This window comes from Pseudopipra pipra, chromosome 1, assembly GCF_036250125.1.
Source record: "Pseudopipra pipra isolate bDixPip1 chromosome 1, bDixPip1.hap1, whole genome shotgun sequence".
NCBI lineage: Eukaryota > Metazoa > Chordata > Aves > Passeriformes > Pipridae > Pseudopipra > Pseudopipra pipra.
Genome location: NC_087549.1, coordinates 44,632,810 through 44,704,898, shown reverse-complemented (window position 1 = coordinate 44,704,898; position 72,089 = coordinate 44,632,810). Strand labels below are relative to the sequence as shown.

The window sequence follows — 72,089 nt, the reverse complement described above, 5'->3', positions numbered from 1 at the left end:
TTGTTAACTTATACTCCCTCAACACTTCCTATACTTCATTTGTCTTGAATGCCCACACACACACACATCATGAAGAAACAGTAACTACTTTGACTTCAAATTATATTTTCCTCATTACTCTTAGACAGTTTCATGATGACTCAACTCTTCCCAGGACCTACGTTGACTCAGTCAGATTCAGATGAATTGTTCACATTTCTTTGCGGACTGTTGGTTTGGAAAGCACATAAGAAGCTTTTCTTTTGTTCTCTAGCCTGAGCATTGCTTTCATAAGCATACAAATAGTCTTGTTTGCCATCATCATAGTTGCAATGCAAATCTAAATAAATTTAAATTCCTTTTTTTTTTTTTCTGCACTGTTACCTTCACATAAGAGGAGATTTTCTAGCTATCAGTAAATCTGTAAAGAGTTTTGAATAAAGTTCTTTCGGTTTGAATAGCCAGCTGATCACTTGTCAGATTTGATGCACATTTGCCTCAGGTAGAGATAGGCAATGGATAAAGCTGGGAATTATCCTCACTGTCTTACACATTTGATGCGCTCTTCCCACTCTTGCAGAAACAGTAGAGTAACATGTGAGTGACTAGCAACTATTTTTTTACAATACACTAATGAGTTGAAGGTCTCTGTTCACAGTTTCAAACAGAACACTTTTATATAATACTGATTACTCTTCCTCTAGGATTAGAGAACTAAAGTCATGCGATTTAACAAAGAAAAGGTGCTTAAATATGGCATATTTGACTTGTGTCTGTTGGACATGAGTGCAAGAAATGTCCTCAAAAGGTACTTGAGACAGCTAAAAGAAAAGAAAATACATTCAGCTTGCTCTAGATCTTGCTGACAGTGGGCAAACTGTAGACCTCGAAGGGGACTCTGCCTACAGGTTCGGTAATGGAGTTCCTGCTGTCAGAAGAAGGGAATTCAAACCTCTTTATATCTCAGGGGGATACTTTCCCACCTAAGGGCAAGAAAGTATTGCTATTTGAACATGAAAACTATACTCGAGTGTTATATGCTAGCATAGAGGACTGAACTGGGGCAGAAATCTTTTTCTTAGAACTTCAACTAACTTTGCATGTGGTGAGATTTTGCTTTACACTCTCTTCATGACCTGTATTTCATCCAAGGCTCCCCAAAGCTTCAGTTAATGCTTGAATGTATTCCAGCAGATGGATCAGCTGGAAGAATGAAGGTTTTTCTCTAGTTTTACACTGGCAGACTTGCCAGATCCTGGGCAGTCTAGGCTATCTTGAAAGTCCATTTAAGTTGATGGACCTTGGTTGGTCAAAGTCTATCTCCAACAGTAATCCAAGTTTCAGATTATAGCACTGATTCAATTCATTATGATCTCTGTGTATTAATCATCAACAAACATATGCCAAAGGATAATTTATTAGAAAACCTAATTTTCCTTATCACTGCTTTAGGATTAGAACTAATTTTGAACTCTGATATATAACTATTACCAACAGATACCGTAGGATATCTGGCAGTTATAGTCACATTTATGCAACAGTAAATGAAATAATACTGCTTGATTAGTCCAAACTAATGGAAAAAACTTATTAACATAGAGCTTGATTTAAGATAAAGTCACGTAAGGGATCTGAAAGTATAAACTGTTTTCTTAATATTAAGTCTTTTAATAGCATACAACCCTAAAACATAGCTTTATAACATCAGGCAAATTCAGAAACAAGGAATGTTATTTATAGTGTTCTTCAGTGCAGCTATTTCTGTTCTCAGTTATATTTTTCTTTTCTCATTTGCCAGTCTGCCATTAATCTGTAAAGCACGGCTCTATATAATCGCTTTCTCCCTTTCAAGATATAGATACAATCAATTGTTTAGATTCTGCTCATCTCCAGGGGAAAGGAATTTGATACTTTATCCTTCTGAATGCCATAAATAAATAGTATCGGATAGGGAAAAAGAGAACGTCAGTACTTTTAGGCATAGAAAATAATTGAGAAAGCACATTCTATAACTTTCATTTCTACTGTGTTCCCTAGTCTTTCCTTTTAACCTGATTACACCTGGGATTGTTATGGAAAGCTAAGCATTAGACTACGTTTTGTTCTCCTCATGTGCTTCTCTAAAAGCCTGCAAACAGTAACAGCGCTCTGAAGCATTGCAGGAATCCTGAAACAGGATTTTCTCTTTCTATCCTCATACATATTTCCAAAGAATTGTGCAAGGTCTCTCCATGGCTGTTTTAAGAGCTGTCTGCAAAGACCTTTGTCTCAGCTTTCCATAACTGTCCAACACAACCAATGAAGGAATGTTATACACTATTAGCAATATAATATTTTACACTCACATACTATTTGACAGTATTTGGGATTAATATTTTAGGGTTTTTTTCAAGGTTTATTATAATATTTCTTTCCAAACAGGACAGGAAGAAGTCATAAACAGTTTTATTCAGAAAAGATCTCTTTTAAATGGAAAAGCACACAGGCAATTTTCTAATCAATTATTTGTCAAGTGTATTTGGGTGGTTTTGTATGTTTTGTAAGTAAAAAAACTTGTATCACAGAATCATTAAGATTGGAAAAGACCTTCAAGATCACTGAGTCCAACCTTCATTGAACACCACCATGTCAACTAGACAATGGCACTAAGTTCCATGACCGGTCATTTCTCGAACTCCTTCAGGCACAGTGATTACATGACCTCCCTGGGCATTCCGTTCCAATGCCTGTCCACCCTTTCAGTGAAGAAATTCTTCCTGGTGTCCAACATGAACCTCCCCTAACACAGCTTGGGGCTATATCCTCTTGTCCTGTACTTACAGTATGAAGTACCCTTTAACAAGGTCTATTGGAAATCTTTTTACGGAACCAGTATCACTATGACAAACTTATTTAGATGAGGTTTAATAGCAACATAGATTTTCCTTGAAAGTAAGTTTTGGAGGTATGATTGAAGACTTCAATTAGACTCCTATTATGAAACTTGGTCACAAGAAAATGTGGAGAAAGTTTGAAATACTTTTTTCCCTGAAGTTGTCATTATAAGTATGTCCATTAGCAAAAAATGTAGTATAATGGCTTTTGAGAAGATTTTTCACCTTTTCTCCAGAGATGTCTTGCAAATGTCATATTTTTATTTTATTTATAGGGGTTCCTTTGGTAAATCTAAGGTGTCTTAGAAGAGCTGATGAAATAAAGTTCAGATATTTCTGTACTTTTGCAACTTCTAGTCTGTAGGGTTGTCAAAATATCTTATTTTTAACAAAGACAAGCCTGTAGTATCAATATTACCAGTTCCACATTGTTTGCATTAGATTGCTGGTGAATACATGTTTGTTTAAACAAATTTTATAATCACTGAATAATTAAGTTGGAAGGGATTTCTGAAGGCCCGTTCCAATCTCTGTTCAAAGATGGTCAAATCAGGTCAAGTTGCTTAGGGTGATGTCCAGTTGCCCCTTCAGCATATTTAGGATTCCCAGCCTCTCTTGGCACCCCCATGTTTGACCACATCATGAGCTGGTTTGTTGGTTGTGGGGGGTTTTTGTATGTTTTAAATAATAATTAAAAAAAAAAAAAAAAAAAAAGGTGGTCTAGTGGTTAGGATGCGGTGCTCTCACTGCCGTGGCCCGGGTTCGATTCCCAGTCAGGGGACTTCCCCGGGCAGATGGAGCTCGTCAGTCCTGTAAGGTCAACCTTCTAAGAGAAGGTCACTCTAAACAAACCTACATCCTGAGGACCTCGCTGTCACTGTCCGAGCTTGCTTGGCCCTGGCAGATGAACCTTAGGATTAAAGGGTGGGCTCAGTTCAGCGCACACTGTGTCTCACCTAAAAAAATCCACTGCGCAGGCTCAAAGGGTGATGACCTTTCCCAAATCTTCGTTCACGAAGACTGGCCACCATGACGACGATGATGAAATAAAAAAAATAGAATTTCCTGCTTTCCAATTTGTGTCCATTGCATCTTGTTTTATCACTGTGCACCTCCGATAAAAATCTGAAAACCTCTTGTCTGTGTCTTCTGATTAGGTAATTTTAATATCCTTCCTTAGAGCTGCGTGAAGAAAGGCATTCATGAAAATTGTCAGCAACAATAATATGCACTGCTCATTGTTGATAAATTTTTAAATTAATTGGCTATTCCTGAAAACAATAACGTCCAGGCAAAAATATATAGGCCTAAGTTCCAATTACTTCAAGAGCTGATTTATTCACTCCGTTTTGTGAAAAATAATTTTTTAAAAGGCAAGAAATCAGCTAGAATTCATAAAGCTTCCAAAGCTTTATGAAATATAAATTCATTAGATAATTTATTCCTAGGAAATAATTTAGCCACTTTGACTTATAATGGAGATTGAAGTGGGAAAAACAGTATCCTCCTAACAAAAATAAGACAGATTGGTTCCTAATTACAATGTTATACGTTTCAGAGCCATGTAGCCTTTTGGGTTTTGTCTGTATTCTTCTCTGAGAAGAGACATCCATATAAAACAGCTGCAGCTCCAAAAGGACTTTCAGTGGTAAATTGATTTGATTGATTCAAATTTGATTACATACTGGAAACACATTTAGTTCAAGTTAAGCACATTAGCACACATCAGCTAGAATAAAATTCCAATTGCTTCTTTGTTATTCATTAATGGAACTTAATGACTCCAACAAAACATTAATGAAGAAAAAATATTGGCTTGCATAATTCATTTGGAAAAATTAATTAATTGTTGTATTAAAGGCAACCTACTCCATGGAGTAATTACTGAAGCTTTGGTGGGGAATTACTTCATGATATTTATTTTGCAAGCTGTTGTTTACTCCTTTCATTTCACGTCAATTTTGTTACGCAGATAGTATATTTTTCCTGCAGAAGAAAGTCAAACACACCTTGAAATGATGATCATAACTAATTATTTACAATTGATAGTGTGACCACAGTTTTACACTCAAGCTGTTAACATGATGTTTAGTACATTTAGCATCTATTGGAAAGATAAGAAAATTTGTCAAGAGATAATATGTGAAGTCAGGAAAGACCTTTGTAAGAGCTAATTCGTCAGTTCCAGCGTACAACAGACATAGTCACTTCTGCTCAGCTGAACCTTTCTAACATGTAGAAGATATGTTAGAAATATGTTCTGGGGCCATATTTTCTTCTTGCTGAGGTCCATTAAGAAATATATGAGAATTTCCCACAAGACCTTAATATTAAGACAATGAAGATATTACCTAGAAACCTTTTTTTTTTTTTTTTGCTTTTATTTTCTTATTTTTTGACAGTTACAGACAGAAATTTTATTTCAATGGACCTAAAGTTTTAGGTAGAGGTAGAGCTAGAAGACAAAATCCCTACAATAGCCAGATAGTAAGAGTTGTAGTCTAACTGCCTTTCCCTCACACAAGTTTTAATCCTATGGAATTGTTGGAAGACTGTCATAGTTTGAGATTGGCCCCCCCAAGAGGCTGGGGGGGCTCAGAGGTGATTGGGTGCCAGGACAGTGTTCCCTGGAGAGTCAATCACCACTCATGTTGTTCGCTTCTGCTAAAAATCATATATCACAGCACCAGAAATGGTTGGCAGTTCTGTCTTGGTTGTTTTGCTGTTGGTGTCTGCTGCGTGTAGGTGGACAAGGCCAGGGAGTGGCTGGGCTCCCTCTCTCCCCCTCTGGGGGGAAGAGGGGAGCCCTGCAGCCCCTCTGACTCTACCTAGGCCAGAGTTAGAGACAGCATTGGAATGAGTGCATGTTTGTGAGGGATGCGACTCACAAACAACTGGTAAGTGGGAGAGAGAGGGGCAGGCCCTGTGGCCAGGCCCTCTTCTTCTTCCCCCCCCCCTTTGCAGCCAAGCTGTAGAGGAGGGCTGTGTTTTTCCCTCTCGCTGTTTTCTGAGAGTGGACGCGAGGCTCAGCATTGGAGCAGAGCCAAGTGGACGGGCTGGAGGAGGCTCAATTGCTAGGGAGAAGGTCCCAAGCAAAAATTGGAGACGGACCGCCAGAGAGAGAGAGAGAGAGGGCCCGGAGGATGTCTCTGCCGTGAACTAAAATGCAGGACGACCGAAAACCTGAGGAGAAATCAGCATTTCAGGACGTGGACGCTTGATAAGCTAAACTACACTGCAGCAGCCTACAAACCGAGGTATGAGAGAGAGAAATCACACAGCAGCAGAAGAGCAAGGACTCAAAGCTATCTTCTTGGACTTCATGAGGAGGAGAAACTGCAACAAACAACTGGACCTTGGTGAGGGGGGAGCGTTCAGGAGCTCGGAACACTTCCACAGCAGACTGTGTTACATATCAGCCTTGAAAAGCTGCTCCTGGACTAAAGTAGTTAAAAGGAGGGGCTTGAAAGGACTGACAGACAGAAATGTAATATATATATATATATAGTTGCTTTTAGTTTACACAGTATATTTATTTGTGTAAATAAATGTATACACTTCCCCCTTCTCCCATAGAAGCCTCTGGTCTGAAAGTTTCTCTCCGGTGTTAGGATAAATTGTGGGAAGGGGTGGGGGAAGCCTGGAAATTGGATTTTTGGATTTCTAATGTGGCTCAAACTGCCACAAAGACTTAATCCAATGCAGGCATTTACAGGTGAGACACTGCAGTGCTTATTTTTTTGGCTGCTATCATGCAGAATTAGAAACCAATCAAGGCCTTGATCTGCTACTTACTCAGGCCAAGTTTTGGTCAAAGTATTCTGCAGCTTTAACATGAGCCATGGTTCAGTCTCCCTACCAGGTCATCATGGAAATCAGATCATTATGGAAAGAAAGGTAAGAAGAAGGTTAAGTGTCAACTCCTATGAAATAGCAACCTGTCCTACATCTCAGAACAATGAAGTGCTGTGAGGTTCCTGTGTACATCCAGGCACCCATGGATGGTTCCATCATCCATCCCAGCCATTGCGATGTGTAAATAAAACATCCTATGTGAAGGACCAAATATACAAGCGAGACCAAGTCAGCAAAAATGCTGCACAGAATTTTTTTCTCTAGGCACACAACTCCTTTTACTTTGTGTTCATTGCAGATCGGTTTCAGCAGAAGGAAAGCATGAGCCAGGGAACGAGTCAGTAGGACAGTTGTCAGTGGAAGATGTGGATCAAATCAATGAGGGCTCTCCTGTTCCCCAGGGGAGCACTCTCTGTTTTTCCTTCATGCAACAACCAGGGTTTTGGAGAAGGTAGACACTTATGCAAGGAGCGGGATCCTGACCCTATTCTGTAAATAAGGCAAATAGAAGCTCACTGTAATTTCTACTTTCAAAGGAGTCTTAGTTCTTTACTGGAGCTAATCCTTAGCTCATAAAATTAATTTTAATTGAAACATGACATGAAAGTGGTTTTAGGTGAAGTAGCAGCTGGTATCATTCAGTAGTCTTGATAGTGAAAAACAAAGTTTGCCTGGAGAAACAGTTCACTGCAGCCAAGTGTCACTTAATAATGGACAGCAGAAAAAAAAAAAAAAAAAAAAGAAAAAAGCAAAATACCAATACAATAGCTCCTTTAACTGTGTCCCCAAGGGCAGTAGGATTTCTGTTCTGGTTCGTTTTGTTTTCTTTCCTTCCCTGGAAAAGTTCTTTTATCAGTGTTAGGTGAAAGGGAAATGTGTGAGTGAAAATACTACATATTTCTAACCAGAATCCCAGAAGAGCCAGTTCACTGAGCACGTGGGAGGCTCTGCAGGCTCCAGATGTAAAGTGGAACCATATGTCATCATATTTATAAAACTACACAAAATAAAGCTAAGTTTTGTTCTGCAGTTGGGTATTCAATGCTGTTTAGAAATTTTGTGGGTTTAAACAGTGTTTGGGTATTTAATTATTGCTTCAGTAGAATAACAAAGGCTGTTTGTTTATATGACTTTTGGCAGATTGATCACAGCCCATGCTCCATGTATGGTTTGGGTTTTCTTTTTTTACACTTAAGAAATTAATTTTAGCAACTTCTGCTGTCTAACCAGCAGAGAAACTGCCTGACCACAGGAGATATGATCCAAGGATTTCTGTAATTTATGTGATCTTCTCCCTGCATTTAGTAGGATTTGCATTTAATTTTGTACTTAGCAATACACATTGAACATGGTAGGATAGAAAACAGATGATGGAAATGTGTTAGTATGGTGGTCAGAGTTGGAATGAATTACTAAAATCCTCTAGAAAGTATTTCCTCAGGTGGCTATTTTTCAACAAATATGAAGTCCTCTCATTTTAGTTCTACTGAGGCAGAGGCAAAACACTGTAGGTAAATCTCTTCTGTGATTTGGGCATGGAGAGACAGGGTCAAGAGAGGACTTTTTTCCAATTTCTTTTATGATAACAGTGAAAAGAACACACCGTTTATGTAAACTGAGGTAGAAAGTGAAACTCTTATTACCAAATAAAAACATGATTTTCCTTCATCATAAGTGAAAGAAAAAAAAAGATAATTAATTAGAAGACTGAAACTTTCTTTTCACTAGCTTCTGGTTGCTAGTGTGTAAGGCTAACCAGTGAAGCAGAAAATGACCGACAATATCAAAGGCTCAGCAGCTTCTGTGCCTTTTACCTGTTGGCAGGTGTTGATCAGCATAACAGGCTGGATTTTCTGCTGCTTTTCCAAACAAAAGACAAAACCAGAAATGAAGCAGAAGAAAACTCCAAGGTACTACAGGGGATTCGTCTTCAACCTCTCCTCTGTCAGGTAGTGCCAGGCCAGCAGCAAATGGAAGAGAAAGAAAGAAACGATGGAAAACACGCTTTTGCTTTTAATTTTCAATGAATGAATACCTAACATGCCACACGATGGCAGCACAGGCTGCAAAATGCAAAGGAGCTGCTGTACACGATAACTAGGACAAACAAATTTAACGTTGAGACTCCCGTCTTGCAAATGCCTCTGAGGGATAGGGTACTGCTGAACGCAACTAGCTGCCAATAGAGCTTTTCCTGTACACTAGTCATGTCTGTAGAGATCACTTTTCCAGTAAAAACCATCTTCTTGGGATAGTATAGGTGTTTCTTTTCAGAATTGTAAGGAGTTTATCATCTCTAGCGACATTTTACTTTTCCACTGCCCCAAATTTTCTGCTTTCTTTAAACAGCAGCTCAATATGCACTACTGCATCCTGTGGCCTGTTCCACCCACGCAAGGTTATGGCTTAGCAGGACAGGGAATACTTGACAGCAGAGAGTGGTTCTAGCAGAAATCTTTGCTTTCCACATACAGCTATCTCTGGCACCATTTCAAAGATTTCAGGTTTCAAAAGGAAAAGCAAAATTAGCCTTAGGAAGGAAAATAGACTATAATTTTGAAACCTGATTGCAGGGGGGCTTCGGAGCTGTGATGAAGAAGGGATGAGTTTGAAAGCTGAGCAAGGTACCCTTCTCTGCTGCCTTTTTAACTTCCTCTTTAGTTTTTTAACTTCCTTTCTGTCCAAGCTTAATTCTGGCCATCTGACTTTGTTCTCCTTTTTCATCTGTCAACGATTAAGAAGTATATTGTAGACAAACACACAACAAATGAAAATACAAAAGCCATAACACTTTCAAAATGAAAAAGCAGTCTAGAAACAGAAGTGAATACATCACTTTGTCCGGATATGAGATTATGGTGCCTTTTAATACTATTTTATCCTAAAATTATTTGAGGAAGATTTTCGCAGTTCGTTACTGCAGTGTTTAGTCTGCATTTCGCTTGTTTGCAGTAGCCCAGGATGCAGTTTCGGGTCGGAACTGGTTATTAGATGCTGTTGCTTTTCTGCCATCGCATGCTGCCATCCTGAGGCCAGTTCCAGCAGCGCCTGCTTGTGAGCCGCGCACGCTGCGGGCTGGCTGTGCCGGGATGCACAAGCGCCGTGCATCCCCGCCTGCTGAGATATGATTCCAGATCATCATTTGAGTCTGTTTAGAATCATCGCAGTTTCAGAGTCAGCTCAAGATAATTTTTTATTTTCATTCCAAGTGGGTAAATTAAATTTCCCTTCTACTAAGCACTCAAACTTCTCTTGTAGTTTTGAGTTATATTTTTTGGTTTGAAACCCTGCAAATTACTATTCTTACAACGGAAGGTAATTTGGTGTACTTTTTCACTTGATGAATATGATTTTCCCAGATACAATAATTCTTTGCCTTTTTTGTATCATACATTATCTTTCTGTAAGTGGTATTGTTGAGTCCTAAATGCTAGAATTTGAGGGGATGAGTTACCTTCACAGCTGCACACTATTTCTAGTGCGTGTTTGATCATAAGAAAAAATCATAAGAAAAAAAGTTGGTATTAAAGTTAAGTGCTGAAATAGTGAGAGGAGTGGAGGATGAGAATGGAGGGTCTGGGAAGATACATTTTATTGATTAATCAAAAAGCACTTAAATAACCTATTAAGAAGCTTTCCTTAGTTCTTTCCTAAGGAAAACTAGGTTCTTTCCTTTGTGAATCCACATGCAAAATCTTCTTCATCTTCTTTCACTTTCATGGAGAGGGCTGTACTTACTATATCATATATTTTTTGTGGAAACACTCATCTCCCTTCCCAAATCCTTGTGCACCCCCAGAGTCCACAGTGGTAGGGTGGGATGAGGAGCAGAAAAGACCTTTATTCTGTGTAAGTGCTGCTCAGCAGTAACAAAAACACCTTGAACTTACCAACACTGATTTCATCCCAAACCCTAACCATAGCACCATACATGCTACTATATTGCAACCAAAACGAGTACAACTTCTTTAATGTAGTGTAATGTAGGCTCTTCTTGTTTGCTATCTGCTTGTACAGATTAAGCAGGGTGAACCTCTGACCTAAGAGTCTTACTATTAGCTAGAGTAACTTAAGACACTGAAGTCATAGAATCATAGCCAGCTTGGAAAGGATCTCTGATATTATCAAGTCCAATCCTTCATCCACTACCACTATGGTTACTAGACCATGGCACTAAGTGCCACATCCAGTCTCATATTAAAAACCTCTAGGGATGGAGAATCCATCACCTCCCTGGGCAGCCCAGTCCAATGTCTGATTACCCTCTCTGTAAAGGATTTCTTCCTTATATCTAACTTAAACCTGCCCCTGGCACAACTTGAGACCATGCCCTCTTGTCTTACTGATAGCTGCCTGGGAGAAGAGAACAACCTCCACCTGGCTACAACCTCCTTTGTAGTTGTACAGAGTGATGAGGTCTCCCCCGAGCTTCCTCTTCTCCAGGCTGAACAACCCCAGCTCCCTCAGCCTCTCCTCATAGGACTTGTGCCCGAGTCCCTTCACCAGCCTTGTTGCTCTTCTCTGGACCTGCTCCAGCACCTCAATATCCTTTCTGAACTGAGGGGCCCAGAACTGGACACAGTACTCCAGGTGTGGCCTCACCAGCACTGAGTACAGGGAAAGAATCATTGCCCTGGTCCTGCTGGCCACACTGTTCCTGGTTCAGGCCAAGATGCCATTGGCCTTCTTGGCCACCTGGGCACACTGTTGGCTCATGTTCAGCTTCCTGTCAATCCAAACTCCCAGGTCCTTCTCTGCCTGGCTGCTCTCCAGCCACTCTGTGCCCAGCCTGTAGCACTGCAGGGGGTTGTTGTGGCCAAAGTGCAGGACCTGGTACTTGGTCTTGTTGAACCACATTCTGTTGGAATCAGCCCAATTCTCCAGCCTGTCCAGGTCCCTCTGTAGAGCCCTCCTGCCTTCCAGCTGATCGACAATCCCCCCCAGTTTAGTGTCATCTGCAAATTTGCTGATGGTGGACTCAATCCCCTCATCTAAATCATCAATAAAGATATTAAACAGAACTGGGCCCAACACTGATCCCTGGGGGACACCACTAGTGACCGGCCACCAACTGGATGCAGCACCGTTCACCACCACTCTCTGGGCCCGGCCCTCCAGCCAGTTCCTAACCCAGCACAGAGTGCCCCTGTCCAAGCCGTGGGCTGCCAGCTTTTTCAGGAGTGTGCTGTGGGAGATGGTGTCAGAGGCTTTGCTGAAGTCCAGGTAGACCACATCCACAGCCTTCCCCTCATCCACCAGGCAGGTCACTTGATCATAAAAGGAGATCAGGTTGGTCAGACAGGACCTGCCCTTCCTAAATCTGTGCTGGCTGGGTCTGATCCCTTGTCCATCCTGTAGGTATTGTGTGATTGCAATTAGGATGATCTGCTCCATAACCTTACCAGGCACTGAGGTCAGGCTGACGGGCCTGTAGTTTCCTGGGTCCTCCTTCCGGTCCTTTTTGTGGAAGGGTGCAACATTCGCCAACTTCCAGTCATCTGGGACCTCCCCAGTGAGCCAGGACTGTTGGTAAATGATGGAGAGCATCTTGGTGAGCTCTTCTGCCAGCTCCCTCATCACCCTTGGGCGGATCCCATCTGGTCCCACAGACGTGGGGATCCAAGTGGCTCAGCAGGTTGCTAACTGTTTCCTCCTGGATTACAGAGGGCTGTTCAGATTCTTATCTCTGTCTACCAGCTCCAGAAGCCAGTTGTCCTCAGAACAACCTGTCTTACTGTTGAAAATTGAGGTAAAGAAGGTGTTAAAAACCTCAGTGTTTTCCTCATCTTTGATAACTATATTACCGTATCTGTCCAATAAAGAATGGAGGTTTTCCTTGCCCCTCCTTTTACTATTGATGTATCTGTAGGACTTTTTGTTATCCTTCACAGAAGTGGCAAGTCTTTGGCTACCAAGCTGGCATCAGCCCTCTTACAGGAATAAATGATTGAGACAAAGAAAATTATCTGCTGCAATACAAAGAGATAAAAACTGTTTCTCTAGCATGTAACACCATTACACTTTTTTACTCCTAACCTTCATTTCAGTTCCTTTCCTAATGTTTTTCATGCAACTGGAATAGTTTAGACTAATACATTGGCTAAAGAAGTTGTCTCGGTCACTGCTGTTCTAACTGGGAATCAGCCCAAGAGATAAATGCTGCAAAGTTGAAAGAGTCCAAAACATATAGTGCCAACTTGTTCTTCCCTGCATTTGTATCTTAGGTAGTAGTGAAGTGTATGCACTCCAGCCTGGTTCACTTTTCCTGTGAAACTTGAGGGTTACTACTCATCACTAAGATGGATTTTTACCATAATTTCTTTTGTTTCTAGTCTGCGTTCCTCTGATAGCTACTATACCACAATATTATTATTTCACATATGAACATTATAAGGCATTTGGGAATGCACTTGATATGAACAGCACTGGGAAAAAAGCGATACAGCAGTTCTGTCTACATAACACAGTGCAGGCAAATAGGAACAGATCTGTAAAGAAAACTGCCTAATATTGAGGAGCAGTGTCCACACTGCAGGTGTTTCAGGGGAATTTATATTCAACCATGGCTGATCCCACAGGCTCTGTGTTCCTGTGTGTTTCACTCTTCAAGGTGACAGCCAAAACCAGGACAACGATAAAGATAAAATGGAGAAACAAAAAATTTTGACAAGCAAGAAACAGAGATTATGTTGGTGACGTGTACCTAAGCAAGCTAAACTGAAGATCCACCCCTCAGCTTCTGAACACTTGCTTCCAGGCATTCACTGATCACATCCGTAGTTTGGTGTTCTACAATAGGTTATTCACTTTGAAGAGCTTAATCTTCCTTAGAGTTTAATCTTCTTTTCACATATGATTTTCTGATGATTGTGTTGGCCCAGTTGCCTCACAGGACATTGTATTTTAATGTTACTTTCCAGAAGAGTAAATGCAAGAGTCTTATGTCTTTTGGCAAAATTAGTTTTACTGGGTGTCTCATGTGGCAGGAGTCAGCTTTAGTTGCTCAACATCTCTCTTCTTCTACTGCATTTATGTTTGATCTTGTTCACGAGTGAGTCATTGTTGTGGGAAATTTTGCAATCATTGTTCTTTGAGAATTTTTATCATCATAGTAATTTTGTTGAGAGCCAATTAAATCATGTTGGTAAGACATGTTTGGACAGTAAAAGGAAACTGCCTTGTAGCAGCAGAACAATACTCAGTAAAAATGTCAAATCATATCAAGTAGCAAACCTCACAAACAGATATTTGAATTTCAGCTTGCTTTTTAAAGCAGTTGAATGACCAAAACAGAGACTAAGAAGCAAGTTGACGTAAATTGAATATTGGTACATCTGCTGATGAATCTATAGGTGGAAGTAATGCTTTTAAATGTATTTCTCTCCTCTCTCACCTCTCATCTCACTTCTCCCTTCTCTCTTCAGAAATTTTGTTCATTGAGCAACTAGTAGTTTTAGCATTTTGAAGAGGTTGCTGGAATACATGTTGTCTCTGCTCATTTCCTGCCTTAGCTTTTCTCTTTCCCATGTTTACCTGGAAGGGAAAGGAGTATTTTATGTAAGTTGTGAAGACAAATAGATAGGAAATACCATTTCAAAAAATAGAAAATGTTTATTTCAGAATACCAAGAGAAGAACACAGTATTTCTTCTGTAAATATGAATAATTACTTTGTCAATGCATTAAAAATGATTTTTTATGTAGGCTCAAAGGTGTAGTTGATGAGAATCTTCAATTTTTTTTTAGACTTGGCTTGAAAATTGTTTTGAACAACTCACATTCACATAACCATTATCTACATTTAAGCTAACTCGTTTTGATATGCGCCTTCTGCCTTGATCTTAACTACTTTTAATATTCTCTTCATTCTTAGTATGATGCTATCTGTTGTCCCAGATTCTGCACCTACTATGTCATCAAAAGTTTTCTGTGCTTTGCTAGCAAGATGTTCACCAGTCCCTGCACAGCTACAGGCTTACTAGTTGATCCAGACAAACAAATCCTGTTTTCCTTGTGCATTTGAGTTTCACAACCTGGGGTGAAGATGACCTTAAATTATGACAAATTTGTCACTTGCTGCTTTTAAAACATTAAACCTGTCTTCTTTCTGCTTTTATTGGAATGAGCCTGTCTTTCCATGTGGAGTGCCACAGATAAATATGGTAGCTGTTGCTGAAGGCAACTAGAAAAATATGATATCCTCATGTATCTCTAAATTTAGTGAAATGCGATAAGAAGTCCTTGAAGAACCTCATGCAGTGTTAATTTAGGGATAGCTTCTTACTGTGTCAGACAGAAGAGAGGTTTATAGCAGATGCCAGATCTCACATTCTTTTGACAAACTGCTGAGTCATACAATCCTTGCATTGGGCAAGATTGCCCCAGTCATCAGAGCAGGGTCTACATTGACATGCTTCTCTAGAGCATTTTGACATGAATGTCCCAGTCACCCGCACTTACTGCATGCTGGTGCAGTTCTCAAACCAGTTTTGGTACCACCAAGCTGGATTTGCTTTGGAGGAAACTCAACAAAAATCTCTGCTCTATGCATACATCAAATGCACTCATCACTCCTAATGAAGACATTAAGCCTCAACCAGTGAACAGCCCTCAGAACAGCCTTTAATCATAGGAAGAGGACGTTCTGGCTAAATCTTGACTAAGGCCACCTGAAATTGCCTTAATCATCTTTGATGTATAAGTAGAAGCCTTGTCACCAAGTGTTTTAACCTACTGATCCAGTGTTGGTGTGACAGATTGTTTGGTAATGTAAAAGTAGTCGGAGACTCCTATAGCCCCTGCTGGATCAGCCTCTGGAACTCTGGTCACTCTTTCATGGAGTGTGCAGGGAGGTTCTGGAGAACCTACCTCGTGCTAGCAATTTTCAACACTATCTTGCAAATGGCCCAGTTGTTGGATTTTAAATGATATTTTAAAAGGGACAAATTGCTCCCTTGTAATCAACAGATTTATCCAGAGGACAAAAAACTTCCAAATTTTTTTTTACTCCATTTCAGTCTTGTCTTGCAGTGTTTATCTCATTCCACATTTTACTTCTACAAAAATGTTTCAGTTTAAGTAAAAGAGTAAATCATGGTTTCAAATTTAGATCTGTTCTCATGACACTTATTGATCAATGTTCTCTCTGATTCATTCTCTCTAAAACAGATTGTATGTACATGCTTATTAAGGCAAAAATGTTGAATGATTTGCTATATTTTGTTGCAATGTCCATCACAGTGTGGGCCATAGAGAGGAAACATATACTCTATATATCCTGGGATGGATGTGCTGACTATCAATCTGTTATTCTAATGTCTGAATTTGCATGCATCACAGTACATTCATTCTCTATCATACCAACTGCTGAATAATATTCTGTTCTTGTTCTTGTTGACTGTCTTTTGCACTTCCTGCTTCTACCCTATTCGTCTTCCTGTCATTAATGAAAACAACTTTCAGTCATAGCTGTGGCCCTTGTTAACAGTGAACAGCGCAGCACTAAGCGCTTCATGCACAAATGCCAGGAAAGGGAGTATTCTGTCAGTCATGTCTGTCAGTCTCTGCACTCACAGATTTTTATGTACATAATGTGTGTGAAACAGATAGCCACTGTCCCTCACCTTGTTACATATCTGCAGTTGAAAACATAACCGCTGCTTCCAGGACCAGCTGATTGTACAGGTTATCTCCTGCTTAAATCAAACTGTTTTTCAACTGCAATAACAACCAATCAGTAATTTATTACAACACCTACCTCGCTTTGACCAATTAAACCATCTCTTATCTTTCAAGCAGAAGTAACTGCCTTGGAACTGCTTAACTGCCTAATAGCTTGCATGGTTCATCCTTCCTGTTAAAATTACATCAAAGATATTCTTCACCTCATCTACATATTTTCCTCTTATGTATCAATTATTGTACGCATGTATATATCCCCAGAAAAAGATAAAAAGTATTTATTGGTCTAGAAAATGAATTCCAAACTCTGTATTTGTCCAAAGGGCAGTCTGCAATTTACTCCAGCAAACTGTCACAGGAAACACTGGGAGATTCAGCCTTTCTGGTACTGTATCAAATTTCAGAAAATTTATACTGCTGCATTCTTGGCAGTCACATATTACATTGCTGGTTGGACTCTGCTCTTCCCTGCAAACCCATTTCCAGAAACATGATGCAGAGCAGAGCTGACCTGGCATGTTCTCCCAGGCTTGGCACCTCTCTCCATGCCTGCCTGTGGCTCAGCAGCCAGGGTGCAGACTGGGAATAGTGCGGAGATGTGCACCCTTGCTACAGAGAAGGATGAAAGAAATGACACAGATATTGCTGCCAGGAACTCTCATTCCAGCCATCAGGTCATACTTAAGTAAGCCTTTCAGCTGGTCTGTCCTCTTGCACGCTTCCAATGGGTGAATACCGTAAAAGGAGTACCAAGAGCAGAGGACATGTTCTTTTAAGCACTCTGTGGGGTACTTAGAAAGAAATGCATACTCCTCCAAAAGCTGTGGCTCAGAGATCTTCACACTGTGTATTAAACTTTACTACATGGAACTACAGTACTGAAATGGAGAGCCAATGCAAATATGAAGAAGGAAATAGATTTTCATCGGTTAGTGTTTACACCTGATTTTATTCAAAATCAAGTGAGCCTTACAGTGAACAAAGAGGACATAACTATTTCTAACCTGCCACCATTTTTCTGGTAAGAGTGGACCACACTTTTTTTTTTTCCTGCTAATCGTGTTACAGACCAGTGTGACCCATGCCATACTGTCCCCAGTACACAAACAAGACAGCTATCCCAGGAAACAAATTAATTATACAAGATATCACTAGTTTGAGAAAAAGTTTGGGGTTTCCTGTCTTGAATCTACACTGAACACTAGGCTTAATATTTTATCAAACAATTTTTTTTCCCATACAATTTCTGTAAGATAAAAACTAATAAACCTAAAACTGCAGAGGTTATGGTTGTCTGTAGTGCTACTTCAGATAATGGTATGATCTTTGAATTTTCATTTTGGTACTGTTATTTTTTTCATGATTTTTAATTGTAAAAGACTATTTGCTGTGTAAATGTTTGCTGGCTGCTAACAGCACTGTGAGTCTGGAGTTCTAGATATCATGCAGTTAATTAAATTTGAGAGGAAACAACTAAAACTTTACCTTCAGTAACATAGACAGCCACTGGTCATCATGTTACTACAGAATTTAACAGTAGCGTGAGAAAATCATATATCCTTTGACTATTATCTAAAGGCTTAATGTATTTGCTTCATGTTAGTGTTATATGTTTAACTTCTTCCCATTAGTTTTGTTGCTGACATAGTGACTGATCGAGCTGTGTACAAAACAAAACCCAAGATATAAGGTGATCTTAAAACCATGTGTTAGGGAGGCAAGGAAAAGGTGTCAATTGCTTGTGTGTTCTAGAGCACAGGTGGGTCATAAAACCTCACCATATACTCTTTGATCTGGTCAAATTACAGCCCCCTTAAGTGGAGGGAAAGAGATGGGACTTTATGGGCCTATTTGATCTGGTTTAGCATTTCTGTGATAAGTTTGTCATGGTTTGGTTGTAGTTATGGGATGACTTAATTATAGGTGGATCCAGCAAAGTTACCCGTATTTAAAAAGTTGCATAATGCTTCCTTGTTTGCCCAAGACTACTTTCAATCACTCATAATAATTTCAATAGATAAAGATCATTTGCATTGAAAATCTACATTGTTTGAGATCTGGTGGAGGCTGGCTTTTTTTTCAACAGCATATTTAACTTCAGCCCAAGAATATAATGCTTTCTTAGAAAGTGGGGGGAAAAAACCACACACAGCCTTCTGGTTCAAAATTTTCTATGTCTCTAGCTTTATAAGTAAAAGTTTGACTATTTCCTAGGGATTATTCTGCTGTCAAGTCTGTGTGTATTGGTATCATGCCTGTCACACTTGATCAAATCATGAGTCTGATTTGCACTTTGCAGACAACTTACGAGTGTCTGTTGGCTCATATGTAAAGAATGACCTTTCTGAAGTGTGCTTCATCTACAAAACTTTGAAGCTGACCAAGGCTTTCCTTTCAGTTGTCACTGTAACCGAAATTAGATACAGAGGTCATCTGACCTAATAGAGACTTTTATCTTCAGATTAAATGAATCATGATCCAAACTCCATTGTCTGAATCTCTCCTAACTAGAAATTTACTGCATGATGATTACCTCATTTGTAGATGTCTACATTTTTAGATGCTTTTGCTAAGCTATCTGCCTTTTCCTCACATATCTTGTACTGCCTCTCCTGGTATGTAGATGGCCCACTCACCTGACATCAAAGCTGGACTGGAAGAAAAGAGGGTAAATTGCAAAAAAGATATTAGACATATGAAAAAAAAAAAAAAAAAAGACAAAAAACAGATATCTTGGGAGGTAAGAAATGATACCAATATTCACACAAAGACATGATCCAAGGCCAGGGCTGAGAACAAATAAAGGGGAAAAGAAAAGCTAGGGTAAGAGAGGAGTCAAGAGGCTAGGACTAAACAGGACAAGTCCTAAAATAGTATGAGGAGGCTGGGATCAAAGAACAGAACAAATTGCTTGCAGACTTGCTTGAACATAAATAATTTTGGTTCTCCATAATTTATGTAGCTACTACTTTGGAGTCACAGATTTCTTCAAGGTACTTGCTGATGGAAAGCATTGCATACAAAGTTTTCAACATGCTTAAGCCAAAATAAAACTCTAGATGTTTTAAAACTATTCCAAACAATGCATTACTTCTTTAGATCACCTTGCTTAGATTCGCTGATCATCATTATTACCCAGGCAATTTTTAATCCAGCAAATCTGACTTTTATACATAACCTTTTCAATATAAGTAATTGTGTTAGACAGACTGGTGCCCTTCTCATCTCAGTACATTTCTGTTCTAATAACATAGTCATTTTAACCTAAAAAGCTTGCCTTAGATTCATTCAGAAGACTCTGAGTGGGATTAAAAGAGCAAGAACGGCACCTTGTGTAATAGCCTTCTCATAAAATAATTCTTTGCCCCCTTGGGAAAATACACAAAACCAGGAAAAATGCAAGATCAGTGGGAGACTTTGAATCCCATTTTCATCGTAATGCTTAAGTATAGTCCCAACTTGAGGTGCTCAGCTCAGTTTCAGGCCTTTTTTTCTTTCCCCTCCCACCTATTTCTCCACAGCTCAGTCACCCCAGCACTCAGAACAGTGGATGTAACCGCCCTTCATCTCATGATTATGGCCAGCACATAAATGCTAAACTTAGCCCTCTGATGCTGATCGCTCGATGAGGCAACATGTAGTGCCACAAACCCTCTTCACTGCCTATGTGATCACACTCCTCCTCCCTTTACAGTTCCACAGTCCAAGACAACACAGGACTGAAAGGAGGAGCACCCTTTACAAGAGTTGAAAAATATCAATGGCCTGAATGTTGACAAGGAGTGAATATTGAGGCAGGTTCACTATCCTCAAAGCTAAGGAGGAATCAGGTGTGCTCTCAAGAAAAACATCTGCACCAGCTGACCCTGAGTCATGCAGAAGCACCAGGAGGAAGCAGTGAGTGGGATACAGCAGTGGGTCCCACCTCAGGGGCCAGATACACCCAGTTGCCAACCCGACCTGCTCTACAAACAAGTTTGCTGCTTGCCAACTGAGAACTTATGAGTGAGGATTAAAGAGCAGGTGATATGAGTGACAAGGTAGTGAGTGTCTGCTCTTGGGTCCCCTGACCATGAGGCCTTCTGTGGGCAGCCAGAAGCAGCCTCCCATCTGCAGGCCCTGGTCCTCATGGGGCATTTTAACTCCCCCTGATGCCAGCTGGAGGGGCATAAGCAGCAGTGTGGCTGCTTGAAAGCACAGCTTGGCAGAATAGGACATGAGAGTCCTGGTGGACACTACGTTGAGCATGAGTCAACAATGTGCCTTTGCCACAAAAGAGACCAATGACATCCTGGGCTGCATCTGGAGTCCTGTCACCTGGTCCAAGGAAGTGTTCCTTCCCTGTTAATCAGCACTGGTGAGGCCACATCTGCTGTGTCCAGTTCTGGGCTCCTCAATACAAAAGAGACAGGGACATACTGGAGACCATCCAATGAAGGGCCACAAAACAATGAAAGGACTGGAGCACCTCTCCTATGAGGAATGGCTGAGGCATGTGAACTGTTCAGCTTGGAGAAGATTCAGGGGAGATCTTATTAATGTATATAAATACCTGAACGGAAGGTGCATGCCAGGCTCTTCTCAGGGGTGCCCAGAACACAGGAGGCACCATCTGAAGACCAGGAAACACATTTTTACTTTGAAAGTGACTGAGGACTGGAACAGGTTTCCCAGAGAAGTTGTAGAGTCTGTATCCTTGGAGATACTCAAAATCCACGTATTCCAGGACAAACAGCTGTAAGCAGCCATGCTTGAGCAGGTAGGTTGGACCCACCCTGGGCCTTCAGAGATTCCTTCCAACCTCAGCCAATTGTGAATTTCCCTCTTTCCTTGAAGCCAGATATTGAAGCCAAACCTGATATTCCACTGGTCCCCTGATCATAGTCCCTACAATACTGATATTCTGCAGCTTTATGTGCCAAACATGAAAATTTGTGTTATTTGCTGCCATTGGTTTTCCTTATGAAGGTTTTGAAAATAGGAGCTGCGTATTTTTTACAATTTATCGGAGAGATTAGAGAGTAAGGCTTTGTACTTTTAAGATCTTGAATTTGTCGATCGTTCTGCGAGCATTTTGGAAGCACTAGTAAAGACCCAGACAGCTGACCAGCTTGTGCCATAAAACTCCAGCTAGAACCCACCACTGCTCCTGCTGCAAGGACAAGTACTACTAGTATTACAGCAGTATAATGTCACAAAACCACTTCAATTAAAATTTATAAATCCAATCCTCTTCAGAAATAGGCATGCTTATCTTCATAAACTGGTTCATGTACAAGAAATGAACAGTTTTTGTAGAAGATCCTTTTATTTTGAAAAAAATTTATTACTCACTGTTGTACAAAATATACCTAAAAATATGATGTTAAGATAATTTTGACACTGCTAGGTAGTTTGCAAATTACCTAGTTGAAGAGAAGAAATCACAATTTTTAAGGCGGTTCAAGACAGTAACAACAAGTGAATTATACATTTTAACATATTCCATTTGTAAGCTTTGCACAAATGTTATCTGGTACTTGGTATCTGTAAACTTTAATGCTTTATACAAAGTTCCCATTCACATATTTAGAAGATACAATGAAAATAACATTTTACAATTCATTTTTTAAAGCATCTCATTTCTACTCTTCGTTTTACAGAAATAGCTGGTTCAATTCAGAACTTTAATTTTTCAAAGAGCCAAACAAGTAGAAGTGATTTCAGATTTCTACTTTGTTTAAAAATGGACAAAAATTAAAGTAACTAATTATCTATGTTTGTTGAAATGTAAAAAAGAATAAAAACATTTTTAAGGCAAATTAGATTAGAAAAACATTACTCTGATTTAAATAATTTATTATTTTAATTCTAGGGTGGTAAGTTAGCAACCATCCACTTAAAACAGCCAATGCCAATTCAATTTCAGCTCATAAAAATTTGGTCTGTTCTTTCAGCACAGTATTACTATTATATTTCACGAGGAAAGAAACCGTACTCCCAGAGGCTCCTCTACACCACCCTCCAAGTAATTTTCAAAAGAGTGCAGTCTGTTATTTATCCTAGGTCCTTCCGAACCATAGGATTTTTATATAATTTAAAAAAAACAAACAAACAAAAACACCAGCAAACATTAAGAGAGGAAGGGGGAGACATTAATATTACCTTAAAAAGTGTATAGCCAATAACTAAACATAAAGGTGCAGGACATAAAGCAGCAAGATAATCACCAGGGGACAGATCTTCACCTGGCATAAAGTCAGCATAGCTTCACTGGCATCAGCAGAGCAATCTTGACTTACATCAGTCACAGATCTGACTGTCCACGTACAGAAAAAATTGTTTATGTTAGTGATAAAGAAGAGCAGTGTTCAGAAGAGTAGTGTTAGCACTAATAAAGTAAGTTCATAACACTATGGTTTTCATCTAGTATTTTGCTGCTGATGACTGTCACTCTTGTCACTGGCAGTGTACCCAGTTCAGAATGAATTCATTACCACTTTCAAATGATGCACTAAAATACATTGAGCATTGGTCTACGAAGTTCTTAACCCCAGCCAGTTCTTACCAGAAATACACTGAAGCCCATTTACAGTGTGAAACATAAGGTTTTGAAAGTACTATTTTATAACACTGGTAAGTTTTTATACTATTATGGGTTTTCACTGACCATAATTTGTGTGGAATGAACTGCAACCACTGTAAGTCAGCAGCAACTGAGATTTAGAGCATCCTGACTCTTGGCTGTTAGTAATTATTCCTTTTACAGATCATTAGCTATAGTAAATATTTAAAAATATCCCTAAGGCATATGTTTACAGAGCAAATCCTAAAAGCAGAATTAGAGCAACAGAAATAAGTAATTGCACAAGTTTCTCATAGGCACTGAGATGTTCTTTTAAGGCACAAGAGAATTCCCAGAGTTCAGAGGACAAATTACTTAACCAGGAGTGCAAATATTAAAAAAAAAAAAAAAGAAACATTTAAAATCTGGGAAGCAGAGGTGAAATTCCACCTGCTGCTTATGACAGCATTCAGGTCTCACTACTGTCATCTGCCAAAGGTACTTCAGACTTTTGTGTGTGTGCCTGTGTGTGTATATATATATGTATATATAGTGTACATGTATGCTTAATCTAGTAAAATAAGAGATGGGATTCAGATGATTTCTGCCAAAGATGTTTGTAAATGCTCACCTCTACAACTACCACATATTACACTCAAAACAGACAGTTTATCCCAGTGTAATTTTGCATCTCAATAAAAGGATATTCTAAAACACATTATTAATGGACAATATGCTCAATCCATTTGAGCTGCATCTTCTGTCAAGTTCTACTTACAAAAAGAAACAGTTAATGAAGTCCATAACAGGGCAAATGGAAAGGTAGTCGTAGCTACACTGGACAAAACTCTCAGCAATGGTCATCATTTTTCTGCAATGATACTATGTCAAAACTCACAAGAAACTGAGGTACAAACTTAGGTAAAGTAAACATGAGATTTGTCTTGCGTTCATTTGAAATATGATAGTTACCTCTATTTTGTGATTTTTTTTTTAATCTTTTATTTCTCTAAAAGAAAAATACATACTTGCATACAATGCTGATACCCTATGTGGTGATGCCATAAATCCCTTAGGATAGCAAGTTTGATGGGTGGTAACCCATTAGGAGAAAAATATATTTTTGAATATTATTTTACATATATACAATATATATATATTTAATTTTCAACCAAAATGTAAAGTTTTCTAATATATTCATGAGTATTCTTATGTCCAAAATGAAAAAATATTTTGTATCTCAGTTCATATAAGTTAAAAATTAACAAGGAATTTGATATCCACCAACAAAGTTCTTGTTTCATTTCTATAAAATTAAAAGAAAACAAAGAAACAGTGAGTTAAAAAGCTTTCCTTCTCCAAAGCCAAATATAGTAAAACTTTGAAGCTGAACAATTAATTAAAAGAACACCAAGTTTTGCATTTTAAGTAATCACAAAGAATGCAAAATGTAATCTAAGTAGGAACTAGCATTACTATATTAACCTAAAGACAAAATATTTTGAGTCTCTTATTTTGATGGAATGTGTCCAGTATAAGAAAATGTAAATTTAAAGCAAGAGTTACTTACACTCTCACCAGTCTGTATAAATTTTTATAAACCTCTTCCCCCGTCAATTCAAAAATACCTAATATCACAAAAGTACGACAGCCACTTATTTACAGGTTTTTTTCAGCACTGTGAAAGGCACATTTATCTTTTTATGCATGTTTCTGCTAATGTCCTAAACTTGGGTTCCAACTGATCTAAGAAGTCAAGTGCCTCCTCCTCATGCTGATCACTGCAGCAGCCTACAGAGCCAGCCAAGGATCCTTTTCCTTCATAGTTATATGAAAGGAGATAATCTTCAGAATGCTTCTGTTCTTCATCCTGTCTGCATAGGTGCACCTTCTGGATAGGAAGAGAACATATCTTATTATTTTCTTAAATTGTTATCCTAAACATATTGCATAAAAATAATTTCTTTTTGATTTACCTTTCATTGATTAATTTTTAATCAGAGTGTGTCCTCTAATGGATTCCTACATACAAAAAATGCACATGATTGGTCTATATCATTAAGACTACAAAATATAAGTATTTAATAAAGAAATCATTTCTACTAGTCATGTATGTACAATAAAAGAGGAAGAACCTGTTTAAATAACCTGTCAAGCCACTAAAATCAACTCAAAATTAAACGACTGATTTACACATAACTAGTTAGGCAAGTAGTGAAGAGTTTTTTGATCTCCAAGGCATGGAATGACTGCATTTCTAATGCTGTACATTCATTCCTGCTCCATTGCTAAGGTAAGCATGAAGTTTAAATTAGTATAAAGCAAGCAGTTAGAATAAAAGCAAACACATTCCCAGAAAAACTCACAAAAGCTTCAGTAATTATTCTAAATTATTAAATATTCAAAATGAAGAATAGCACACTGCCTATAGTTTAAGCCAAGAAAAGAAAGTATTTTACAGTAATGTCTGAAATATGTCAAGGATGACTTCTTGAAAGGGTGGTATTCCAAAGGGGATGCAGATGAGCAAAGGAGAGGAAAAATTAAATGAAACCAAAACCAGAAAGCCACCTTTCTAGAACAATTACATCTCTTCCTTGAAAAGTCTGTATATATTGACCATAACCTACACTTCAAAAAATAAATCAGTTTCAGACTACTTACTTCGCCTAAACGAGGATGTGTGAAATTATGCCATTCTGAGTAGGAGTATCTACATGTGTCCATCATAGTCTGTCCTCCTCCTTCTTTAACTGATCCCAAAGTCTGGTGTCCAGCTCCCTTGACTGATTCCAAGGTATGCCCTCTTCCTTTTACCACTTCAAATGTTTGCTGATCTCCTGTTTTCACTCCATACCCTCCTTGATCACATGTATTTTGTAGAGGAATTATATTGTGATCCTAAACAAACAAAAAAAAAAAAAAAAAAGGCAATAGTGGGGATACATTTTCCTCCTTTTTTTCAATTCAAAAGACAAAACAGCAATCAAAACCAGTCAAAACTGAAAATTAAGAAGTCTCCATCTCTGCACTGTGATATTTTGAATAAAAGTCTATCCTTAGGTCAGTAAATCATCTTTGGAAAGGATACAATGACAAGGGGGAAGAGGGAAAATCTGCATTTAAATATGATATGAGATCCAATAACTGAGTTTTAATCCCAGTTAAATGTGTTACAATCCATATACTAGCTTATAATGGCACTACATTATGCTTCATAGGCAACAGGAAATTTGACACTTGTCACTCTTAGGGTTTCTTGGGTTTCAACATGAAATAAACTACTGTTTTTAAACTCATCTCCTTTTCTTAGGGAGGACAATGTCAGGAAGTGGGGAACAACAGAAAAGAGGAAGAGTCTGAAGAGTTAAGTTCTTGTCTATGAACACAGTCCTTGACCGAACAATGTTCATTGGCAGACTAAAATGCCAAAAAGTAAGAAAAAAATTTCATGAACATGGACAGTTCATGAAATCAACTGTATTTGGGGTCATTTTTCAGGGGAAGGTCAGAAATTGTACCTGCAATTTACAACAGCTACCTTCTAAATTTGAAAATCCTTCTCCAAGGAAAAACAATAATGTTTTGCCATAAACAGTATTCAACGTAAGCAAAACAGCAAATTTCCATCTAATCTCATAGTGGAAAGTGACTGAAGTAGTGAAAAGGTTCACCTGAAACTTCCAACCAAACACTTAAAATCTGGAAGAATTTAAGTTAGGCTAACAACTACAAGGTATGTTTAAATGTATAGTACTACCAAGTCTGCCTAAAGTAAGAATTTTCAAATTCTTGTTAAACGACAACGCGCATTTAATGATCCCTGCATGGACTGCTTAATTCCTTTAAGCAGTCACTTGCATATGGTCCTGTTCTTAAATTGCAATGCTTCGGACATCTTAATTACAAGCTTCCACATTGAAGCAAACAGACAACTTACCATCACTTCTTCGCCTGGAGCTTCTGTGTTTGAAATGATTAAATTGTGATTGGCACAATCATCAGTCACCTGTCTGTGCATTACTCCACGGCCACAGCAGCCACAAATTGTGATCAGGATTACTATGGAAAGGAAATAATACTATAAACTTTACCTCATTATGGTATCTATTTACATTGCGTAGTGAATTTTAAATGCCTAAGCATCAAAGAATTAATTATTTAAAAAATAATTAATTATTTAAAAAATAATTAATTTCCAAAAATGCCCATATACAAAGCTGTATACATACACATTTTTTTCAAAAAGTATATGGAGTTTTCACTGCCTTGTTGAACTATTTCGTTCTTCTAAAACACATCTTGGTTTCCCAAAAGAAACGCAAGTATCCTTTATGAAAGCATTGTGACTTCACAATTTCACAGGAACAAAAACTTTAGACCAAATCCAGGTGAAAAATCATGTCTTATGCCTACAATAAGGTTGTACATGAGACATTTTTCATCTGTGAATATGCAGATGCCAAATTATATCATAAGGAACTAATATGCAAGCTAAAGGTCTCCATACCAGAAATTTCTGTTTCACACAAAAGGTCAGCAGAACCCTGGAGGGCCTCCAGCATTATGTTACAGAACAATCTTATTTAATTCCTTGCATTCATTTTATTCCTCCTATAATACTACTTTTTGTTGTCATGAAGACTCACCCAGAAATGACTTTGCATAAAAGAATCATGTACAACTAACACCTTTCATGCAGAGAACCATTCTTTTTTCTTCACTTTTCAAATTGTTAGCTTAAAAATAAAGAAGCCCAAAGGAACAGAACAGTTCTGCCTAACTGCCCACTGAGCAATCTGATGTCTGAAAACAAAAATTTCTGTGAAAACTGGCCAAGAGCCACTTTCAAGCTAATTTAGCTTCTGTAGCATCAGCTGTCAGCAAGATCTGCACCAGTGATTCTGGCAGTTTGCTTCCTGATGCTGACAGATGGGAAGAAGACATCCATGACAGCACTGAGTACAGGATACACAGGGTAAAACCTAGCCAACAAAATAAAGGATCCATTTAAAAGGGATGCAGTCAAGAGGCAATGACAGAAAGGTAGCTGACATTTCACACAGTTCCTCTACTGAGAGTTCCCACATCTGAAAATTCTACCTTCGGGCTATATCACAAATTTGGGTACCTGCCCTGTTGAGATAAAACATTGATCTATCTAGCTTTCACAACATGTCCAGGTCCCAGTCTTCTATCTATCTGAGTAAGAACAGCTTGCTGAGATTCAACAGGAGCAGGACAGTTTAATTACTACCAGAAAAGCACAAAGAAGAAAGAGGTAAGAAAAAAAAAACAAACAAATGCAAACTCTGAAATACTAGTTACTGTAACATGTCCTCTGTGATTTTAAAGGATGTTATATCTGATTCTGGTAAAATAAAAAATTATCTGGTTTTGTTTTTGCATATCACTGTCACTACCTCACTGGTTAACAGCAATATTACCCTTCTCAGAATCTTTTAGGTTTTGGGCAACTCCAGTAGCACAACATATACTTAAGGTTTTAGTCTGCTTTGGAAGTATTCAACCTGTCCTTCAACATTTCTGCATGTGGGATGGGGCAACCCCGCATGTTCATACAGACTAGGCAATGAGAGGCTGGAAAGCAGCGCCATGGAAAGTGATCTGGGGGTCCTGGTCGATGGCAAGTTAAATATGAGTCAGCAGTGCCCTGGCAGCCAGGAGGGCCAACCCTGTCCTGGGGGGCAGCAGGCACAGCATCATCAGCCAGTCAAGGGAGGGGACTGTCCTGCTCTGCTCTGCACTGGTGCAGCCTCACCTTGAATATTGTGTGCAGTTTGGGGCACCACAATGTAAAAAAGATACAAAGCTACTAAAGAGTAGCAACTAAGCAACTAAGAGGGCAACAAAGACAGCCTTGAGGGGAAGCCGTATGAGGAGAGACTGAGGTCATTTGGTCTGTTCAGCTTGGAGAAGAGGAGACTAAGGGGAGACCTCATCCCAGTCTACAACTTCCTTGTGAGGGGATTGGAGGGGCAGGTAAAGATCTCTTCAATCTCATGACCAGTGACAGGACTTGAGAAAACCGCATGAAGCTGAATCAGGGGAAGTTTAGGCTGGATATCAGGAAAATGTTTTTCACTCAAAGGGTGGTTGAGCACTGGAACAGGCTTCTCAGGGAAGTGGTCACAACACCAAGCCTGTTTTGAGTACAAGAAGCATTTGGAACTACACTCTCAGGAATATGGGAATTCTTGGGGTGTCCTATACAGGGCCTCAATGATCCTGATGGGTCCCTTCCAACTCAGCATATTCTATGATTCTATGATAATACGGGTTCTTGCAAAATCCTTTGTGAAATCCAATGTCTCAGATACTCCATGTTTAAATTCACAACACAAGAAAGATCACAAAATGCTCAAGGAAATTAATTTCAGCATTTCTAGAAACATATGTTTCTAGAACTCACAAACTTTGCTTGACCTGATAAGCACTATAATACCATCCTCTTTTGGTTCAGGTGCTGAATGCAGGTTTTTTGGCCTCAATAGGATGAACATACATAACATCTTACACAAAATATACTTAAATGAATAAACAAAAAGCCACAGAGTAACTACAGCACAAGATGAGAGCAAGAAGCCTGTGATACTGACACAAATAGAGCAGGTACATTAAATCAGTGATGAGAGCTATACAATTGTCAAAATAAAAAATGTTTTAATTAAATTTGAATCAGTTTCTCTAAGCTGATTTTAAAAATTAAGTGGTTTGCATTTTGTGTTTAAAAAAAAAAGTGTACTTACGCAGCAATAACAGCGATCCTAAGATCATTGCAAGGATGGCCCAGAGACCAAGAGTAACATTTCCACCAGAAAGCTGACGGCTCCTGCCATCGCATTCGGTTGGGGTAACACAATCACAGAAGTTAACTCTTACAGTGGACTCTCCTACCTTTCCTCCGTTATCCATCACACTTACAGGAATATCATAAATTCCAAACGGAATATCACCCTTTGGTGAAAGATATGCACAATTATCTGTAAAAAAAATGACAAAAGCAGATCTCGTGTCAACAATACCTGCAACTCAGTTGTCACAAATATGACCGTAACCACAATCTTCCCTTCTGTTGCAGCTATACTGCTACCAGATCCGCATTAGTTTAAAGCTAGATTAAATGTGGTGACAAAAAAACTACATCATGGAAGGATTTATACTTCCAGCACCTTTTAACCTACAGCTAAATGAGGAGAACAAGTCTTAACGTACCGTTTTGTGCATTTATCTTCCACATGGAAGCCAAGTTACGGTCAGTTATGCGATACACAAAGGGTGTGCTGTAAGGAGCCTCATCATCATCCTGTGCAGTAAGGCAGATTGGTTCTCTGTCTCTGCACATTATATAGTCTGTTTGAGCGATTCGTGGGAAATTCTTGTTCCCAGGCACGATGCAAACCTGAATTGTTCCAGTGCCTGTTTTACCATCTGTGAGACAAAAATAACTAGTTTCAGTACTTAATTCTAACATTTGCATATTAATTTCTATTCCAAACTTTCACAATAAAATATCATCAACTGTAATATCGAAGTTTAGAATTAAGGTGGAAAGCAACTGCTGATTTAGCCAGAGAGAGGGCTCTCTCTTGGCTGCTTCTCTTTGCTTGGCTGGATGCAGATAAATCAACAGCTCCCAAATCTCCATATTCTGCATGTGCAGACAATGTATTTTGTTGACCATGTGTATCTCTGTGGGAATACACGGCGTTCTAACAAGAGGAATAGAGGCGGAAGAGCCCATAAACCAGGAGTAAATGACACTAAGGCAATCAGAGTAAAAAGCAAAAAGTGAAGATCTCCAGCCTTTTAACTTCTGGAAGGAGAAAATAAATTACACTTTCATTGCTCTCACCTCTTCTGGGAATACAAACACTTTAAGAAACAGTGGGGCTTCTTTCTGTCCTCTACCCTCTAAGTCACCATGCAGTACCAGAGTTCATCAGTGGCATTGCCACCAAAATCTGCGTGCAAGAATTGAATGAGCTCTTCCTCCTAATTACATTTTTTTCAATACACAAATGGTCAATGCATGTATATGCATTCCAGTGAAATTACATCAAGACTACTTTTTAATCCTTTCTCTAGAAACAATTGATTGCAGATTCATATATCATCTTTATAAACAACAGAAATTCTAAACAATTTAAATTCATATTATTTATATTTAATATGCAAACTGGGACATAACTTTTTGAAAAGAAATTGTTGACATTGCAGCTAAAAATTCTTTCTCAACTTTCCCTGTTGACAAGTTCACAGCTGCCAGGTGCTATCACTTAAAAAACAACAGTCGAGGAATAGAAGAATACAATCCACAGGAAAATCTCTCAATTTAAAATTACTAGAGGATTTTAAATGGGGACAGATAACTTTCCAAAACACTGAGAATTTGCCCTGATTTTCTAAAGGCTTTCTCTGCTGTGTAATATTCCCTAAGCATTTGATGGAGCTATCCCAAAGACAAAACAATGGACTAGGCGGGCCATTAGTCAGAACCACTACAGTTGTCCCCACACTAAATTTGCTCATAAACATCTGCTACAGACCACAAAGAATGTCAACAACATTTAGTACTCACTTCTGTCTATTGCAAGGACTGTGATATTGCATTGGCCTCGTCTCATTTCTCCTATGTCTCGGTCCAAGACTTTAACAGTTCTGACTTCACCCGATCTCTCATCTATGTTGATCCAATTACATTGTCCAGGTGGTATCCGGTACCTGTCAAGAATAATTTGTCTTGTTAAAGATCCCAAACATACATACACACGCATATGTACAGACATAAATATTTAGATACATGTATTCATATACACTCTCACAGGTGTGCGGGTGCACACACCTATATACAGCACCAACAACTTTTTCCCCTTTCCTGCATCCCACTCATGCTGTACTCCAAAAAAACTACTAGGTAAAGTTGTTTCATACCTTATGCCTTCACTATTTCCAGTTTCTGGATCTTCTGCTACATATCTCCCAATAGCCGTCCCAATATCTTCACATTCTTTAACATCTAAGCGCAACAGACACGGTTTAAACACTGGTCCCTCATCCACATCCAGGACGTGCACTGTAACAGAGCAGGTGCTCTGGGAAAGTTGTTGTGAATGTGGTGCCAGCAGATAGGGTGCCTCATTGTTGACTCCAATGACAAGGACCCTTTGCTTGGCACTTTCATAGTCCAGTCCCTGTAACAAAGGTGGGGTGTTGTTTTTTTTTTCCTTCAAACAAATACAAAACTTGGTATTGCTTTCACTGCTGAATTATTAAATAGATAAAACCGTACCACACTTATTTACAAAAGAAACCAGCTATCCTTCTTGAACATCCATTTTGAGACACAGTAAAGGGAGATGATTTTTTGAAAAAAATGTTAAGTTCTAAGTTAGTCAAAGAAAAGAGCCTGAGGAAATACCCCTAATATGACAAGCAGCACCCCTGCCAAATTTTATATGAATATTCTGTTACTGAATTACTAGTAGAACTGCGAAAACAATTAGATGTGGTGGGGTATTTTCCTCTTCCATATCTAGTTGGCCATTATTTTAGCTTACATACATTTCCTTTCCCCCACTAGTCTATCACACTTCTTTCCAGAACCTACAAATACATCTGAATCTATAGGGTTGACAGTAAGTAGCTACCATTTATTCTTCAGACCTACCATTTTTCTCCAAGGTCATCATATGCTTTTAATAGAGCTAATTTTATCCTGAAGTCACAATACTCTCTACTCTACTACAGCATTACAATAAAGATAAGAAATTTCAACTGTCTTCATATACCAGGGACAGAGCTTAAGAAAAAGTTCTAATGATTACTGGTAAAAAAAAACCATAATAAATAACTAAAAAAAATATTACTGGCATCATCTCAAGTTTTAACATTAATATTCTCTGCTCCTGAGAAGTTACCTCTTACAGCAGTTTTAACAGATGATGAAAAAGAGGCATGAAAAGGCAAAGGGATGTGCTGGAGCACAGATGCCATGGATCTTTTACCTCACATCTGTAAAGTGCTGGGTATAACAAGTAACTAAACTAATACACAAAATAGCGTATGTGTACTCTCTCACACCCCAGAAAAGCAAACCAGAAGTCACTACACTGCAAAATAAAATCTGGAGAGTTTTATGCTGACATAATAAGTTTAATTCAACTCCAAGAGAGAACAAGACTGGAGAAGGTGCTCAACCTTCCCCTCCTTTGCCACTCTCCTGTCTCTGTTAAAAAAAACAGCCACGAAGCATTCCTCAAATTACACCCCTAAGTCTAAATAACAACTGTAGAACAAGGCAAAAGCACCAAGCTCTTCTGAAATGACAAACTAGAGGAAATTCCTTGGATTCTGAGCACACAAAATTGAGGAGTAGTCTGGAAGGTGAACTTTGCGGGTTATGTACCATACACAAGCCTCAATCGATGTGTGTAATCTGCTCTAGAAGAGTGTTCAGCTCAGAAGTCTGATAAACCTTACAGTTACAGATATTCTTTGAATAAAAATGATTCCTATGTTATTAAAAGTAAAACCTGAAGAAACACAAATTTTCCCTCTAGCTTTTACTTACCTTGACAACACATAGTATTCCTTCGTTTGTGTTTTTGTCTGTTGTAATTTCAAAGGCCTGATCGTCATTTCCTCTTATAATTTCATACACTGCTCCTGAGCCAGGCGAACCAGGTTCATCAAGATCAACAACAGAGACCCTCAGTATTTCTACACTCACTCTGTTTTCCTCCACTCGCGTTTCATACTTGGAATATCAAAAAAAAAATAATAATTTAAATCAGAGAATACTGTTCCATGATGGAGGACTGAAGAACACCATATTCAAATAACACTACTTAAACCCAAGGGGTCAATTTACCAAAGTGCTGTAATGATTTGTTTTCTTTTCATGCATTATCGTATCTTCCCCACTCCTCCCTTACACCCTAGGTCAAACAGTAACCCTTTCCTGCTAGCACAGTTGAAATCTCAGCTTCTTCAAACACTCAAACTGTCATTGACATAATTAATTCTAGAATTCTTCTTCCAGGAAAGGTAAATTAGCACAGTTCCCCTCACTTACACAAGCTATAGATTCTAGTTTACATACAACATGATCAAGCTGAGAATTAGAAAGAGCATTGGGCAAATTAAAAAAAAATATATATATATACACATATATATATACACACACATATATATATACACATATATACATACATATATATACACACACACACACAAACACACACATATATATATCCAAACTAACCACAAGAACTTGAAGAAAAGCCAAGAAGGATGAAATACATCTTCTCTACTTAGATGGCAAAGGATAAAAGGGCTTTTCTTATTTTTATCTTTTTAAAGAGCTTTGTTATTCTCTATGAGGTCAAGAAGAGCAAATAAGAGAAAAAATGTCAATTAATATTACTGATGATATTCTACAGTAGTGAAGGCAAAAGGTAAAGTACATGTATTCCTCAGGAATAATGAATTATTTTTCATAAATTTCATATTACAAAATCTCCTGTGGTATTTGAGCTATGTACATGGTTTTTGAGACATACTCTCTGTCCTGAATCATACAGATGGCAGGAATAAGCAAAGCCATAAGGCTGAGTTACAGCTATTAGTGAACAAGAAGTGACTTAAATACTTCTGTAGAAGAAAAAAATATGTTGGAAAATCACAGGAATCTCAGTGAAAATCCTTGCATCTACTTCACTGACAAGTGCGTTTTCATTTGCAACACAGAAGTAGCCAAAAGCTGGTCAAATGGTAATTGAGTCATGACAATGCTTAGGAGTGAATCTGTTTTTCCCCCACAAAAAAATGGTTAAATTATGGGATTTCTAAAACCATGCACTGCGGGAGAAGTGAATGAAAGAGTCACATCTGCTTTCTCCCAATATGCATGAGGTAAATGACTCAAAACAACTCATATACCAATAGGTCTAATTACCAAACAGTACGACAACCAACAGGGGATTCTGAAACATCTATATTGGCATTAACTGTCTTAGGGCATTAGGCTTCATCTGAAGGACAGTCCATCAGGAAATTAGAAAGGGGATGAAAATAGTCCTTTTTTTTTTTTTAATCATTATACTGACAATTCATTTATGCACTTACTTGTATCTGTTTAAAGGATGGTGCATTGTCATTTGTATCTTCGATTTTTACAACCACTGTTCCTGTAGTGCACAAACCAAAAGGTTGACCTGCCATATCTCTCACTTCAACTAACAAAGTGTAACTGGGAACAAGCTGAAAAGAAAAATAAAAGCATACAGAAGTTTGACATGCTCACTTTTTTAATCGCATAGTTACATACAACAGTAGAACTAAATATTTCACCCCTGCTCCACAACTCTGCTCTTAATTCAGCACTCCCCAACAAAATGAGGCAATTAGCTTCGGGGCTTTCTACCATATAGTTCCAAAAAGAAAAGCAGCAAAATACTTTTCGGTGGCTAAGCAGCACTGAGTTCAGTATCTGTGGGCAACATGCAGGATATATCCTGTATCAAATAAAGCTTCTCACAATGTCTGCATTATTTTCCAAAACCTGAAGTTTTGGAAAATACAGATGAGGCACCTTCACCTGCTGTTTATGTCTTTCCTTTGAAGCAACAGAGTATTCCCTTAGGTTGCCAGGAGGTAATGCGTTTCAGTGTTCATCCTTGTTTCACTAAGGATGAACAAAAAACAGTGCTGCAATCGAGCCTCTGTTTGGGTTATACATGATAAGGCAATGTCTGCCATTTGGCAAGGTCTGGCATTGAAGGAGTCAGTGTCCTTATCAGTTCCAAGGGGCTCTCTGATAAGCAGCTCACTTAAATCACTGACTTGAGTCAACGAGTCAACAGCAGAAAGCTTTTTTTAGCCTTACTAGTACCTGAACAACCACAGAAAAGAGGACGGGGAGGGGAAATGGTGCAGGCAGAAGAGCAGGGGACAGGACACAACACAGTAAGATAGATGAGGCACAAAATGAGGGAGTTTGTAAATCAAGACAGTAACTCCAGTTCTGAACGCCTGGAAGCACCATTCATTTTCTCTGGTGCAGGAAAGAAATCTCCTGTTCAATTTCATAAGTTTATCTTTAAAAGATATGGAGTGGACTAATTTTTCAATCCTCCCTTCCTTCCCTCAAGTAGTCACTGTGACAGCTTCTTTAGTAGACACAGTGATGCTTCTGATCACTGCATTTTTCTCTTGTTAAAAAAATTGAGCACTGTACCTGCAAGTGCAAATTTTGCAACATGCTGTTTATGTGGATTTTTAGCCATGAAACAAAACAACATAAATATATCATAAAGTAACTCTTTTTATCTTCAGAAAAGATGTGCCTGTAGCAATGTTCTTTTCTAGAATGACTGTCTTATGCAAGAAATATTATTTTGAATTACACGCGCCTGTCAGTTTTTTCTAGTGTAAAAAATCTCTCACGTGACATTCTATTAAAAAAAAAAATCCTGTATCTTATTTGCTCAAAAGCTAGTTGATAAGAATAAATGGCTGGCACCCTAATTTTAGGAAATGTTATATTATTGTTTAGGTATCAAATACTGGAGATATTTCTGTCGAATATAGGATAAGTGACTACTTCCAGAGAAACTGGTTCATCTCTGTAAGGAAGCAAGAGGCACAGTAAATGGAACTTAATTAGGAGGAAAGAGTGGCTTACAGGATTCATGGACACAGAAAGAGCAAAAATCCATAGGTCAAACAGCAGAGCCATGGGAAGTCCCCTGCCAAGGTTAGATAGAATACGGTAGATCTGTGCAGAAACTCTCTGGACTAATTACAGGTCTCTGAAAAGCTTCAGAAGCTCCTTAGAGAGGGTAACAAAAGTGGGTAACAGAAGCTGTATACGGTGATTCTCATGCAAGCAATTCACAGAACCATAGAAAGGCTTGGGTTGGAAAGGACCATAGAGATCATCTAGTTCCAATCTGCCCATACCATGAGATTCCACTCACTAGATCAGTTTGCTCAGGGCACTGTAAAACCTGGCCTTGAACACCTCCAGGGATGGGGCATCCACAACCTCTCTGGGCAACCTGTTCCAGTGCCTCTCTACCTTCTGAGTAAAGAATTTCTTCCTAACCTCTAACCTAAATTTCTCCTCTTTTAGTTTAAAACCATTTCCCCTTGTCCCATCACTGTCTGCCCATCCAAAAAGTCACTTTCCTTTCTCATAAGCTCCCCTTTAAGTGATAAAAGGCTGCAATGACATCTCCCCAGAGTTTTCTCTTCCCCAGGCCTGTCTTCTTAGAAGAGCTGCTCCAGCTCTCCAGTCATCTCCATGGCCCTCCTCTGGACCTGCTCTAACAGGTCCATGTCCTTCCTGTGCTGAGGACTCCAGAGCTGGATGCAGTACTCCAGGTGGGGTCTCACAAGGGCAGAGCAGAGAGGGGTTAAGAAGCTATCTCTGTGCACTAGATAAGACATTAAAGAGGCTTCAGGAAAGATCACCTCTCTGTCCAGCTGCGGCAGCAATACAGAAATGACACCAGTGTCACCATGTAAAGAAAATGCTGGAGTAATTGGTGGATTTTGTGACACAATGCGGTATTTCAATGTAGTATGCAGAGTATAAGGCTCATCTCTGTCCTCTGCAGTCACTTGTCCAACAACAACACCTGTAAACGCAATACAGGAATTTTTAGTTCCAGAAAAATCTGCATATAATAAAAAAACCTATTTGAACAGGTATTTCTGTTTTAAACACCTGAAAATAGCTACTTGGTCATTTAGCTATAAAATAAAATAATATTTAAAACACAGTAAATAGCAGTAAAAAAACAGTATTAGTGTAAAATTATCTAATTTAACCCTCCGGGTACTTTTTTGCCTTTTTAGACAAAGCTGTGATTATTGCAGCTGTCGGAAAGAACAATCCAAAGAAACACTGAAAGTTTACATTTCAGTTAGTGTTTTTGACAGTGACTTCTAATTGAGCATCTCTAAAACAGTTGAAAAGGCGTTGCCGGGGGATGGACGAGGAGGTTCAGAGCTTTCTGACCTGATTCAAATTGCACTACCGCATCACACAAACACTGCTATACCTCCTCCCCACAGCCCCGCTGGTTTTGGAACTTCACTTTAAATCAGTAACTCACACAGTAAGAAGTAAAGCAGCTCAGAGTACGAAATGCAAGTGGTTTTTTGGGGTGACGGGGAAGACACTTAGTTTCCTTTTTTGTGAAGCAAGTTAGACTTTTCCCACCCTACAGCCCTACCCTAGCAGATGGGCGAGGAATGGCAAACCATGGCTTTCACATTCCTTATTGTCTGGGGTCCACCTTTCTTCTCCCTGCTTTTGTTGCCTGTTACACAGACACATGAAGCCAGTAACAGGCAAATCCCAGTCTTTTACAGCTATGGGCAGAAGCAAGACTTTCTCCACCTCTCCCAGGAAAAGTCTCACCTTAGTTCATTAGCTTGGAAAAACGCTGTGAGCTTAACCAAAGGCATTTTACACCTCAGAATACTGCCTTTTTAGTTATTTAGGAAACTTCTAAAAACTTTTCAGGGAAACAGATTTTTTGTATAAAATAAAAATAATAATGTTCTGAAATTCTTACACTATTTCAGAACACTGAATCATCTCAGTTTTTAAAAATTTCTTTTAACAATATTTTTCACTATGATGGAGATGACATTTTGGAATTTCTAATAATTAAGAAATCTTGAGCTGCTCTTTGCAAATTCAGTCTCTGCTGTAACAAAATACTCCTCAGGAAATCTCACTGAAATTCATTAAAAGGTTGAGTAGTGGTGTGTTCACAGATTTAAAACAATTCTTACCAGGCTTGGAATTTTCAGGGACACAAAACTCAAACAGATCTTGTGTAAAATATGGAGCATTATCATTATCATCTTCTATCCTGATTGTATGCACAAGTGGTACTTCTGGTGAATAACCATCTGGAGTGGTTGCAAAGCAAATGATCTGGAGGATGTAAATTCAGTGCTTAAGCAACAGGCAGTATTATTACACTTTTACTTCAGTGAAAGAGCCAATAAAATAAAATACAATGTGAACAGCATACCCTTTTCAAGACCAGGCTCTTCAGACACATGGAAGGGAAAGTGACAGGTATCTTAGAGCGACAGCAACACAAAACCTTTAAATGCTTCTAATCTTCCCCCTTTCCATTCCTCACACTACAAATATTTGAATCACTTTCTTCCTGACATCCCCCCAACTCTATCAAAGATTTTTTCCAAATCTCTTGAACACATTTTTTTCCGGGTGTTTATGAGGCAATCTCAGCGTTACCAGAATTTATACACAAATATTGCTATTTAAAGCAAAACCAAGAATGACAGCAATTTGCCCATTATAACATAATCCAATAAAATGCAGCGAAATTACCTAACTAGAAGGGGTTTCTACTAATTGCCTTCTTACACTTCTCAGCCAGTAGAGAGAGCAGTGTACCTTGTTAACAAAATATCAGAACTGAGAAGCTTGAGAGAGACTCAAAAAACCACAGCTGTCTAGTGTTTATAATTATTTTGAGTTTTGTAGACCTTTTCAACCTCCCCTTAAAAACGCTTCCTAAAAGTGATGTAAACCAAATAGCCCACTACCTATATGCTGTAATTAGTCTAAGCAGTGAAAAGCAAAACTGTTCTCAAAGTCTAGATGACCAGCTATTTTGGTCACTGATTTCATCTCTTCAACACCAAGGATATTACTCAGAACAAAGAGCTGATTCCATATCTTGTCTGCTGCTAGTTTCCCCTGTAACCCAGCTATCAAATAAATGTATGACAGAAAGAAAAAAAAAAAGTAATCATATTTACACAACTTAGGCCTGTACCTGAAAGCTTGGATATTGTTCCCGGTCTACTGCACGAGTAGCAAAGATATTTCCAGTTTCTCTTTCTATGTAAAATAAACCCTTCGGATCTTGATCAATTCCTGGTCCACTTGCAGAATAATAAATTGTGTAGTTCTGAGCTGTGTCTGACTGGACCTATAAGAAGATGTTTTTAAGCCCAAGGAAAAACAGCAGGATCATTTTAATACATTTCCCCCTTTTCATTATCACGTTTAGCACAAACAGGAATTCTTAAAAAAAAAAAAAAACCCAAACTTGATTTACTTCCGTAGCAGCTTAAATTTCACAGAATAGAACAGTTTGCCATGTAACTGCCTTCTTTTATAATGTGTACATGAGAAGGGGAGTTAATTCATAAAACTCATAAATGTTTCGAATTATCAAACAATTAAAGAAATGACTATGAAAAAAAAAAAAAATTTGAAATCTAATCTCTCTAGAATACTGCATATACGAGGCACATCCTTGTCCTGATCAAGAGATTTTATTTTTATTGCATTCATTGAGAATGAGCTGGTTTGCAACTCGAGAAGAAAAAGTGGAGGAAGCAGAGAAAGGAGAGGAGGAAGGAAGACGACCTAGAGTATAGTCCAGACATATGCCAATTCAGACAGCTTCTCTGCATCTCATTACAAGCACTAAGGAGGTAACATTAGTTATCTATTTATAAATACTCTTCTACAAAAATACTTTCCTTACCTACTGGATGCCAGAAGTTAGGAAGGGAAGATTAGAAGAATGATTGCTCTGCACAGACTCTGTTATTACACTTGTCTACACATCTGCTCCCAGCCACTCTGTAATCTAGAGAAGGCTAGATAGATCTATGATAACTTCAGTTCTTTCATTTCTCTTTCACGCCTACTTGTTTTCTTCCAGTAAGTACTGTTCCGAGTAACACAGGCCATATTCAGTCTTCAAGGCTGAAGGCATACACCTCAAGCTCCAGAAAGGATGAAGACATGCAGGTAAAATTTACCCCAGTCTGTGTTTACAAAACCTCTTTCTGGGCAACGTTTAGTGGAGGGTTGTTTGTTGGTGTTTTTTTTTGTAATTATACACTTCACTGATTTCCCGGACAAAAGAGCTCTCTTTGATAATATGCTGCTCTCCTTTTTCTCAACTCTTGCACAATTCCAGTTCGCTCCAACAACTATGATCACAAGTTATCTCAGCTACAAGACCATGAGATATACAATGAACAGGACAGAACAAAACAGAGGAGTAATAGCAGGAACATCAGTAGGGAACACAAGACAGCTCATTTTCTTCTTCATCATCAAAGTCACATAAAAAACTAGCTTGGGACATAAAATTGGGGGTTGTATAAAATGTACCTGCTGAATTTGTAGAGGAAAAGGTCCCAGTGAGTTCTCTATCATAACGGATGGAATAGGGCCCCACCTTCTTTTGGTTCGCTTGAGAACTGTATCTCTAGCATGCCTGGTCTTCTGTGTCTGGGTCTAGGAGATAAAAAGACAGATAAGAATATATCCATTTATTCTTAACCATGTATATTTTTGTTTAACTGCCGTCTTCTTGTGTCTCCATCTTCCCCCACCCCTGTTGCAGTCCTCCTACTGATCCTTTTTTTTTTCCAAGGTCTTAATTTCTGATTATACCTATGATAGTATTCCAAGTTTTTTCATTTGCTGTAATACTTTGCATGAATAAAATCTGCTTTAATTCCTCAAACATGGCTTTTAAGATTCTTGACATTCCTGATTAAGCTACTTGCTAGTATCTCCCCTTTGAGAAAAGCAATCTGCTGACTTAAGAAACCCAGTAATCAACATCTGCTAAATAAAATTACACTCTGTACCAGTATTTTGCCCTATTATTTGAATTCCAAAAGTCAACTACAGTTACCCAGCATGAAGCTGTACTCTGTGAAACAGAATTTCAAATAAGTAAGGTATCTTGAAATCAGAAGCTCACCTTCTTTTCTTCTTCCACTAAGCTAACATGTATTTTCTTTTCAACTTGTTCTTGAATGTCTTTAAGTAATATGGTAAAAGTTTTTTTCTCAGCAGACAAAGAAAGAGCAGATGTTGTGTACACAGAACCATCCTCTAGAATCTTGAAGTTCCCATCAGTGGTACTGATAAACTCTGCAGACTGAAGGCATTCTTTCAAATCAACTACAAGAAAAATGGACAATAACTCAAACACAAAAAAAATAACATCCTCATAAAACAACAAAACGTGCCCCAAGTAAAAATTACATTTACTGAAAGAGTCTTTAAGTATTCGTTCATTCAGTATTTAAGCACCACAAATACAGATTCTAGAACCCATGTATGCACTCAGATTTGACCCAGTTTACATTAATTTCCACCCTTGTGTTCACAAGTGGCTCCTAAAAAACATCGGTGCGTTATATCTCTCAACAAAACACTATTACATTGGTAAAAGTACTGAAGCATTGGAGATGAATTAATACATTTAAATGCAAAAAACATTGTAGACATGTCCATTATTGATCAGTAGCTATTACAGTTGCCTTGTGCTCCATGCCCTACAATATCAGTGAAGACGATTAATTAATGCAAATACCCAATGGAGACGTTACATCTTGGAAGTTTCGCCCTCAGGAGGAAAGCACTGACTGGTACTGTGTGATTTAATAGTCTTGGGAGGACAAAGGCCTTTAAATTATGAGGCAGACAGATGGGAGAGATAAAGACTAACTCTAGAACAAACTATTAGCAAATTTTTAATATGTATGTGATAGAATCCCAGGTTTATAGAAAGTACCAGGTAATTTTAGCATACTTCCAAGATATTTTTCACTGCATTTGCTATCACTTGTGGCTAAAATAAATTCTTACACGCTGCAATAAACTTGGTTTACCAGCAAGTACTTCAGCATTACAGCTGGAGAAAAATCAGGATACTTCCAATGAATTGCAATAGGACCACAGCACTAAGCAAGAATGATTTGGCACCTTGAAAAAGATGGAAGCCAGAGACCAAACTCCAGACAAATGAAACTTGCTGAGTACAAGAGATCTCAGTGTCATGTTCTCCAAATCAGAACTTTTCAATACTTCTTCAATGTTATCATAGTGAGTGGGACACTACTCTATCAAGGCTGATTGCAAAATTCCCAAAGTAGATTCAGAATTTCATCCCATATATGCAGATGATATTTTCAATAAACTATATTCCATTTCTCTTTCAAAACTGCAAGGACAGATATGAAGTATAATTTTAAATATTATATGATTTCTTCTTTCTCTTAAGTTTGACCTTTATCTGTTTAAGTAAATATTTGCTACACTTTCTATGGTACTATAGCAGTGACTCCTGTCCTTTTTCACCTATACAGTGAAAATGCAGTATTGAAAATAGCACTGCCTTACTTAAATGTGTTTCATACTGCTGCATATTACATCACTGCATTTTCAAAAATACCAGACTGAAGATTTTGTTTCTGATGGTTATATGAGTCAACACTACGTTCAGTTAGCTATAGCTTTGTGGCATTTTTTTTTAAAGCCTCTGATCTAAGTTAAAAGTATTAAAAAAATCTTACAACAATCAGGAAAATCCTGATTGATTTCACTGTCAAGATATAGTCCTTGTATAAATGGAAAATACTTCTCAATAAATGTTTAAGTAATGTCATTTGAGTTATAATGGTTTTGTTAAATGTTTGGGTGAAAAAAAAAGTTTAAGTTGAATGCTATGCAATTTATTTCAAAGCAGTGCAATAACATGAAGTTTTATTTTTATATAAATCCAAGTTTATTTACACAGAGAAATGTTGAAGTCTATGAGAATTCACACAGCTATAGCAAGCTTCTTCATTTAAAAATTTAAAAATAAGGTCAATGAATTTCCACTATACAGCTAGATTTTCTGAGCACTTGCATTGTGATGAACTACCAATCCACTTATTATTTATATATTATCCTTCTTTAGGAATGTGGATTAAGATTGCAGAGTTGCAGCATATTCCTCTGTTGTGGTAGGACTCATAAAGGGCACCTCTGAATCCTCAAACTCAGTCTCAGGCACAACAGAACCCTGTAGCAGTTCCTATGCCACACCTTTTAAAGCTGCCTTTCAAAGACTGGTCTGAAAAAAAAAAAAAAAGAGTGGGGTGTTTTCTGGTCTCTCCTATCCCCTCAGTCACCTGTACACTGCTCTAAATCAAGACAGACCGACCAGTCAGACAGGAGCATTCTCCAGTCAGATACGATGCAGGACACCTCTGCAACACATCCCCTTGTATGCCCTGAATGCTCCAGCACTGCTGAGCAGTCACATCCACGTTTCACAGAGCAACAGCTTCTTGGTGCCTGGTTATGTGGGTTTTGTCTTCTTTTTTTATCTTTTCCATTGTCCAAATGACTTCTTCATATGACTGTGGGTGAGGGGTGCACCTTGAAATTCACTTATTTGAATACTAAGCCTTAGACTCCACATTTTGAAAACATTAAACTCTGGCATTCTAGTTTTAGGATAAATACTGTAACCTAACAATAGCTGTTTATGCAAAAGTCAAGTGGATGCACAGAGCCAGTGTTCAAATCCGTAACAAACACAGGGCGTATCCTTCATAAAAAGGCTGATCCAGCTGTTTAACTGGCTGTCCAGTCATCCATTCATTCCATTAAAAAAGTCTCCTCCACTGTTCATAGCATCTCCAGCAAAGGTGCAATGTTGTGTTGTTAAGATGGGCATCTCACAGTTTCTCACCTCTGCCAACTAATGTGTCAGCCTCTAGTTCAGAAGGAACATGAAAAATTACTTTCTTGCAAGCTTCACAGCACAAACTCAGTACCTAGAAAACAAATTAAGAAATCAGGAAAAAACCCATATAATTATGTGATATTTTGAATAATAACTAGACACTAAAGTTGACTTTGTTAAGACAAGCAAGTCAAACAGCACAGAAAGCACTCCTTGCTAAAAAAATTGGGTACTGTGCAGCATAGCATATAAAGTTTCAAACTGGAAACAAGGTCTGACTACTGCTCCTGGATTTGTCCATGGTTTGTGTTCAGGTTTTTTTCTAAAATCACTGCAGCACCAACATTAACACCAAGAGTTTCTTTTAACTAGAAAATTTCACCTTTAGTAGAGGAAAGATAAAATACAGCTTCCCCATGCACTCCCTCCAACAGTATTCTTGGCCAATTTAGATCCAAGGTCTCTAAGTATTAAGGTTTAATCCATCAACACTCAGTTTGGTAGAACTCTAGTGATGCTGAACATTAAAGGGACAAGCGTCTTATTAAAACCACATGACGACACTTGCACTTACATATCACTTTGCATCTTCAAAGTACATTCTCAACAAACTAATTAAATCTAGCTTCAGCAATTAGATATGACATAAAACGTCAAGTATTACAGCAGTCCACTCCCATATAACCAGTTACAAAATGGGGTCCTCCTCAAAATTCAAATGAGTAGTAGATAACCAGACCTTTTTCTAAAAAGAATCACACAGAGGTACAAACGTTTTCCTCAGCACAGAGCAAGTGAGTCCTGATCTCAGATCATATGTGTGAATATTTTGCCTAGTTTCTATCCCTATGTTTAAAATTGTAATCCAAAAATCACATAGTCAATTAAACAAAGAAATAGAGGAATGTAAATACACCTATCCACCCTTTTTTGTGCATTTATTCTTTCAGGATGAAAGTCTAGCAAAAAAGGAAAACAATTTTTATTTTGCACATTCCTTTGGGATTAAAGGCATAAAGAAGTAAATAGCTAATTGAAATTCTGAAAATTAATTGTGATGCTTATTAAGAAAACATTTGAATAAATGTTTTAAATAAATTAAATAAATAAAATACTTTAAACACTTTAAGACATTAGGAATCTTTAGAAAAACTCAAATCAGCTAAAAACAATATATGCTGTGTCTGCACCATAAGAGCTCTTCATACAGTTCCTTATAGATATGTACATATGCAGATATAAAAATATGTGTATATACAAATAAACATTTCTGCTTAGGTATTAGTAGGCACTGTCCTTAGTAATAGGCACTTAATAAAACACTCTCTCGTGAGCGACACTACGTGAATTTTTAAGTTATTGAAATCATATCTTATTACACTGTTCTAAAATATTTTAAGAATCAATGACATCTAATTTTGAAATAGTAATGCCAAGCTCAGTCTGATGTCAGCACTAAGAACAATAAGTTAAACAAAAGTAAGTGGTAGTTATTCACGGACATAAAGACGTAAGGAAACATCAGGTAAAAAGAAGCTGTGATGTCCTTTACACAAAGAAGACACCTCAGGATTTTTTTTCTTTGGGTGTTTTTTTTCTGCTTAACAGGAGAATTTTTTTTTTTTTAATTAAATATATGAGTAAAGTTGCTTGCATTTCTTCGGGTTTTGCTATTAATATCCTTGCAAAGGCAGGCATGCATAGTGTCTGGAATAGTAACACTTTCATTAAAATATACATACGTAATTAACATAAAACTAATAAATTCAGTGCTTCACCACTACCAAGTATTTTTCCTTCACAGGCTCAAATGATCACCTGCCTGCTTTTTGCAAATAGAATGATGATAGGGAGGAAAGGGAGTAAGAAACAAAAGAAAAATCACTTTTATTCATCCACTGTAGGTTAAAAAGAAAAAAAAAGAAAATGAGCGAGAGAACTCCCCGGCTTTCCCCGGCAATGGCCTTTCCGGAGCCGGTAATTATGCACAAATACAATAAACTGAAGGTAAAGGAAATCGCTGAAATTGTTCGATGCACAGCTAACTCTTCCCGAGGAGCTCAACACGCTCCCCACTGTGGCACAATCCTTCCCACGGAAAAAGGACAACCGGGTGGGGAGAGGCAGAGGGGGGACATCTAAATAACACCAACCGCGGTTTAATTTTTCTCTATGAATAACCAGCCGCAGCGACCCGAGCGTGTGCCCATCGCGTAACCTCACGGTCCAAAAGCCACCCGACCCGACCCGACCCGACCTGTCCCAAAGCGAACGCCGCAACCCGCCGGTTTCCTCCCTGCGCCGAAGACCCCCGAGGTGCGCCCCGGGGCCGCACAGCCCCCGCGCTGCTCCGCGACCCCGGCAAGGACCGCGCCGAGGGGAAAGCTGGTTTGGAATAAAGAGCCCAGCAGAGACCACCAGCTCAGAAGTCTGTCCTGGCGCTGCACACCCGCAGTGGAGCAGTCACAGCGCGGAGGGAAGGCGCGGCGGCGCGGCCAGGTGAGTGAGCGGCCGGAGCCCTGCGCTCCCCGCGGCGCCCTCCCACCCACCCATTACCTCCTCTCCCTCACTCACCAGGAGGCCGAGGACGAGGCGGGGGGCTGCGGGGGCCATGGTGCGCGGGGCTGCGCGGGAAAGGGGGATCCACCGCCGTCGGTGTTGCTACGGCGGGCGAGGGAGCGAGTGCGAAGAGCCGGAGGAGGTGGAGGCGGAGGTGGCGGCGTGTCTCCGCGGCAGCCCGTCTCTGCTGTCCCCTCCCGTCTGCCAGAGGAGCCGGCCGGTGGGGAGGGTGGGACCGCGCGCGGCAGCGGCGACTTTAATTACTCCTTCGGTTTTTTTTTTTCCGCCTTTTGGGTAATGCCCGTCCCGGGCTCGGCTCTGGGACACCCCGCCCGCCCGCCGCCCACCTCCGCGGCCAGGCGCTGTCTCTCCCCTCCCCTCCCCTCCCTTCCCCTCTCCTCCCCACGCCACCCCGCCCCGCCGCGGCGCTGGCTGCGCGCACAGCGGAGCGGGGCCGCGCCCGGGGAAGCTCTGCCCCCCGCCCCAGCGTGCCGCTCCTGGGCGCGGCACCCGCCCCTCCCTTCTCCCTTCTCTTCTCTCTTCCCTTCTGCTTTCCTTTCCCTTCCCTGCCAGGCCGCGCCCCGCGGGGCGTAGGTTCCGCGCGGGCGGGTCCCGTCCCGCTGGGACGGCTCCAGCCTGCGGCCGCCATGTCGCGGACACTGCCGGGTGGTGACTGCGAGCAAAGTTTCGGCTTTTCAGCGGAATTTCTTCTTCTCGGCACGGTTGTGCTGGTCCGATTGAGAGCCGCGGGTCCTCACCTATGCCTCCTGGGTTTCGGAGTGGCTCAGGTGAATCAAGCCCGAAGTAACAATAACAAGCGCAGAGCCGCAGGTTGCACACACAGAAGGTGGGCTTCCCATGAGAACAGCCTGCAAAGACCTTTCAGCCTCAAGCAAGGTGTAATGTTTCTAGCTTTTGTTCCACGCTGTGCTTCAGAAGCAACTATTACCAAATTGTAGCTTTTTTTATCAGCCAGTCACAAAGCACTTCAAAAAGAAGATCAAGTGGATTGGTAGCTACATTGCAATATTTCTTTACTTATGTTTACATTGAAATGCACAAGTAAGAAGCAAAAATTCCCAAAAGTCCTGTCTTTTTCTTACAATTTCACGTAAATGAGTGTGATCAGTGACTTGTTGCATCTGAAAGTGTGAGACATTCACTGCTGGACGTCACCAGTAGTGATTGTAGGTGGCAAGAAAGGGAGAGGTGAAACCATGGGGCGGTTGTAGTGGGACGTGCACATCCCAGGTGCTTATGCCCACGTGTGTGGGCATAAGAATGCTAGAATGTCTAAAAACATGGCCATGCCCCCATTCTAGTCATGTGGGCAATCCATAGAGGTGTGTGTCCAATTGATTGGTTACACATGAGTGCATTCTGGGCCCACTGTGATAACCTGTGGTAACCTACGATGACCTGCGATAACATTCACAACTATGTGCTGCAGAACCCCATGGCATGTTGGTGTCGTAGGCTGGCTCTGCTGATGGTTGCACCATAAACATAATAACACTGCACCGAATTCCATCACACAGACTCAGTGGGACCAGAGGAAAAAGGGCAGTAATGCTTTATTTTTTTGTTATAACTGGTAAAGCCCAATTTGTCTTAAGAAGCAACCCCACATCCCTGGCTGTCAGTTACCTTCACCTGGCATGTCCCACTTCAGATGTTCATATAAGCACACGGTAAGACCCTACAGTCCCCTGCAGCTACACCAGACCCTTCACTTTGCCATAATGGGGTTTGCAGCCTGGTGGGAAGCACAGGGCCTAATTTCTAACTATTTTAATTCGTTATGCTCCATTCAAGCAATTGTGGACATAGAAAAGGAATGAATTGTCTGGACCTGCAATAATTTCCATCCAAACCTAATAAGCCATAATACTAACCTTGTGGTAAAAACTTCATTTTTAAGCTTTTTAATTCTTTATTTAGTGTCAGTGTGGGACAAACCCACATCTGTCAGAATAGATGCCTAGAGTGGGTTGACCCAGACTGTCTCTTTCAAAGCCCTAATTAACAATCTTAAAAGTCTGGCCTGGCTTCGTACCACTCGTGTTTTCCTCCTCCTACATGCCAATCAGTATTTGCAGTAGCACATTGGACCCCTACACTGAATGTAATGCTGCTGCTGTGGTTGCAAGAAGCCTGCAGGAGTTCACGGGGAGACAGGGCAAATACGGGCAGGAATAGTAACGAGATGGGATCATGGTACCTTCAGCCCAAGGCTGTTGGAAGTGTCAGCTGGCAGCCTTATTCTTTCTTACTTTTCCTGGTTGTTGGCTTACAGACACAGCTGGAGAAAGCACACTGGGCTGGATAGGCCATTGCCTCTGACACAACATGGTTTGTCTCTTGTGTACTCCTGTGCTACCAAGATGTTCTCCCAGAAAGTCTTGAGCCTTCCTTAGTGTCAGTTGCATCAAAGTTGCTCTGCTGTTCAAAAATCCATTTGGAAATTCCACCTGAGTGAGTAAATGCCTTTTCGTCGCAGCACTTTTTAGAGTCATTCACACCTTCTTCATCACCAGGAAGCATTTGTACAGCAGAGAGGTATTTGAAAATGGGCTGGCCTGCTCATCGGAAGAGTTATGTTGTGTAACTGCAGTAAATCCCTGCCCTATATGCTGTGTATCCATGAGCTTACAGACAGATTTCAAGGCTTTTGTTTGATCATGAGGAACGTCTCATGGCTAGAGGTCTAAATTAACTTTCTTCCCTTCCTGTGCTTTTGACCACTGGTGTGCATGGATATGCTTATATTTGAAGTTCCCATGAGTGCATTCTTAGGTCTAGAGCCAAGCAATAAGAATGTAAGGGGGAAAAGCATTTCTTTTGTCATGCTGCTTTGGGCACAGAGACCCTACAAATTTCCACAACAGAGTCACATAATTGCAGAATGAATCCTCCAACAGTTTTAAGTAAAGCTTTTATAGCATTGATATGCATGATAGTCTTGGGAAAAAAAAAAAATCTAACAAGAAAAAAAACTTACCTGTAATTTGATTATCTTAGAGCCCACTTGGTATATGGGATTATTAAATGGTAGGCTCGGTGACCACATGAATGCATATGAAATATTGGAGAAGAGTTAGTGTGGCTTTTGTAGAGGGAAGTTATATCTTAAAAATCAACCATAGTGTAATGCTGGACTCAATAAGCATATTGGTAAGTTTCACCTATTCAGTCAGTGCAGAAAAATTCCAAATGTTTGATGAAGCCTATCACCAAAAAAAAAATTCTCAATTAAAATTGCAATAGAAGGAGGGGTTTTGCTGTGATCATAGGCTGTTTTAAATGGGGAAAAGAAGAATTATGGAAGTTGTGTTGTAGGAGAGGTTGACAGCTGGAACCTGACCATCTATTCATAAAGATGTGGGGAAGGAGATTAATAGTAACACAGTAACAATGAAGAATTCATGTTCATGACAGCCATATCTAAGGCTAACTACCCAAAGTTAGACAGGAATTTTACCATATTGAGTGAACAGGTGCAGAATTGATAGCTGAAATTTTAAATTAATGTAACAATGGAAAGATTAACTAAAGTTAATTAAAGAATTTCAGGCTCTAGCCTAGCTGCTACCTCAGTGAGAATACATTTGAGATAGTTCTCTGCAAATATCTTGAACTCATTGACCAATGTCAATCAAAGGGAAATAAACCAGCAGTAATTATTTTGAAAGAAGCAACATAAACTTCTTCATGTTTAATTTTTTATATTCTCTATAAGGACAGGTACAAAAGAAAGCAACAAGAGAAAACTAGTTATGAGGACTAAGTTGAGCAGGATTCTTGAGCTTGGGAAAAAGAAGGGGTATGGTTACACTGTATGGTAACAATACAGAGAAGATGAGCTGGGAAGGACTGCTTACTGTTTCTCATAATCTAAATATCAGAATAATTAGACTGTGGATATTAAAAGCAGTTCTAACTTTGGTTCAGAAAGTTCTAAAGTGCTTATGGTTGGAACCTGTGTATCTTATATGTCTTTATTGATAGGAAGAATCATTCAGTAATTTATGATTTCTACTCTTTTTCTGTAAAAATCACCTATTTTCTACTGCTGCAACAGCAAACTATTGAGGTAGAAGGGCAAACCAGTCCTTACTGCTTCCTTAGGTAGTTCAGAGTACTTTCCTGTCTGTCTGTGCTCAGTTCCTCACAACACATGAAGCAATGTAATACCAACAAAGGATTTGGAAAACATAAAAGCCACTTTTCCCCATGCAGCAGGATGGTGCAACCATTGCTATTCAAGCCTCTAAGAACGTGCCGCCAGATATTTATGCTGGAAGCATCCTTGGATGTGAAATTTGCTTCCTTGGTAGGTCATCTCAGAAGATAGAGGCACAGCATGTATTTTGGCCAGGGGTTCCTGTTACTGTGCATTGTTAATAAAATGTGCAAAATGTGCTTAATTTAGGTCAGGCATTCTAATTACCTTAAGAGTACCTGAACAATAAACAACAATGACCCTTACTGAGAAACTAATTAGCTTTGAAAATTTGGCTTTCTTAATCATCAAAGAGGATGGGTTAAAGCTCATCTTTAATTTAGAGAATAATTATTATCAGTGGTCTGAAGCTTTACACATTACTCATTCCCACAGGAGGGTTGGTTTGAATAAGACACTGGAGCCTACAGCTGCACACTTTTGCACTTCTCTTTTTCTCATAAGAAAATGCAAGCTTACTCTGAAATTTAAGATTAAATCTCCAATTTTGAAATTGTTTTCATTTAAATGTGTATCTAAATTTTAATTTATATCAGTTTTACATCACAGAATAATAAAATGCACCTTCTGTACTTAGGCAAGCTTTTCTTGTTTGCACTAAGTAATTCTCATTATTATTCTTATATGACAACCACTATTTGCTTAGCAAAAGGTGCACTTTTCATCATCTGAGTGTACCTCTTGTCACAGCAGATCTTGATTTTCATATGCTTTTTTTCAAATGGGGAAATAATAAGATATTTCATTGTGCAATTTCAAACAAATGCTAGATAATTTCTTTCTTTGCTATTAAAGTATATATGCCTCCAAATCTTTATATTAAAATATCTTTTCAGGAATTTAAACATTATATTAAATAGTTTTTGTTTTAATAAAATAATTTTATATACAGATAATCAATCTTGAATTTAAATTGAAATAATCTATTTACTATTTCATGGGCATATTTAACACTTGGGTACAAAACTGTCTCTTCAGGTAAAAAGCCATATATCAGTTTATTTGGTCGATTTATTTGGAAGCGAGGATCCAGAATTCAGCCATAGGAGTCAAAATATATCTTGTAATCAGGAAATTAATGCAGCTTTTTTGTGTATGTTTAACAAGAGTTTAACCAATTGATCTTCAGTATTACCAAAATATAAATGTCTCTTTTCTGTAACTGTACACACTTGATCCTGAGTTACAGATAAAAGCATGGACAGGTTTCAACGCAGAAACCCCTCAAAGAAAAGGTGACTTTTGTTTCTCACAAAACCTCAAGTCATTACTCAGGGGCATTTCAAAAGCAAGTGAACCTTAAAAATTATCAGAAAAGGAAGAAAGAATGCAAAATCAAAAACACAATGATGCCACTGTGTAGATCCATGGATTTACACTGTGAAAATTCTGCACACTCGTCCAGTCATCTCAGAAAGCACCTGCAAGAGGCAGAGAAAGCTATCAAGAATGGAAATAAAAATGACTGGTTTTCATATAATGAAACTAAGTAGTTTCCAGTAATGGAAGGCAGTGGGTGGTAGGTCAGATACGTGAGGAAAAGGACTATGACAGAGATTTGCAACATAACAAATGACGTATAGAGAAAAATAGTAATGTTTGACTAAACCGTTTCTTGCAAGCTGAGAATTTAGAAGGTATCAAGGGAAATGCTGATACAATCACGATAAAACAAATAAAAGCAGGCATTTTTATTTGTACAGTAAATGATCAAATGGTGTACTCACTACTGTCATATTATGAAGGAAAGAAGAATAAATATGTCACAAAAAATGATAAGAAAAAATATAACACAGAGCGTGCTCATCAGTGGTTGCTAGAGACACAGGTCTGAACGCTTGACTTTGGAAGTCCCTAAAAGCTGATTGGCAGAGTTGGAGAGTATACAGGGGAAAGACCATACCACAAATGCTTTGCTTCTTATACTTCCCACCTAAACATCAATTTCTATTTGCTGTGAGAGATACTATGATTGTAATGGACTTTCAGTAGGACATGGTAAAGCAGTTTAATTTTATTTTTTCTCATAAAGTCTCTCTGTTGAATCTTCCTAGAAATCTAGCAGAGGTGAGGGTGCTAGGTGTTATGAGACTAATATTTTCTTGTTATTTAAAGAGCATATTGGGTACATTTAAAGTCTGGATTTAATTCTGCATCATGCTATCTTCTCTATTTTCCTAGTTATATATATCTAAATGGAAAACAGAATGGAAATAGCTTGTCAAACGTTTTAAAACAGGAAGCATTTCTTCTGCACAACTTTATTTTGTCTTACATCAAAGATGCTTAATAAAATTGCATAGGAGGGGCTGATGTGGGAGTTGCTTGAGTGTTACTCATCAAACTTTTTTTCATGTACTATCTTTACTAATCCTATGACTCCTTTTTTACTCATGTCAGGTATCAAAACTGAAACTTCCTATATTCGTATTCCTTTCATGTAAGAGAACAATTGGTGAGAAAGAACTAGATGATGTTATTTTTAAAAAAGCCAAGAGCACTTACCAACACATTTAAGACTTTTTATAATCTACAAAACAAAGTTGGATATGGTTTAGAAGAGTCTTAGAAACTATTAAAAAAATACATACTATTCTGAGTTATGGGAAATTTTAGATTTCCTAAACACAGTTTTGGCAAAAAAGGACTAATAGGTTACAATACTAATCATACCATAATAGCAGCTCAGGTGTTCTTGGAGACAATGCTGTACAGGTTTCTTTAATAAGCAGAAGAATGTAACTCCATGTTATATTTACTTTAAAAGCCATAAATCTTAATTTAAGAGTAGGTACTGCAGGGAAAGAAAAGTAATTTGAGACAGTATTCTTGGAATGAGTGAGCACAGATAGGTTCAAAACTCCCACAGTACGTTCATTTACAGGGTAAACAAACAGGTTGGTAATAATTAAAGCTTCAGATTGAAATTTTGAAGCCATAATGCAATTAAGAGGCACCTATGGACTAAAATGGGAATGAGACATGGAATCATATGAAGATAAAATGTCAATAATCTGAGCTGAGTTTCAAGCAGAAGTACGTAGATAGGAAAAAAATATGGACCTGCCTGGACCATTAAGTGCCTCATGCAGGACATTGTAGGTAATCAGGCAATTTACTGAAATTAGGTTATCTATCGGTCTATGGGTCAGAAAGTACAAAATTACTGTGAGAAAGGCAAAATATCTGTCTGAGATAGATTCTTCAAAGTGACTAAGGAAATGGTAAGAAGATTTCTAACCACAGTGCTGTAGAGATAATATGAAGGCAACTACTGGGGCCATATTGTGAGGAGCAAGTAGAGATTAAGGGACATTGGATGTCACAGATCTTTTTTAATGAAAATAATTATATGTACAATTAAGGAAAGATTATCCAACAAGGATAGGAAATTGAAATGATCACATCCATGGTGAATACAAAAATAAGCTTATATTGTGTGAAATCTGAACAGCCTGAATAATGTCCAATATCACTTATTTTAAAAGAAGCTGCATTCTGGGAAGTGGTAATTTGTTACTTCCCATTAGAGAAGATTAGATGAGATAGATGTATCTGCAAAGGGTAAGTAGAATACCCAAAAGAATTCTTCGTTTCTTCCTAATACAACATGCTATAGCAAATTTTGTAAGGAAGAATAACCAAGAATATGGAGTTTAAATAAGATAAATACAATGTTATTTTGGCAAAAGTAGATTGTCATGTTATAATATATCTTTCTTTTGTAGCCTTCAGATGGGATCGATGAAAACAATAATGTTGTTGTTGTTAAATTAAACAGCGATTCAAAGGAATTGAAGTTGATATCAAAGGAAAGGAAATGAAAGTGGAAATTAAGACAAGGACTATAGAATGATTAACATGATAGCTGAAGGGAAGACTACAATGACAAGAAAGTTGTCCACATGGATAAAGGCTAGAATTTATATTTTCCAAGAGCACGTCTTGGAACAAGTTCTGCTTAATATCTTTACTCGTGACACTGCTTAAAAAAAATTTAGTTCAATGTTTGGATTATTAATTAATGGTATGCAACACTTGAAAAATCCAGCCAGTGTCCATAGGAGCAGGTGGGTCGCACATTATGAACTGGAATTACAAATGTAGGATAAAATAGCATAGTAGAAAGTAAAGCATGTAGGGATTAAATCCAGAATTTTTGCTCTAAATTGTAGGCTTATCAACAGGAGTTGGCACATCAAGAGAAGGAACTGGGTTTCTGGAAAATCACAGGAAAACTATCCTGTTTAGAATGACAGGAAGTAATTTCAAGATCACAAAAATAATTTTCAGTAAGGACTAAAGAATTTTAGCATTATAGTGCATAGTATTAGCAAGACGTTCTTTAAAGATATCATTGCAATTTTTTATCATACATGCTTCTAAAGTAATATAAATTTGAATGGAAATAGAAAAAGGCTAATATAATAATAGGAAAAGGTATTTTAGAAAGTTTAAAAGGCTATTTAAGCTATCAAAGTTGAAGTTTTAGAGGAGATATAAGTCTTTAAAATAATTATAATTACTATTTTTAGTTATAATTATTCTTTAAAATTCACTTGGATAATCATTAGAGATGGAGATATTTTTAGGCATAATGATCATACAGAAGGCATTGGATGTATAAGGTCAGTAACTATTAAAAGAATGAAACTATGTACTTTTCAAATGAAGTAAAATAGGCAAGAAACCCTCGTTGTTTAAATATGATGCTCATGAAGTTTATGAAGTGTTTTACAGACTCATACTTGCTTTTAATATGTTGGCAATATTTGCTGTGGTGTCTTTTATGGAATTGAGCTTATCCCATACAGATTCACTTAATTTGTACATAAGACAGGAAGGAATTTTTACAAGTTTCGATGCACAGCATAGGCTGCAGGGAAATTCTAATTCCCTTTCTTCCAATTTTGAAAAGTATTAAAGACAGGGAACAGCCAGGGATAAGACATCCATAACCATTGACTTAGAATCAGAAAGTAATTCCCCCTCAGATAAGAGTATCATTAGCCCTTGTCTTGGAATTTCTCCTTTGTTTTTGCATCTTTTTCTAGAATGCTTGATATTTTATTTCTTTGGATCAGATAATTTAAAACATTTCATGCTCTGAATCTTTCTTATATCAGAGACCAAAGCAACATTCCTTCTCTCTCTATGTAGAGAGAGCATATCCCAAGACATAACTTTTTACTAAAAATCTAAATCTTCTGTAACAAATGCCAGGAAGTCCCTGTAGTGTTTTCCAGTGGATGTGCAAGGTCAGGTAGATGAACTACATTTTCTAATGGATTCTTTTGGAGTTACCAATGATTACAGACTATAATACCATTCTCCACTGTGATACTGGAGAGCTAGCTAGAGTTTATAACATAAACGAGTCTCTGCAATTCTATGCTGCAACTTCCTCATGAATACTGTTTTTAAAAGTCTGTTAACTTTAACAAAAGTAATTTTAGGATGCCCAAATATTTGCTAAACAATTTTTTACTTTGACAGTTTCTAAGATCATGTAGTTACATTTTCATTCATAATGAAAACAACAAGCCCCAATTTCCTCTTTGTGACTGAATTAAGATCAAAATAAATGTGCTGTAACTTTCAAAGAAAGTCAAGTGAGAAAGAAACCAACAGATCTGGGCAGAGAAAAAAAACAGTAAACAGCAGTTGTTGACCTTGCTGTTACTGAATTTTTCGAGCATGTGAAAATAGTGACAGCAAGGAAAGCCACCTTGCTATATAAAGTAAAAGACTTCATTGGCACTATCTGCTACTCTCAGTCATGAAGAACCTATTGCTTTACTTTGAACACAAAAGAGTGATTTGTTTAGTTTTTATTATTTTCATACTGAGTTGACCAAGTACGTATTATATATGTCAGATAAGTGTAAAAATATTTTACCCATATAACATCTGATACTGATATTTTTTCCCCTTAATATAGAGTTTCAGGGTCTTGGAAGTGTCATCATTCACACATCATCATGGCTAGGCTTTGCGAACGAAGATTTGGGAAGGCTCTATCCACGTTTGCTACAGGCACGCTGGTGGCTTATGAGGCCAATACGAGATAGACATGTCCGATTCCAAAAGGCACAGCAGAAAGACTCCTTAGGTGGTGTATTCAGCAGGATATGATTCTTTCTGCATTGTCTTTTTTCCTCGAGAGTGATCCTGCGTGCATTCTCAAAGGAAAAGGCAGCATTGTAGATGGTGTGTCTCCAGGCCTCCCGATTTGAAGCCAGAGTAGACCAGTTAAGATGATCAATGTGGCCGAGGTTGAGGTGTTGTTTCAGGGAGCATCATTCACACAGAGAAGTGGTTAATGTACCAGAGGGCTGTGCTGCCACCGAGATCTTGACAGACTAGAGAAATGTGCTGATGGGAACATCATGAAGTTAGCAAGGGGAAGCACGAAGTCCTGCATCTGAGAAAGCACAGCCCCATGCAACAACACATGCATGGGGCCACCCAGCTGGAAAGCAACTTGTCAGAAAAGGACCTGGGAGTCCTGGCAGACACCAGGTTGAACATAGGCCAGCAGTGCCACTGATGCAAAAAAAGTGAATGGCATCCTGGGTTTCATTAGGTGAAGCATTGCCAGCAGGTTGAGGGAGTTGTTCCTTCCCCTCTACTCAGCTCTGATAAGACCACACCTGGAGTTCTGTGTCCAGTTCTGGGATAGCCAGTGCAAGAGAGACATGGACATATTGGAAAGAATTCAACAAAGGGCCTGAGGGGTCATAAAGAGACTGGAGCACCTCACATACAAGGAAAGGCCAAGAGTTCTGGGACTGCTCAGCCTAGAGAAGAGAAGGCAGTGTATATAAACACCTAAAGGGAAGGTGCAAAGAGGGCAAAACTACTCTTTTCAGTCATGCCCAGTGACAGAAGGTGAAGGAATGGCTCCCTAAGCTCTCTGTACTTTGAAATCCAGCTGCGCATGTCTCAATGGTAAGGACTCTGCATAGCTTCCGATGTGAAAACTTGTCCCTGCTGAAATCAGTGGCAAAAATCCCAGGATTTCTCTCCTGTGCTTTCACTGTAGCATTCACTTGGAAAACACAGTGATATGGTAGAGGAACTATGAGAGTTTCCTTGCGTCCGAAAGCCACAGAAAGTCAATCTTTACCGGGACAGATTTAGAACTGAGACAGGGGACTGAAACAGTAGGAATATAATACTACCACTGTGATAGAACATTGTTATACTACTCTGTGAAATTATGCTTAACAATTACTCTGTACTGACTAAATCTGACTCCTACCTTATGTTCTTTCTTTCCCTCTGACTTCCTCCGCTTTTGACTTCATATTCTTGCTCATTTGCTGATGGTACCACATCAGGCAGTGTGTCCTCTCATCTCACTAATAAGATGAGGTTTATCTGTCTTGCATTCATGACATTATATGTATTCTGGGCTTCATTAAATTGCCCAACATAAAAGATAAGGACTGTATTCCTCTGTCATTTAGCGTAGTGTGATTTCCCATACCTTGATTTTTGCAATGGTGAAAACTCAGGAAATTTGAGAGGAGAACCTGATATAAGTTTTCTTTAGTTCTCAGCTCTGCAAAAATTAAGTCAACAGTACTTTTTTGGAGTTAATCTCTATATATCTATGGATATAAACGTTAAAATTTTTCTGTAATCTTAACAAACCTTGGGCAAATATTTAGACCTAAAATATATAATTATATTAATAAAGATGATTTTAGAATGCAGATTATCATAGAAAATTTTCCAATTGAAGCATGACAGTAAATATTAGGGCATCATTTTTAACAGAAAATATTGATTCACTAGCACTTTTTTTATAATTGCTTTTCTTTGGTTATACTCTATGTAGCAATGTAGTAATTGATGCAGTAGTTATAAAAACAAGATACTAGAGTAGCAGTATGGTGATGTGGACAAAATAGAACAGATGGTAAGAGGATATAAAATCAAGGACCTAAATCTCTACATCTATTTTAATGATACAAAATTCTGACCAGAATATGTGCGATAACTGCTATAGAAGCAATGAAAGAACCTTGCTGGAATACAACAAAAGGCAAAAGAGGCATTCTGACATTGAAAGCTGTCCACAATAGCTGTTGTTTAATTCCAATTAATGACTCAAACACAAGTTGTTCAGGCAAATGAGAGGCTCTGGTTCAAAGTTGCATGTTCCTATTTTTCTGGTAAAAGATGTGCCTAAGTTCCTAATACATTAGTCTATCATTCAGACAAGTTTCTGTTGAAGACAGAGCTATATTCTATGTGGAAGTCATTGAACTGTAGACATGTTCCTCTGTTCTCTTTCCTACAGCATCAGATGAAAACTTTTTCTGCAAGATGAACATTCCTGGAAGGGAAATTCTCTAGGATAACTTTCAACATTTTTATATACATCAGTAATATAAGAAAAAACTCAGGAACTGCCAATGAGAATGAAAGCCAGAACAAAAATTATTCACAACCATTTGGGATTTTATATACAAACAGAGAATGGCCTAAAAATGGTTTTCCCTCCTTTCTTTTTCTGTGTAAATTTAATGTTTGTGTTCATCTGATTAATTAGAAAAAAATCAAAGAGTTATTTTAACAAAGGGAAGTATGAATCTAAAATAAGTAAGTATGTCTTCAAACTTTAATTTTCTTATAATCAAAAAATAAAACTTGAATACTGGAATAAAAACAGGCTTTTGGTGGTATTTTTACACTGTGGCATTCAGAAAAAAATTAAATAGTATTACAGACACAAGGAAGAAAGTAGAATGACTAAACAGGTTTTGAAAATATTACTACAGCTCGTACTAGTTTTGTAGCTTTATTGTTTTGTAATTCTATTGCTGCATCTTTTCTAGTACATCTAGTCTGCTTCCTTGCTCTCCTTTGCTGAATAGAAATATCCTAGGGAAGGGAATTTATAGTGTGTTAGAGAGAAGTACGCAAACAGTATAAAGAAAATTAAAAATGTGTACAGAAATGTAAAGCTTCAGCTAATGAATGACATGCATTAAACTAGCCTTGAGACTCTGAAATAGTCATTTGCATTGGAAACCCAGAAAGGTCTTTCTTTTGATGGCTGTGCATAGACATTTTCATTCTATTTTCATTCTGTTTCACTAATTGTTAATCTTGCTTTTTCGTATATAGGTGAAGGTAGCAAATGGAGATGTTGGTAGGGAATTGTTTTACAGCATTTCATTTTTTGTTAGAAGAAAAGAGGTAAGTCCCAATGTTCCTGTGGCTTCTCTTGACTTAGAAATCTGTACAGCTCTAGCTTACTTCATTTTCGTTTCACACAGATGTTTGCATTTAAAAGTTTCCTGGGACGTCTCCAAAGTGTCCTTGAATATGCCCTCCTATTGGGAACAATGTAAACTCCAAGGGTTTACTCACTTTTTTTTTTCCTAGAGAGTAGTAAAAAATGCAGATACAAAAGATTTTTGAGAAATACAACATTTGAAAATGTCTTTGTGCAGAGGATTGGGAATTATGAAAGGACAGTATTATTTCTTGTAAATGAGGAAATGGATAACTGTTAAGCTCAAGGAGAAGAAAAAGATGGGAACAGAAAATTTTGAAACGCGATTTCCAAAGTTGTGGTACTGAAATTGAAGATAAAGCTGTGAACTTTCAGTTCACAAATACAGTTTTGACTTATTGCAAAATGTTCCTTGTTTTCTAAATATTTTTTCTTTTAGCTGATATGAACTTCTGTAAATCTGTTAGTCTGACTAATTAGGCCAATTCAGTTAGTTGAAATAGCAACGTAGGCAAAATACCAGTGGCAAATTTGTTTTAATCAAATGACAACTGGAGCTTCTGTGAGTACAATTAAATGACACAATCGTACAGATACAGGTGGCAGGTTAAAATACTGCCAGTACTTTGGCTTTCTTATTGTTGCTATTCTGTATGAATCTAGAATTGCTACCAAAAATCAAGGACAAGGTTTGCAAAAGAGGTGCTGTTTCACTAAATATGGGATGAAATTATTGGAACTTTCCTAGAGTATGGATTAGATAATGACTGAGAAGAGCACTCTCCTTATCTCTGTTTGAAAGTATACACTCACGATCAAACTCTTATGTGGCAAGTTTTAGGGGAAAGTGTTTCAGAAAGTTTTTATATATTACCTTCTGGATTTAACTCCATAAAATTTTAAATGATACCTTCTTTAATCTGAACTATGTGAAGTTTCATTCTTTGTTCTGAAATGAACATTTTAAGACAAAGTATATTGTCTGTGATCTCACTAGGGTTACTACAGTGTCCACAACATATGAAAAAATTGCATACCTGATCTAATTGAAAACTTCCTACTTATATTGTTTACATCTGTATTCTTCGCAATTTTCCATGGCCAATAAAGAATAAAAGTGATTAAAATATTTGAAGAGAGTACTTCATTTCAAACAAAAGAAACTGTTTACAGTATTGATTGAAGAAAGGCAAACATAATATATCATTTTTGGGTTATTAATCTTGATTTGAATGGTTTGGTGTTGGATACAACCAGTAAAATATGTACTTTTAGAATTTGTTTAAGTCTTTACAATTTTGTCTCTATATATTTACCTGACTCTTTAGTTGACTTCAACATTACAAAGTAGAGTTTGCCGGAACTGATACTAGTCATATATACATGATGAACACTAGTCCAAAAAGGGGTGCAGTCTGAAAAAGAAGTTAAATTGTATTGAAATGTGAAATTCTTTTTCCTTATGCATATCTCTTTAACATTATTTAAGGAAAAATAGAAATTATTCAGAAGCTAAGCCAATGCTGTCATAAGTATTCGGAGTCAATAAAATGGAATCTTGAAACCTGCATACATTCTTAGAAATTTACATAAAGGTGTATTGTGTTGTGTAGCTTACATTGAAAGCCATGTAGTATCCTAACTGACATACCTGGGTGACTTCACTGGTGTTTAGACCATATTGATCTCCTGCCAAATTTCGCTACACACAGGAATACATATAGCATATTTGTTTTTCCGGTGATTTTCTTTTTAAATTGCATCTATTTCTAAGTTTTACAGCTGCTGTTGCACAGCTGACTTTAGCAAAGAGCAAAATAAGCAGGTACACTTCTGGGACAGTGTTAGACAGCCTTTGAAAGAGACAGAGGAAATGGATGTGTGCTTGTGTACAGCCCTGTGTACTCACACTGAACGTGGTGGCTGCACAGTTGTCTCCAAAGAATCAGTCCAAATCAGTGGCCGGCATGTGGGTTTGGTTCCTTCTTTTAACAGCTGTTTCATCTTGCTCTGCTCATCTCTCAGGTTTTGTTTGAAGGTCAGCAGCGCACTTCTGTCCCTTGGCCCACAGCAGACCCTTCCAGTGCACAACATGGCACCCAGTGCAGGACGATAACGCGTATAACCCTCCCATGGAACTCTGTAGGAGGTTAAGTTGGCTGCTGTCTGTGATTTTTAAATCAAAACACCTTGTAAATGAGATATTTTTCAAGGGAAAAAATGGGAAGAAAAAAGAAGTTTCCAGAACTTTTTGACACACTACAGCCTTCTGAAAACTCCATTTCCTGTCCCAGGCCTCTCCCAGCTTCATAGCCTGGAAAGTCGCTGAGCTCTCCCAGGCCCCAGAATCCACGCAACCCTTTCCTGTTCCCTCATTTGCTGCTTCCTGAGTAACCCATTAGCCTTCCTACCCCACCAGATATCCAATGTCTGATTGAACTCCCAATTTCCCCTATCCCAACTCACTCTCATGTGAAATGCCCTTTGCCCCCATCTAGTTTTGCCTACATTGTTGAGGTGCCTCAAGCCAGTTCTGAGATTAGTTTTGAGATATACATGCCCAGAAACATGTTACTACCCAGTCTTTATCCTACCATAACTCAGATAAATAATTATCTCAAAACAGCATTCATAGAACTATGAATCATTTATTTTGTTACCAATCACCTGAAATTACTAGAAGCTTTTAACTCTGGTGCGTGTTGGTTTGAAAGACTTTCCAAGAGTCCTTCTGCACTTTAAATACTGAATTCACAGTAAGCTGTGAACACAGTCTATGAAGTTCCTTTCACTCCTCTGGAGGGTAAGATGGTCCCCCTGCAAAAAAGTTTGGCGATGAGGGGATTCACCTTTGGGAGATGCTCCTCTCTACTTTTAGTCACTACTTGTCTAGGGATCTCATCTTATTGTCCTATATTAAATGATGTAAAACCAGGCAATTCTGTCTTTGATTATTGGGGGAAGGGGAGAGGGAGCAGTATATAAAATGATACAGTCTTAAAAAATGAAAGTATAAACCTTTTTTTTCCCTTTCAGTAATTTATCACTCTTACTTTCCCTGTCACTTTACATAGAAGCATCTGGTACCCATCTTTAAAGCTCTTTCAAACTTCTGTCTTTATCACTATTGTGTGATAGAGACACTATCATATTCATTCTGGCCCTAACATGATCGTTTTACACTGTTCCATGTATTTCTGTAACAATTTTTCCAGGGCTAGAATACCATTATAATATAAGATGTGGTATGTGAAGGGAATCACCAACTAAGGAAATTCCCCCGGGAGGCTTTTAAAGTTTCTTCTACTTGAACCATATCTGGATAATAAAAAAAAACCAAACATTAAAATCAAAGGTGCCTATTTGTTGAAAGAACACAGTTATGCTGTACCTAATAATGTAACACTATACCCTGTCAAGTGGTGATTTACAGAACCACAAAATCACAGAATACTGAGGTTGGAAGACACGTCTGGAAATCATTTTATCCAAACCCTCTATTCAGAGCAGGGCCAGCTGTAGCAGGTTGCTCAGGACTGTGTCCAGCTGGATTTTGAATATCTACAAGGATGCAGACTCTACCAACTCTCTGGGTAACCTCTGCCAGTGCTTGACTACTCTCATAGTAAAAAGTTTTTTCTTTCATTTAAGTGAAATTTCCTTTGTTTCATTTTCTCATTGTCTCTTGTATCACCAAGAATAGCCTGGGTCCACTTTCTTTATTCCTGCCATCAGGTATTTATACACATTGACAAGATCCCACCTGAGACTTCTCCTGACTCAGAAGTCACAAGTCTCTCACCCTCTGATTTCATGTCAGAGTCAGATACTTCCACACATTAATCACTTTTATAGCCCTTTGCTGGACTCCTTTGCACCTTGGCCCATCCCATCTGGATGGTGGCACAACCTTCCCGTGTCAGCTACTCCTCTGTTTTGTGTCATCTGCAAACTTTCTGAGGATACAGACTCCGTCTTACCTATGACTCTGTCCCACCATCCAGGTCAGTAGTGAAGATGCCAGGCAGTATCAAATCCCTCAGTGCCAGCTCCTGAGATACTCCAGTAGTGCCTGGCCTTCAGATGGACTTTGTGCATCTGGTTACAACCCTTTGAGCCCAGCAGCTGAGCCTGTTTTCAGTCTCCCTCGCTGTCCACTTATCTAGCCCATACTTAAATATTTTGTCAAAGAATGTTATTGGAAACAGTGTCAAAAGCCTTGCTAAAGTCAAAGCAAACAACATCCACTGTTTTTTTATCTTGTCCAGCAAGGTAGTCACTTCATCAGGTTGGTCAGACAGGATGTCTCTCGTAAATCCATGCTGACTACTCCCAGTCACATTCTTATCCTTAATATATTTGGAAATGCCTTCCAGGATTACATAGTCAATGAGCTTCCCTGGCATTGAGGTGAGTCTGACCAGCCTATAATAGCCTGGATCCTCCTGCTTGACCTTCTTGAATATAGGAGTAACATTTGCTTTCTTCCAAGCCTGGGGAACCTCCCACAATACCCACAGCTTTTCAAAGATTATCAAGAGTGGCTTTACAATGTCATCAGCTAGCTCCCTCAGCGCTCAGTCCCATGAATCTGTGCATGTTCAGTACCTTTAAATGTTCCTTGACCTGATCCTCCTCCGCTGAGGGTAAACCTTCTTGACTCCAGACTTTCCCTCTGGTCTCAGGGATATGGGACTGCTGAAGGCAGGTCTTACCAACAAAAGCAATGGCAAAGGAAGTGTGGAGCACCTTGGCCTTTTTCATGTTGTGGTAGGGGAAATATACAGAAGCAGCAACTGAACACGAGTTTCCAATGCTAGGAGTCAACAAAGAAGAGTTAATATGATCCTCAGATATATGGAGATTGGGGGAAAAAAGCCAGAAAATTTACATCTGTATCCAATACTGATGAGAACAGTACTAAAACAAAGTACCTAATTCTTATGTTAAAGAATTTGAAGGCGACAGAAAGTGAGCTGCACATAGGGTTTGAAAATTGGTAAATACTCTACACAATGAGAGGTTGTAAAAGCTCAGCATGTTAAAAAAAGAGGAGTGAAGGAGCTGGAGACTCAAGCTGCTGAAGATCTTAAACCAAAACCAGACACTTTTCAGAATAATTGCTTCTTAAGCCCAAAAGGATGCCTAAGTATTACTCAAACACAAATTACTGAGCCTATTGGTAGAGGAGTTGACCTATAATGTAGGAAAGGTCAAAAGATCAGATACTGTAAACGTTTTCTGGTTAAGTTCTTATAATTCTGAATGGAGATTGGTTCTGTATACTATATGACACCAAAGAAAATTACCCCAACTGAAACTTTTAATGACAAATGAAGAAAGAAGAAACACTTTTATGCTTGACATAATTTTAGCAGCAGATTCTCTGTATTGTTCAGTAAAAATCCTCATGCAATTCTGCAGGCATTGGTAACACTTATGGCTGCACGTAACATTTATGGCTGGTGAGACCCCACCCTGTGTACTGCATCCAGCTCTGGGGTTCCCAGCACAGGAAGGACATTGACCTGTTGGAGTAAGTCCAGAGAAGGGCCACCAAGTTGATTAGAGGGATGGCATACCTCTCTTAACAAGAAAAGGCTGAGAGAACTGGGTTTGTTCTGCCTGGAAAAGAGAAGGCTTTGGGGTGATCTAATTGCGGCCTTCCATTACCTGAAGGGAGCCCACAAAAAAGATGGAGAGAGACTTTGTACAAGGACATGTAGTGACAGGACAAGAGGGAATGGCTACAAACTGGAAGAGACTAGGTTTTGCCCAGACACTAGGAGGAAATTCTTTACTGTGAAGGTGATGAGGCACTGGAACATGTTGCCCAGAGACGATGTGGATGTCCCATTCCTGGGAGCGTTCAAAGCCAGGTTGGATGGAGCTCTGGGCAACCTGGTGTGTCCATGACAGGAGAGCTGGAACTAGATGATCTTTAAGGTCTGTTCCAACCGAGGCCATTCTATGATTCTGTGATTTAACTGGTGAGCTTGGGTGTTCACAGTTTTTCCTGCAGTTTTGGCCCTGGGCTTGCCCAAAGAAATATGTGGCATATTATTATGTAGCATATGTCATACAAGGGGCTGCCCACATACACAAATTCTCATCCAGTGAAAATCAGCACACGGAGGAGGAGAAGAGATGGTGGGAAGGTCGGATGCTTTTTTTTCATCAGGATGTGTTTGAGGTTCTCTGCTTGATGTTGGAACATTCTCAAGTCTCACTATATGTACTAAAATATACATAGAATTGTTAGACTACAAAAGATGTTTTCAAATTGCATAGTAAGTATATATTTATTGATAATTTCACATATTTCACTTTACGTATTGCTGCCAGATGGTTTACATTTGGTAATTTTTTTTTTCATTTACTTTATAATGCTCAAAAAATCTGCAAATATGTATTCAACTTAAAAAAAAATTTAACATTGCCTTGCATTACTAGGGAAAAATTTTGAATTAAATGTCTCAGTGTCTACTTGATCTTTTTGCATTGGTGAAGACACACTCTTCCTACTAAGATCATGTTCAAGCTCTGTATAATTTTGTTATGAGGTTCTACTTTGGTGGCTATGGAAACTACAAAAGATTTGTAGTTGGTGATTTCTATATAGTAGAGTACATTTTGGAGAAATTTATAATCCCAAGAACATTCACTTTGAGTTTCTTCATCCTGACTGCATCCATTATTAAAATCTTGAAATTATAGCAGTTTAATGTCATAAGGATTTTTCCTGTAAAATCTCAGCATTGTGGCTTGCATTCACAAGAAATGTTAAAACTCTGACAATAACAGAGTAATTAACAGATGAAACGCTTGTCTAATTAATGCGTTGATCAGATCTTATTTTGTTGGGGAAAGAGGAAGCTGACCAGGTCCACCTCATCCACCCTGCATTAGTGATACATTAATTTAGTATCACCACCTTAAGTAGTTTATACACACGCACATACAATTTTTTTTCACTCACTCATGCTCTTTCATGTTATTCAGTTTTACATGCTTTACAAGGATAGGTGTGGTTGTTTCTTTATTTCTCTAATTCCCTTGCCATGTTCTGTTTAAATTATTCCATTTGTAAACATAGACAAGTTGATACATGTGCATTAGTTTCGGCACATGTTTAACATTTATTATTTTAGATGTTTTTTGAGATTATGAAGATAGAGGGCTGCAAAACCAAAATACTTTCCAGTCTAATTAATATATATTATATACCCTTTCTTGTATAGTATACTCTTTCTTGTAATCAGTTGGGTTTATGTATCTTTTCTCTCTTGCATTTGATCTCTACTTTTGTCTGATATTCAAAAGAAAAAGCATCTTATTAAAAAAGAATAAAATTAAATAGTTTTAATTTCCTTCTTTGTGTTGCAATGAGCAAATGACACTAAGAAGCTTTTATCTTTGGTACATCACTGTATTGTTGTTAGCTAACTTTGTGAAAATTAAGCAGACTGAAGTTCATATTATATCAGAATATCGTATACGATCTATAACATTGCCAGCATATACACCTCTCACTGATGTGTGCAGATCCAGCAGACAGAGCCCTGCATTATGAGGGTGGACAACTATACAGAGAGTGTGAGCTGTCCATTACAGGGCAAGCCTTCCTGGGTTTTCCATCTTGAAACTTCTTCTTGAGTTTTTGTCTGAATAATTAAGCTAAACATCGGAACAAAGGTTTGGTCCTACGGATTTCAGGTGATATCATCAACTACTGTTTTGCTGGAATTCAGAATCAGAAATATGGTCATGACAATCCTCCTTATGGGCCTAACATTGCTTCTTGGAGCTTTTAATAGAAATTCAAATCTTTGTAAAATAAATGCAAATTAGACTTCCTTGTTTTATGACTTTGTCCTCACTTTATAGAACACTAAGTAAAAACATGAAGGTGGTCACAGAAGAGTACAGTCTTGTCACACGTTTCTTTCTTATCAAAAAATTAGCAAACAATTTTTAAAGGGAGACACATTTTTTCATAATTTTCCATTACAATAAGCTGCAATGAAAATGTGCTAATCAGAATGCATGGAGGAAGGAAAGGAAGAAAATATGGGTGGGTAATCAATAACATCCAGTTGGATTTATTAAACCATCCAAAGAACTGGTATTAGAAAAGGGAAAAAGAAATAAAAATTATGAATACAGAAGTTAGACATTATTGACATAAATGGTGGTGGTCAAACACATGAGTAGAGATCCGTGAAGTGACTTATCAGTATTACTGAGGTATTTTATACAGTATCGCTTATCCACCTGTAAAAACTATGCCTGCAGTAAAGTTTTTCTCTCAGACATTTAAGAATAAAAAAGTCTTTTTTCCAGTTAAGCTAATATGAACTGAGTTTGTAATAGACTCATCCTGTGCTTGGCTATTGTATACTGATTTATGTATTCATTCTAGAATTTGCAGCATTAGACTTATTCAGACTCACAGATATAAAACAGCCTCACCAGTTGATACTCAATGGAGGCCAAAATGTTTATAGTGCCAACTTATTCAATTGTTGATATTCATGGTGCTTGAATTCCTCATCTTTATCTATCATCATCTTTACTCTCCAGCCCTCCAGTCTTTCCACATCCTTTGTGCTCCACCCAATGGCTTTGGGGAAGTCCTCTTTCATGTTTTCATACTTCAGGGAACCACCATCCCTCCAAGGCTCTCATTATCCTAGGAAAGGAGGTTGCTACTCAGTATGGCGTACAGTGAGTCAGTCAAACTGTGTTTACAGACTTTGCAAAGATAGCAGTTTTGTTTTTTTTTTCTGTAGGACAACAGTGTGTTCAAGTCAGACTCCTTCCTCATTTTCTCTCCTCCCAGTCCTCTCCCTTCCCATTCCCAGGGCTTGAAAGGCTGAGCAAGCCATCCAGGACACTGCCTGAAAATTATGAAAAACAGAGTAGTTAGAGGACAGTTAAACAAGTAAAAGAGTAAAAGAGGAAGATGAGGGAAGAGCTGAATGGACAGATGGGGAAGAAATCCAGAAAAGAGACAAAAGGAATGAATGAGGGCAGTAAGGTAACAAGATTGGGCAAGAAGTAAAATAAAATAATGAAATTAATCAAAGAATATAGAAACACAAAAATAATTACGAAGTAAAAAAAATGAACCAAAGAAAACTAAAGCTATATTGAAAAACCAGCTTTAAAAAAATAATATTTTTTTATTTCAGTGCTAAAGTAGAAATAAATACTAGTCTGAGAAATGTCACAGCATAAGCTACGAACATGATTCATAAACACAGAAATATGAAAACAAGCAGGAAAATTGTAAAAACACAAGGAGGAAAGTTGCACAGGTGGAAAAAAAAAAGGTAAAATGGAAGGTAGAGGAGTAGTGAAGGCCTTTTTAATGTTTGTTCCTCCTCCTTTCCTTGGTAATAAGCTGTCACTCCCTGAGCCGGGAGTGTTTGCCTAATGGGGTCTCAGCCCCAGGGCAGACAGGAGTGCCTCAGCTCACCCGGTAGCCAGCACCTCTCTCCATTTCAGGAGTGGTGTTCACAGACTGGAAAGAGACTCCAAGAGAACCCCAACGCATGCACAGCATGAAGAAGGGGTGGACACCTCCACACCAAAACTCATGCTCCCCTCCTTTTCTAAACAGAATCAAAAAAAGGTGGCTTAGAGTTGCTGGTAGACCGCAAAAAGCTCTCAGTACTTCTCTCCTGTGTGTGTTTAACATTGACTCCTGGAGCATGTTTATAAATGGAATGGGGAGGCCCAGTTTTCTTCATCAGCTGTGCTGTTCTCAGCTGGTATAAAACTGCTGTCCTTGTGGTAGCGATTACCTTTTTGCTTCAACTGATGTCCTCTGTTGGCTAACGGGGCACAGCAGAGTTAGGCCAACACATTTGTGCATGATTGTGCATTATTCAACAGTCCAACTGATTTAGTTTAAGTAGTTTCCAGTCTGTAAGCAGGTAAGTAGACTGTGAAGAAAACAAAGTTCAGGTTAGACTTGTTGTCTTGTCTAGAGAAGGCAAATTCAGGGGTCTGTACCCTCATCTAGTACATGCATATATTGTTATGACTTTGGTTAGGTAAAAAACAAAACAGAAATACACAAACAAACAAACAAAAAAAAAAAAAAGAAAGACATGATACTATGTGGGTTTTCTCATGTTTTTTTTGCTTGATCTTCATGTGAACAGTGTTTAGTCACATAAGAACGTCAAACTCCCCACATACCTCAGGCATGTGGATGCAAGTGAACCTGTCATCTCACTTACTAGAATTGGGAAAATATATAGATGGTTCCCATAAGCTTATCTTCTTTTTGAATGTGCTATATTGCATCTGAATATTCCACTCTTTAACAGCAGAATACCTTGATAAGACTTTATAAGTATATTGTATTATTTATTTTAATTGTCTAAAATATATAATTTTAAAACAAATGCATCCAATTGGTGAAAAGATTTTTTGAATAAATTTAAGAGAGTTGCAGCAAGTGATATGATTTCTGATGAGTTCAGCAAGGCAAGCTCAGTCATGCCAGCTGGGTGAGAAAACTGAACCTCACCCAGCTGTGAGATTTTGCACTGGAACCTCAAAGCATGATGAGCAATTACATTTGAATGTGGGCAATCATTGTAGCTAAAACAGCAAAATACTTGGTATGGGTGAAAAAACAATCTACTTAAAGTTAGCTTAAGTGCTGTGGTTATTTTTTTACCCTAAACATTCATTTCTGCGTACATGAAACATACCCAGGATTTGCGTGGGTGTACAAGAGGGGCTGGGGGTTGCTCTCCCACTGCAGAGCCACCCTGGCTCACCCCACCTGGGGTGGCAGTGGAGGGAGGACCAGCACAGATTGTGGCAATGGAGGCAAACACAACTCTGGTGCAAGAACAGCACCAACTCCTTACAAGACACCTACTTGCATGTAAACACAGTCTGCGCCACTAACAGTTTTAAGAGCTAGCTTTCTACAAAAACAGTAAGAAGCAGAGCTGCCAAGTTTCCCTGTTTTGAAGGCTGGTGGTAAAGTAGTCCTTCAGAAAAAAAAAAAAAAAGATGAAACATTCAGGCAGGTATTTATGGCACTTAGAAGTAACTTTTAGCAGAGGCTTACTGCAAATGCAGAGTAATGTGACTAAAGCATATCTTTGAGAGCTGCCATATTTCCAGTGATTTATGGTTTCACTTGAATGATTAACTACTAACCTATCTGTTAAGTCCTTCTTTCGAGATGCAGCTAGAATTTTTGTGGAAAATGCCTAAACACCTGAAAACACTTGGTTCTCTTCCAGGGCAATCACGTAGGTACATAAGAGAAGTATTTACAGGTCAGCATCAACAAAGTAGTCAAGCGATGTTATTAGGAAAAATAAGAGCAAGGTAGTTGTGATTTTGACTTCTATAATTGAGTGGGCAGAATTAAACCTGGTTCAATGCATGCTCTCTTAACTTTCACTTCTTTGGGTCATCTTTCAAATCTTTGAGTCATCATCCTTTCTTTCACGTTTTCTGTGTCAAAAGCTAATATTCAGACATATCTG

General features: G+C 38.5%; 1 protein-coding gene across 4 annotated transcripts; it reads right to left on the bottom strand.

Moving 5' to 3' along the window:
• Nucleotides 1-21,671: 21,671 nt before the first annotated feature.
• LOC135414113 (desmocollin-2-like) lies at nt 21,672-47,440 on the bottom strand. 4 transcript variants are annotated; one of them, XM_064654453.1, is made up of 17 exons: nt 47,084-47,440; nt 44,516-44,600; nt 41,747-41,949; nt 41,146-41,271; nt 39,788-39,943; nt 38,766-38,910; nt 37,431-37,597; nt 35,082-35,216; nt 33,526-33,711; nt 31,887-32,146; nt 31,534-31,676; nt 30,168-30,383; nt 29,702-29,935; nt 26,872-26,993; nt 25,596-25,832; nt 24,908-24,953; nt 24,739-24,822 (listed from the first exon to the last, which is right to left on the bottom strand). In XM_064654453.1, the coding sequence occupies exons 1-16, from the start codon at nt 47,120-47,122 to the stop codon at nt 24,918-24,920; spliced, it is 2,490 nt and encodes an 829-aa protein (XP_064510523.1). In that variant the 5' UTR covers nt 47,123-47,440; the 3' UTR covers nt 24,739-24,822; nt 24,908-24,917. The 4 variants fall into 4 exon arrangements, with proteins under 4 accessions (XP_064510506.1, XP_064510513.1, XP_064510523.1 ...); XM_064654465.1 differs by having other exon boundaries at nt 41,146-41,265; XM_064654436.1 differs by lacking the exon at nt 24,908-24,953 and having other exon boundaries at nt 21,672-24,822; nt 47,084-47,439.
• Nucleotides 47,441-72,089: the final 24,649 nt, after the last annotated feature.

What these genes read in the sequence shown, in the direction of transcription:
- LOC135414113 (XM_064654436.1), bottom strand. Translation starts at nt 47,122, where the DNA reads ATGGCCCCCGCAGCCCCCCGCCTCGTCCTCGGCCTCCTG. An exon ending in AACAATATCCAAGCTTTCAG is followed by an intron (nt 38,911 to 39,787) that starts GTACAGGCCTAA and finishes TACATCCTCCAG; the next exon opens with ATCATTTGCTTTGCAACCAC. An exon ending in CCCTGAAAATTCCAAGCCTG is followed by an intron (nt 37,598 to 38,765) that starts GTAAGAATTGTT and finishes TTGCGTTTACAG; the next exon opens with GTGTTGTTGTTGGACAAGTG.